General features: G+C 35.5%; 3 protein-coding genes across 8 annotated transcripts; 2 read left to right on the forward strand and 1 right to left on the reverse strand.

Annotated features, from left to right (window-relative positions):
• Window positions 1-10,827: 10,827 nt before the first annotated feature.
• LOC107843088 (synaptotagmin-3) lies at window positions 10,828-20,221 on the forward strand. 6 transcript variants are annotated; one of them, XM_047396056.1, is made up of 12 exons: window positions 10,828-10,849; window positions 14,588-14,689; window positions 14,787-14,837; window positions 14,970-15,093; window positions 15,195-15,313; window positions 15,553-15,654; window positions 15,785-15,859; window positions 17,075-17,151; window positions 17,765-18,014; window positions 18,809-19,177; window positions 19,523-19,651; window positions 19,756-20,221. In XM_047396056.1, exons 2-12 carry the CDS (start codon window positions 14,669-14,671, stop codon window positions 19,882-19,884), a joined length of 1,446 nt encoding a protein of 481 aa, XP_047252012.1. In that variant the 5' UTR covers window positions 10,828-10,849; window positions 14,588-14,668; the 3' UTR covers window positions 19,885-20,221. The 6 variants fall into 6 exon arrangements, with proteins under 6 accessions (XP_047252012.1, XP_016542742.1, XP_047252011.1 ...); XM_016687256.2 differs by lacking the exon at window positions 10,828-10,849 and adding an exon at window positions 10,906-11,306; XM_047396057.1 differs by lacking the exon at window positions 10,828-10,849 and adding an exon at window positions 11,149-11,306 and having other exon boundaries at window positions 15,789-15,859.
• Window positions 20,222-24,786: 4,565 nt separating this feature from the next.
• LOC107843087 (29 kDa ribonucleoprotein A, chloroplastic) lies at window positions 24,787-29,279 on the forward strand. The gene is made up of 5 exons (XM_016687255.2): window positions 24,787-25,278; window positions 27,794-27,895; window positions 28,039-28,353; window positions 28,752-28,860; window positions 29,037-29,279. The coding sequence occupies exons 1-4, from the start codon at window positions 24,889-24,891 to the stop codon at window positions 28,815-28,817; spliced, it is 873 nt and encodes a 290-aa protein (XP_016542741.1). The 5' UTR covers window positions 24,787-24,888; the 3' UTR covers window positions 28,818-28,860; window positions 29,037-29,279.
• A 33,666-nt stretch (window positions 29,280-62,945) lies between these two features.
• Window positions 62,946-67,877, reverse strand: LOC107841702 (probable LRR receptor-like serine/threonine-protein kinase At3g47570). The gene is made up of 2 exons (XM_047396059.1): window positions 64,008-67,877; window positions 62,946-63,465 (listed from the first exon to the last, which is right to left on the reverse strand). The coding sequence occupies exons 1-2, from the start codon at window positions 66,799-66,801 to the stop codon at window positions 63,125-63,127; spliced, it is 3,135 nt and encodes a 1,044-aa protein (XP_047252015.1). The 5' UTR covers window positions 66,802-67,877; the 3' UTR covers window positions 62,946-63,124.
• Window positions 67,878-72,089: the final 4,212 nt, after the last annotated feature.

Here is a 72,089-nt window from a genome sequence, read left to right on the forward strand (position 1 = left end):
TGTTGCTGTTGTTGCTAATGATGATCTTCTTGTTGCTTGTGGTGAGAATGTCATTAATCTTGTTTGCGATGAGTCTAGCTGGTTTGTAGATTCTGGTGCTACTTCTTATGTTACACCAAAGAAGGAATTATTTTCTTCTTATATTCCAGGTAATTTTGGAATGTTGAAAATGGGCATTAATGATGAAGTTAAAGTACTTGGCATTGACATTGTTTGTTTGGAAAGTAACAATGGTTCCAAACTAGTTCTCAATAATGTCAAGCATGCTCCAGATGTTCGATTAAATTTGATTTCTGCAGGGAACCTTGATGATGAGGGTTATGTTAACACCCTTGGTGCTGGCCAGTGGAAGCTTACTAGAGGTTCGATGATTGTGGCTCGAGGTGACAAGTTGTCTAACTTGTACGTATTTCAGGGTTCTACTTCTAGAGGTTTGATAAACTTGGTGGAGAATGATACTTCATTGAAGTTGTGGCATAGAAGGCTGAGTCATATGAGTGAGAAGGGCATTGATAGTTTGGCTAATAAAAAATTACTTTCTGGAGTAAAACAAGCAAAGTTGAAGAAGTGTGTTCATTGCTTAGCCGGTAAACAGAAAGGAGTTTCTTTTCAGAGTCATTCGCCTTCAAGAAAGCTCGATTTGCTGGAGTTGGTGCATTCTGATTTGTGCGGTCCTTTTAAAGTAAGGTTTCATGGTGGTGCACTTTACTTTGTGACTTTTATTGATGATCGATCTCGCAAACTCTGGGTATTTTCTTTGAAGTCCAAGGATCAAGTACTTGATGTATTCAAGAATTTTCAAGCCTTGTTGAAAGACAGACAAGGAAGAAATTAAAATGCATCCGTTCAGATAATGGTGGTAAGTATATTGGTCCTTTTGATAGATATTGCAGAGAGCAGGGTATTCGGCATCATAAAACTCCTCCAAAGACTCTTCAGTTGAATGGCTTAGCAGAGAGGATGAACAAAACACTAGTTGAGAGGGTTAGATATATGCTTTCAGATACTAAGCTGCCAGATTCCTTTTGGGTAGAAGCACTTAATACGACTCTTTATGTTATCAATTTATCTCCTAAGTTTGGTCTGGTAAGAATGTTTCTTATGATCATATTAGAGTCTTTGGGTGTAAATCTTTTGTTTATATTTCTAAGGATGAAAGGTCAAAGTTGGATGTTAAAACTAGACAGTGTGTCTTCATTGGTTATGGTCAAGATGAATTTGGCTATCGTTTCTATGATCCAGTTGAGAAAAAACTTGTTAGAAGCCGCGATGTTGTGTTTTTTGAAGACCAAATAATTGAAGATTTTGACAAAGCTGAGAAGGTTGATTCCTAGAGTAGTAAGAGCCTAGTTGATGTTGATCTAGTTCCTTTGACTACTGTTTCTGAAGAAAATTTTCATGATGATTAAAATCAAGTTGATAATGAAGATGATGATGATGTTCAGAATTACCAGCAAAAAGTTGTTGATACTCCAGTGTAAGTTGATATGGTTGATCAGCAACCAGTTGTTGATGCTCCAGAGAGTTCTCTCAGACGATCTACAAGAGAGAGAATACCTTCATCTAGTTATTCTCCCAGTGAGTATATACTCTTGACTGACGGGGGAGAACCTGAGAGTCTTGATGAGGCCATGGAAAGAGAAGAAAAAGAAAAGTGATTTGATGGTATGGAAGATGAAATTAAATCTTTGCAAGATAACCATACCTTTGATTTGGTTGAGCTGCCTAAAGACATAAAAGCTTTGAAAAATACGTGGGTTTTTCGGGTGAAGCATGAAGATGGCAATCCAATTCCACGGTACAAAGCTAGATTGATTGTAAAGGAATTTAACCAGAAAAAGGGAGTTGATTTTGATGAGATATTTTCTCCGGTTGTAAAGATGTCATCCATTCGTGTGGTTCTAGGCTTAGCTACAAGTCTAGATTTAGAGGTTGAGCAAATGGATGTTAAAACTGCTTTTCTCCATGGTGACTTAGATGAGGAAATTTATATGAAGCAACCCGAAGGTTTTGAAGTCAAGGGAAAAGAGAATTATGTTTGCAAATTGAAAAAGAGCCTGTATGGTTTGAAACAAGCTCCTAGGTAGTGGTATAGGAAGTTTATTTCTTTTATGAGTCAGCAGGGCTTCAAGAAGACTACTGCAGACCATTGTGTTTTTGTGCAAAAATTCTCTGATGGTGACTTTATTATTGTGTTGCTTTATGTTGATGACATGTTTGTTGTTGGTCATAATGCTTGCAGGATTCAAAAGTTGAAGCAAGAGTTGAGTAAGTTTTTTTCTATGAAAGACTTAGGACCAACAAAGCAGATTCTTGGCATGCAGATTATCCGTGACAGAAAGGCCAAGAAGTTGTGTTTATCACAAGAGAAATATATTCAGAAAGTACTTCGAAGGTTTAACATGGACAAGGCTAAGGTTGTCAGTACACCTTTAGCTATGCACTTCAAGTTGAGCACGAAGTAGTATCCTTCCAGTGATGATGAGAAAGAAGATGTTAAGAAAGTTCCTTATGCTTCAGCTGTTGGTAGTTTAATGTATACAATGGTTTACACAAGACTGGATATTGCTCATGCTGTTGGTGTTGTTAGTCGTTTTCTTTCTAATCCGGGAAAACATTGGAATGCTGCTAAGTGGATTATGAGATATCTTTGTGGCATTTCTAGTCTGAGTTTGTGTTTTGGTACAGGGAAGCCTAGTCTTTGTGGTTATACTGATTTAGATATGGCCGGTGATGTTGATACTCAAAAGTCTACTTCAGGATATTTGGTTACTTTTGCAGGGGGAGCTGTGTCTTGGCGATCTAGGTTGCAAAAATGTGTTGCTCTATCTACTACAAAAGCTAAGCTTATTGATGCCGTTGAAGCTTGTAAAGAATTGCTTTGGATGAAGAGATTCTTGGGGGAACTTGGTTGTGCTCAAGAGAGGTATGTACTTCATTGCGACAGTCAAAGTGTCATACATCTTGGCAAGAATTCTACATTTCATGGTCGGTCTAAACACATTGATGTGAGATACCATTGGATTCGGGATGCGTTGGATTCTAAGTTGCTTGAACTTGAGAAGAGTCATACAGATGATAATAGTTCCGACATGATGACTAAAGCTTTGCCAAGAGGAAATTTTGAAGATTGTTGCATGATTGTTGGGATGGCGGTCTCCTCCACATAGTCGGGAGGGGGAGAATTGTTGGGTCATGAGCCTTTTTCCCTTCCTATATGGATAAAATGAAGCCCAATTTGGACCAACCCACTTTTCCCCATAGGCCCATTACTATGGGGCATATATATTGATCTTTTTAGGTCTTATTCACCATCACAAAAAAAGAGTTTTCAGCAGCCAAAGAGAGAAAAATAAAGCTGATTTTCGCACCTAAATTTCAGCCATAGCTGTCAACTTTAAATTGTGATTCCCGCTTCATTTCTTGTCCAATTGAGCTGATTTTTGGACTGCTTGTTTCTCTCATCTCAATCTTTGATTAGGAACTGACGGAGCTTGATTTGGTGGCCTGTAGCTCCTGTTCTTCATTCCCGAACACTAGCTGCATTTTTGGAGCTTTCACTCCCTTATTTCTTTAGTGTTTGGTGTTGTGGTTTATGTATTGTTTCTTGTTGTTTGGCACTTGTTTTGTGGTCATTTTGGAAGACAATATTGTAACTCTTTGGTGATTATAGTGGAGGTTTTGGTCCCGTGGCTTTTTACTCTTCACACTGAAGGGTTTTCCACGTAAATCTTGTGTCTTGTGTGATTGCCTTTATTCTTATCTTGTTTCATTTGGTTGATTTGTTTGCTTTATGTTACACTATTTTGCTTGGATTTATTTGTCTCCTCTTGGTTCAAGTTGAAAGGGAGAGTTTAGTCCTGAGTATTTTCCGCTGCTACCCTGTCGGGCTCTTTGATTGTGTGTCCGCCTTTCCTAACAAGTACTCCTCTATTCTTAATCAGAGGTTTCGGTTTGAGTCTTGGGTATGGAGTCATTTTCGGTAGGAAGTATTTTACCCCAATGAGACTTCCTGAAGCGAATTCGGATCACTCGAACTCTAATATAGGTATCGGGAGGAGTGCTTTACCCCTCATAGTGAGACTTTTTGGCATGACTTCAAATTAGTTGGACTTTAATCGTCATACAGTTACAACAACATAATATCCAGTGTAGTCCACAATGTAGTTTGGGGAGGATAGAGCGTAAGTAAACCTAATTGACGGTTTTAAATGCTCACATATTATGTTAAGCAAAAATTTTCTAATTTTATTCGGGATAAAATGTGGAATAACATTATGTGTATTAATTTATGCGGGTATTTAACTATTTATAAATAAAATATGACCATTTGAAAATAAATAATGCTCTCAATCCTTGCATAATTAACTAATATAATGTGGATGAAAGGATCCTTTAGAATTAGTTTAGTTAATATCTTTAGAGTTCCTTATCATACTTTAGCACAAAGTCTCCAATGTATATATATATATATATAAAAAGCAAAAATAGAAAAGTGTGCACTAAGTCAAAACTCCAAATCTATATCGGTATATCTGGTATTTATTCTGAGATTCAACTCATCACGATTCTTTGAAAACTTCGCTTTGGAGGCAAAACGTTTTCTAGTTATCAAAGATGATTTCATTCTCAAGAACTCAACCCGACGATTTCTAATTAACGTCAGAGGTACATACTACCCCATCATAATCTTTGATGGTCCTTAATGTATTTTTCATGTATAACATTATTAAAGCTTTAAACTCTCATTTTCACAAATATTATTTGTGGATTTCATTTTCAAAAGTTAGTTTTCTTTTGATAAATTTCTTATTGTGATGACACTTAAACGTTGACTTATATAAGATATTCTTGAACAGAGTAAACTTATTTATTTTAAAAATAATTGACCCCACCAAAGCATGGAGTAGGAAGAACATTTCCAAATGCATGGGGGAAATGTTAATTGACTAAAACTAAAAGTAAATAAATATTGAAAAGAGAGGAAAAAGATTAATTAAGCAATTGGTTTTAATTTCATAAGGTTATTATTATTTTTCCTAAGTTTATCTATTAGGCACATGCTAGTATCAACACAATTGGCTTTTCATTACATCCAAACAACAATATAATATGACGTATGATAATAATTATCATTATTAGGCAACAAAATAGTATAAATTATTACTTACAAAGGACTAGTTAAGTGTACCAGCCAAATGAACAAGAATGAGTCATGTTCATTGCATCTTTTAGGGAACAAATCTTATACAAAACTCAGAAAAATCTTGTTCTATAATTTAAATGTTTCCTTGAAAATATACAAAATTAAGTAGTAAAGTGTTGATAATCAAATGTTGTGGTTGTATGGTAAGTAATCGTTCATCCTTAATTAGAGGTTTTGAAATAAGAATTTGAAATGGGGTCGGTCATCTTTAATGTAGCTAGGAAGCATTTACCTGCTAAATTATGATTTTTCAACATAAATTCAAATTAATCGAGCACAAAATGCAGGATATGGCGGGCAACCAATGAAAACCAAAATGTAGTAAAATACTCTTAATCCATATCCATTTTCGGCAGTTAACTAATATCGTTAACAAGACAAGACAAGTGTTGATCACCAAAGGTTGTGATGAGATGATCGATAATATACCAATTTGTTAATAATTAGAAGTCTCCGAGTCGAGTCGAGTCGTGGCAACGGAGCCGTTTTTGAAGGGAATGCTACCTTCGAACTGAGACTACAAGTATTGATCACCAAAGATTGTGATGAGGTGATCGATAATATACCGATTTATTAATAATTAGAAGTTTCCGAGTCGAGTCTTGGCAACAAAGTCGTTTTTGAAGGGAATGCTACCTCGAACTGAGACTTTTCGACGAATCTGAATTAGTCGAGTCACAAAATGAGTATCAGTGCCAAGTGGAAAACCAAAAAATTCTAGTAAACTATTGTTGATCCATCCTTTTAGTTTTGGCTATTAGCAATGCCATTAACAAGCAGACAAGTTATCATCACGAAAGGTTATAATGAGATGGTAAGTATTTATTCATCATTAATTAGAAATCTCAAAATCGAGTCCTAAAAAAACTTTCCGACACTAATCTACATTAGTTGGATCTCAAAATAAATATCAAATACCAAGCGAAAAAACCTAAAAATTACAAGTAAATTATTGTTAATCCATCTTTTTGGGGCAGTTAATTAACAATACAGTTAATCCATCATTTAACCAAACATGGTAGCTCCAAGAATCTAGTTATCTGTTTTTCTTTTTAAATTAAATTTACATTGATATTTTTGGGGTTTCGAGCAAATTTTCTCCAGTGAATATTCAATAGTTTTGTTTCATTTTAAGATTGGTTAATTCATTGCATCTAAACCTAAAAATATTCAATTCAAAAATATGGTCCAGTGTTTAATTAATTTATTTATTTATACCGATTATTTAGCTAATAATATTATTAATATACATGTTTTGATTTTGTAATTAATTAATGTAGAGATGTTGTGACTTAGGGGACACTCATTAGTCATTAGTCTATTTGGAATTTAAGATATACAATGGGATTTTGTTGCGATGACGTTGTAAGTATTTTTTTTTAATTAATTTTTTTCGAATTCGAGCTTTGAAAATAGTCATTTTTACTTTTTAGTAGCAACTTTTTACTTTAAAGCAAGATTTCTCGGTGTAAATTCAAATTAGTATAGTCCATTTGTTCATATGATTTCAATTATTTCAATTAAATAAGATCTTGACCAGTCATTGCTAAAATAATGAAGATTTTAACTTATGGTGATTATAATAACAATGAAATTATGTCTCAATTGCAAATAAGTTAGACTAGACTATATAAATTTTTATGGATGGATCATGTTATTTTTTTTATATATAAGCTCATCTCGTGTTAGAAAACATGTAATTAGCTACGAAATTTATCAATAATTTCTAGCTGATTCATCACTAAATAACTCTTAGCTAATTGAATTTTCCTACAATTCGTCGCTAAATGAAATTAGCATGAAATTTTTGTTGTTTAGCTACGAAATTTTGTCCGTCACTATTTTTTTTTATAGTGAACTAATATTATGCGAATACAATATAACCGATGAGTTGTATATGATCAACACAAGAAAGGAACGAAATTGCAAAAACAAAGTTAATATCTGTTTGTTGCGATTATAAGTTATTAGTGGAAAGAGAAGCCTAATACAAAAATCGCAACTTCAAATTCCAAAATTCACGACCTCAAAAATCCAAATTTCAATTACAAAATCTATGGCCACTGGATTTTCCTTAGGGAAGTGAGTTACCAGAGAACTCCAAACATATTTACAATAACAACATACTCGATATATTTTCATAAGTAGGGTTTGGGAAGGATGGTTGACACCGACCTTACCAGATACCTCTATCTTGTGTAGTAGAGAAATTGCCTCCGATAGACCTTCGACTCAAGATAAATCATTTTCCCCCAAAAAATAGAGAAATGCATAGTAAAAGTTATTCTAATAAAAAAATTTAAATTGCATTTTAATCTAAAACTTACATTTCAATACAATCTTTTATCAATTGTATCTCATCTCTAGTACTTCTAAATTGGGCTTTCATAGTACGTTTTTAAGGTGGAAGATGAAGTGGGCCGATGGTTGGGGTAGATGGTGAGAAAGCCCAATAGAAAAATAAGCAACGATGAGCCCAATTATGACAACTTAGCCCAAAACTGTGCTTCGTTGATAAGTCCATTAACTTATGCCCAAGAGTGAACAATCTTATATACATTCATAGTTTTTTTCAGGGTAAATAAAATCACATTAACATGTTTCACATACGAAAAAAATAATATAATCGCTACCCGACAGTATGGAGAGCTGACCACACCGAGGCATAGAAAAGACGGGGACGAGCGGAATCAATGTGTTTTGATTTCTGGCCTTGCACGGCCATCCAATGGACTATGGACTAAACAATCACAACTTGTAAAGGACTACACTCAACGCACCCTTCCCCTCTACACAAGCACACACAAAGTACATTTCGCATCTATGGGTCGCTGTAACTATCTAAGAAGACACTCGAAACTGAAAGGATAAACAAACCCACCCGAGAGACTGCCGAGCTACAACTCCTACGATACAGAGCAAGATTCTCTAAAAAGCCAATGTCGTCGATGGATCAGAGGGCCCACACACACGCAACCATTGCCACCAATAAACTAGTGGAATCTCAAAAAAAAATAAAAAATTGCTTCTTAATATGTGTCTAATATTATCGAAGTCTATTAGAACGTCTAAAAGTAAACTAAGAAAGTGTTGATTATAAAAATATAATAAAACGAAAAGGACGCTGTTTTACTATTAGCCTAGTTATTTGACCATTTCCTAATTCAATTTCAAATTGCAGGATTAGTAACAACAACAAAATTGAAAATTAGACTAAAACCAAATATTTCATCTTTTTTTTTTTTTTTTGGGTGTCCATTGTTTTTCTTGATTCATTTAACCTGATAAAAAAAGGAAAACGTGTTGTGTTTTAAGACATGCCATTTTTTCTAAAAGAGAAAAGGACATTCTAATTATAATTACGAATTTAATAGTCAATAATATGAAGCTTATGAAATGTTTCAAGAAGATGAATTTAATGTCTTATTCTTCAATTTTATAATTTAAGTTTTTTTTGTTATTCTCGTATTATATATTATTGTTGATATTTCTATTGTCATAATTATTGTCATCATAGTTTGCTTTACTATGAAATATGTTTTACTCGAGCCGAGGGTTTATCAAAAACAACTACCTACTTTCACAAGGCAGAAGGAAGATCTTAACTTACGATGTTTTAAATTTCTCATAAAATCTTCGAAGCTTTCCTAAGTCCTAACCACTGCAATTTTTTATCGTTGTTTTTATTTTAATCTTCTTCATCTGAAAATAGATTAAATTTACTTCACCTATAAGGATCTTTAACAATTTTCTTTTATTTATCAAAGCTCGTCCTAATTTTTATTGAGATTATTGTCTAAGCTTTGTTCTAACGTTTGTACAATAGAGTTTTTCATTTATTGACTATTGCATACATACCACTCTTCATATAACATATTTGTTTGACATAATGAATATGTTGTTATTGCTGTTATTATCATCTAGTATATACATTTGTGAGAATATTGTAAGTCGATATATATAAAATTGACTCGAATACTATTATTTTAAATTAATATATTAAAAAGACACATATGAAATTCACAATAAATTTTAATATTTTCAAGAAAACTTTATGTCAAAATATTGAACCTAATATTGCTAAGATAGGCCAACCACTTAGGCTTTTACAAGAGTACCAACTCCCATGATGCATAGGAATATCCCATAGGAAACTTAGTCAACTCAACTACCTTCCTAATTCTATTTTATCATCCATTCAACTAAACTATGGTCTTTATTTTTATTTTTTTTTGAAAGATTTAATTAATTTAAATTTATGTCGAAAAGTTTCAATTTAGAAATATAATACTCTCTACTAAAGTTGATAATATTTCAAGACTTAAATCTAAAAGCTTTTATTAAAAATATAGATATATTTATTATTACACCGTTATTATTAACTGAGCAAAGAAATAAACCTTAAATCTCAATAATAATTGATAATATTAATTAATTCAGCCGACCAAAAAGATTAATGGGGTGGAGAACATAAGAATCGATTATAAAAAAATTATGCTTTTTTGAAATATAGATGGAACATTAATTTCCTACCAATACAAGATTATTTATGGTGGAGTGATTAATATAAGTAATTTTATATTTTAGTCCGAAGCTTCGATTTCTAAATATACAAATAAAGTTATCTTTCATAAGAATATTTTATTTTTAAAAATAATTTTTCTTGATACAAAATTAAATTAGTCAGGTCCTAATAAAAGTATTAGCGATAGAGTACATAGTAGCAGAACCATTCTCGTTCAAAGTGTGTTAATTGACACACGTTCCTTAAAAAAATTATATTGTGCAAATACATAAAATACATTTTATTCATTTATATTATATATTAAGTTTTCTTGATTTTCTTTGTCCATTCATTTTTTTATTTTTTTATTATTCTTCTTAACGAAAATTCTAACTTTCCACTACCACTATCAGGGGTTGGGGAGGGTAAGATACACATAACCTTATTTTTATTTTTATGGAGCTAAAAAGACTTTTTTTTTAATTGACTCTCAATAATTTTTATTTTTAATTTAAATTTGAAATTAATAATGTAAACGAGCTCACATGAACTAAAAAAAAAAATTGTCCCTAAATTACATTCCTTCACTCTCATATTAATTACTACCCACTTTTCATTTTATATGTTTCTCAAGACATCATAAGAAAGATAGTTTCACTAATTCACTCCCTAAGAAACTTTACAAATTTGTTTACACATTTAAAAAAGTAATTAACTTTAAGAATAGAATAAAAAAATATAACTTTTGTTAGGAAAAGTAATTAACTTTAAGAATAGAATAAAAAAATATAACTTTTGTTAGTTTCCCTCCTGTATTCAATATCATATTAAAACCCCAACTAATCCGAATTATACATTAGGATCCATTCTTGTTTGGGCGACATTCCAAATAAAATTTAATCTCTAGTTAAAGGTGGAACAACCCAATAACTGTACCGTAATATCTAATGAGAAAAATAATTTAAGTTTTTCTCTCTTGATTTTATATATTAATAAGTAATTTGGAATAAATAATATGAGACGGAGGAAGTAATAGAAAGACAACTACCTTTCAAATGCTGTTAAGTGTCTGGACCCAATCTAAAAGGATTCAATTTTTTGTGGTGTTTCTCCTGTGCAACAAAGAAACTTAATCACAAGTAATATTCAATAAAAGCCACGTCTTTGAATTTTATTGCATAACTATTTATACGTACTAATGTTGATAATTTTCTTAGCCTATGTGTTCAACAAATCCACTCTTTCAAAAATCTCTCAACATCAATAACTAAGAAGTGCCAGCTTTACCTAAAAAAAAATCCCTTTCTTTTTCACATTATAATTCTATTTTCTTTATAAATATTAATTATTTTCTTGGGTAGCATAATGTATGATAATAATATTGAGGAAATCAAGAAAATGGAATTGGGTTTGAATGATTATTTTATTTTCTTGATATAAAAATGGCAAATGGGGTTCTTTGAATTTTGTGTATATTTCAAGAAAATGGTGTTTCTTGGAAGTTTATTAGGAATTCTTGGTTTTGGAGTTGGAATATCTATTGGTGTGATTGTGGGGTATTTCTTGTTCATTTACTATGAGCCTAGAGATGTTAAGGTAAACTGCTGCTGTTTTCTATTGGAAAGATTGATTGTTTTTTTTGTACTGTTTTGGTTTGATCATTATAGGACAGTAACCATTTGATGAATAGTATAAGCTAGAATGACTTTGTTTTAGCATTTTTTTGGTTATGGTTATGTCTTGTTGCAACTGTTTACTTTTCTGTATTTTTAGCATGGCTTCTTCGCTACTGTATTTCATTTCAATACTTGATGTTGTTGATATGTTTTACTTGAGCTGAGATTCTGTCGAAAACAACCTCTCTACCTTCACAAGTTTGGGTGTTAGCGGTAAGGCTCCGTACGCACCACTTGTGAGATTACATTGTGTATGTAGTTGTTGTATTTTGCTTCTGTTTCATTGCTACGGTTACTCTTCTCCGTTATTTTTAGCATGGCTTCTTCGCTACTGTATTTCATTTCAATACTTGACGTTAATATATTTACTTGAGCCGAGGTTCTGTCGAAAACAATCTCTCTACCTTCACAAGTTTGGCTGTTAGCGGTAAGGCTCCATATGCACCACTTGTGGGATTACATTGTGCATGTTGTTGCTGTATTTTGGTTCTGTTTTGTTGCTACTGTTCTCTTCTCCGTTATTTTTTATCATGACTTCTTCGCTACTGTATTTCCTTTAAATACTTGATGCTGATATGCTTTAGTTGAGCTAAGAGTCTATTGGAAATAGACTGTCTACCTTCACAAGTTTGGGGGGGGGGGGGTAAGTTTGCATATGCGCTACCCTCCCCAGACCTCACTTATGAGATTATACCGTGTATCTTCTTGTTGTTGTTGTTATTGTTATTGTTGTATATTGGTTCTGTTTTATTGCTATTGTTCTCTTCTCCTTCGTTTTTAGCATGACTTCTTCACTATTGTATTTTATTTCCATAATTGATGTTGATCTGCTTTACTTTTCTAGTTTTTATTCTTGATATAAAAAAATGGGGCTCGTTGAATTTTGTGAACGATTCAAGAAAATGGGGTTTCTTGGAAGTTCATTAGGAATTCTTGGTTTTGGAGTTGGAATTTCTATAGGTTTGAATTTTGGTTATTTCTTGTTCATATACTATGAGCCTAGAGATCTTAAGGTAAACGTCACTGTTTATAATGTTTATATTTCTTTACATTACAATGGAAAGATTGAGTTTTTGTTTTTTCACTTTGATCATCATACAGTAACATTTGATGAAAATTTGGCTGAAATGACTTTGTTTGTATTTTTTTTTATTCTGTTTTGTTGCTAGTGTTTTCTTGCTCTTTATTTTAGCATGGCTTCTTCGCTAGCGTATGTCGTTTTAATACTTGATGTTGATATGCTTTACTTGAGGTGAGGGTCTATCGGAAATAGCCTCTCTACCTTCACAAGTTAGGGGTAAGGCTCGTTTCCACCATCCTGCCTAGACACCACATATGAGATTACACTACGTATGTTGTTGTATGTTGGTTCTGTTTTGTTGCTACTGTTCTCTTCTCCATTATTTTTGTCATGGTTTCTCCGCTACTGTATTTCCTTTCAATACTTGATTTTGATATGCTTTACTTGAGTCGAGAGTCTATCGAAAACTGACTCTCGAGCAAATAAAGAAAATGGATTTGGGTTTGAATGTGTCATGTTTCTTGATATAATAAAATATGGGTTTTGTTGAATTTTTTTGAATGATTCAAGAAAATGGGGTTTCCTGGAAGTGTAATAGGAATTCTCGGTTTCTGAGTTGGAGTTTCTATTGGTATGATTGTGGGTTATTTCTTGGTTATATACTATGAGTCTAGAGATGTTAAGGTAAATGCCACTGTTTTCATTGTTTGTATTCCTTTACATTCCTATGGAACGATTAATGTTTTGTCTGATCATCATAAAACTGTAAGCATTTGATGAAATTTCAGCTGGAAAGACTTTGTTTATAATTTTTTTGGTTCTTATATTGGTTCTGCTTTGTTGCTACTGTATTTTCTTTCGATACTTGATGTTGATATGCTTTACTTGAGCCGAGAGTCTATCGGAAATAGTCTCTCTACCTTCACAAGTTAGGGGGTAAGTCTCCACTTATGAGATAATATTGTGTATGCTGTATATTGGTTCTGTTTTTGTTGCTGCTGGTCTCTTCTCTTTCATTTTTAGCGTGGCTTATTCACTACTGTATTTCCTCTCAAGACTTGAAATTGATATGCTTTACATGAGCCGAGAGTTTTTCTGAAATGGTCTCTTTAGTTACCTTCACAAGGTAGGGATAAGGCTGCATAAGCACCACCCTCACCAGACCCCATCTGTGAGATTACTACACGGGTTATGTTGTTGTGTATTGGTTCTGCTGTGTTGCTACTGTTCTCTCCTCGGTCATTTTAAGCATGGCTTCTTCACTACTGTATCTGTATATGATGTTGTTTACGTAGCTGAGAGTTTATTGGAAACAAACTCTCTACCTTCACAAGTTAGGGGTAAGGCTGCGTATGCACCACTTTCCCTGGAACCCAGTTATGAGATTACACTGCTTATGTTGATATTGTTGTTGTATATTGGTTCTGTTCGTTTTGCATACGTTGTTGTCTTGAATGGTGTTTCAGTAGAGATTATTTAGGTAAAATCAGCTGCTTTCAGTGTTTGTATTTCATATTCCAATGGAAAGATTTAGTTTTTTATTTACTGTTTTGGTTTGATCATAATAGGACAGTAACCATTTGATGAAATTTCAGCTGGAATGACTTTGTTTATAATTTTTTTGGTTCTTATATTTGTTCGGTTTTGTTTGGTTCTTATATTTGTTCGGTTTTGTTGCTACTGATCTCTTCTCCATCATTTTTTACATGGCTTCTTCACTACTGTATTTCCTTTCAATACTTGATGTTGATGTTCTTTACTTGAGTCGAGAGTCTATTGGAAACAACCTCTCTACCTTCACAAGTTAGGGGTAAGGCTCCGTATGCACCACCCTTCCTAGACTCACTTATGAGATTTCACTGCCTATGTTGTTGTTGTTGTGGTAGATTTGTTCTGTCTTTTGGCATATGTTGTTGTGTTCAATGGTGTTTCAGTAGAGATTGTTAGCTTGTTTAAGTTATCTTAGATGGGCGTTTGATAGAGCGATGCTGAAATGGCTTATTTTGCTATTGTTGGTGCAAAATCATTGGCAAATTCAGGGTCTGAAGTTGGTGGATTCAGAATGAGTGTGACATTATATGTTCGTCTTTTAGTTTTTTCTTCATATGCATATTAAGGTTTAACAGATGGAAACCAACTTACTTGAAAATGAACTGAACATCTCGATTGCAAATCTGCAGGATTATCCAGAAAATACACCATTTGATGAGATTGAGCCAAACACGTTAATTGATCTTCTACCTGAACTCCCATTATGGGTTATGAATCCAGACTACGAGCGGGTAAACACTTGCCTTCTTTTGAATTTAAATTCTTTCATCCTAATCTCCCAAGTCAAAATCTTATCTAGGTAATGATGTTATTCATATTGTTACATAGGTTGACTGGTTCAATGAGTTTATAGCCAATATGTGGCCTTTTCTTGACAAGGTAATTCCGAATTCTTCACTTGGTATTTCCGACATATCATCTTTGGAATCTTGTTCTTGTTTGTGCCATGGAAATGGTCTGAAGTATATCAGCATGCCTAAATAGTGTAGCCTGATTTTATTTCCTCTACAGGCAATTTGTGGAATTATTAAAAGCACATGCGAACCTATTTTTGCAGAGTATATTGGAAAATATCAGATAAAATCTATCCTGTTTGAGCAACTTACACTCGGAACAATTCCTCCTAGATTGCATGGTGAGCACCAATTTCATCTAGTACATGAAATGTTGTGACAAGCCGCCATCTATAAAATTTGAAGTTGCACGTGTTTCGTTTGATCTAGATCAATTTGGCAGGTATTAAAGTATATGATTCCAATGAAAAGGAGCTAGTATTTGAGTTTGCGATCAGATGGGCTGCAAATCCAAATATAGTTGTGGCATTGAAGTTATTATCTCTACAAATCTCAGTACAGGTATGACTAGTTTCCCGTCTGATCTTCGTATGGAGGATAGATTGAGATGATCTTTAAATCAAGTGTTATGCGATTTGGCTATATATGTTGTATAAAGATCGTAACAAATTTTTGTTTTTAGTGTATCTTAAAGATTAATTAATCTGCTTCAATATGACGTGTTTTCTAGAACAACAAAATAAACACAGAATGAATTCTTACTGAGAATTTTTACCAAGCTTAGCTATATTTGTCTTCAGTTGGTAGATTTCCAAGTGGCGGCTACCGCAAGGGCAACACTGAAACCTTTTGTTCCAACCTTCCCATGCTTTTCAAGCATAATAGTATCATTGACGAAGAAGGTATGTAAGCTTGCAAAATATCTGTGACTTCCAAAGATTTGATTGTGCTGATGAGTTGAAAATTGCAATGAATAATATGGTAGTTGCCTCTTCGTAACACTCTAACTAAAAATATCAATCATCTATGTAGCCAGAGGTAGACTTTGGGCTAAAATTAATTGGAGGAGATTTAATGGCGATCCCTGGTTTACACCATTTTGTTCAGGTACACTTCTTCTTTTACCTAGTGTCTTAACTCGTAACTACTGTTGTCAAAGGCATGCTTAAGCCCTGAAGAGAGACTCAAAACGTGTTGAGCGCTTCGCCTCGCTTAATGTGCACTTCAGTGTCATCATCAAGGTTCTAAGGCATACTTTTCGTTGCCAATGAGCCTCTTCTGAATAAGCCCCAACGGAGCTTAGAGCTCTTTTCCGCTTTTTTGCTTTTGATAACACCGTGTCTTAATTACTAAGCTCCATAGGCGAAGCTTGCATTGGATTCAAGTAAAAAGTTCCTTCACTTGTTCTTTTTTGCTGGCAAAGGGGCTAGTATCAAGTTTAATCATTTCTGAGAACTTCCACCAATTTGATCTGCGATTCCAAGGATAGAATCACAAGATCATTTCTTTGACCCTTCATCATTAGTATGTTATCAGAAGGAATTTACAGAATAAATCTTTCAACCTGGCACTGACACAAAAGCGATCTACAATTTGAGTTAATTATGTTATTCCGACAGCCTAAATGAATGCAATTCCTAAGAAATTTAACTAAGCTCTAAGACGTTTGTTTACTAAAGAGATGTAAAATTCACTTTGTTCAATAATAATATAGGAATACTTAATACCGGACATCATAGAAATGGCTTGGGTGCTTTGAAACAGCAACAACATCTACATACCCAGTGTAGTCCCACAAAGTGAGGTTTGGGGAGGGTAGAATGTACGCAGATCTTACCCCTACCTCAGTGGTAGAAAGGATGATTCCGATAAACACTCGACTCAATGAAAAACAGTCCAAAGTAGTCCAGAAAAAGGGCTTGGGTGTTTTCCTGGCTGCATATTAATAGTTGTAGAAAATGTACCTTGAAATCTTATGCATTGGTTTGGATATAACTGAAACAGTAGATAAAGTTACTGAATTAGGAAAGCTTATAAAAAGGAGTAATGTAACAAGATTTATCTGCTGAAGACATACGCTCTTGAATGAGTCTGCTCTACCTATTGTCCTTTGTAAACATTTAAATATCTTATGATACCATTGTATCTAAGTTTGGCCATTGTTGTTTACCTACGCTCGGAAGTACGTAGATCTGAATAAAGTTTGTAGCAATACCTTGCATTCTATGTTTTCTAGATTCAAACTGACTGTATTACAGACTAGGAGTCTTTTATACATTACCCTTCTCAGCTAATTTTAATTGATAATTTGTTCCGTGGCAGGAAACCATAAGCAAGCAAGTCGCCAGGCTTTACCTCTGGCCACAAACACTTGAGATACCAATTCTTGACAGTTCAATGTAAGTTGTTAACAAACAATAATTTACTTGATCGACAATGGACTTATTCCTGGCAGCCATTTTCACTTTTGGTGTCGTGATACTTGTGTGTTGTTATAGTTTCGGCAAATTTAAGGAATGTAGCCTAGTGTACTTTGGTTTTCTTAGAGCCAAATTTCATATTTTCTCTGCCTATTTTAAAGTTCTAGGCTACCTCTATGAACTCACCCTATTGAGCTTTAGGCTTTTCTCGTAGTCCTCATCGAATCATTAGCACCATTCTTGACACATTCTTTAGGCTTTTGAACCTACTATCTGGGCTCCACTTCACATCCACTTTTCAACTCGTTGAACCTACTCTTTGTTCCGGTCCACTCTTCCACTCGTCGAGTCAGCTGTAGGCTTCTCTCTTAGTGCTCATCGAGTCATTAGCACCATTCTTCACACTCTTTTTAGGCTTTTGAACGTACTTTCTGGGCTCCACTTCACATCCACTTTTCAACTTGTTGAACCTACTCTTTGTTCCGGTCCACTCTTCCACACGTCGAGCCACATACATTATATGCCTTAAGGTATTGGGTTGGATGCTCAAATACTTTCATATTTGCTAACTAATGCTTTGTAATTTTAATAGAGGAGCTGTGAAGAAGCCTGTTGGAATACTACACGTGAAGGTTCTGAGAGCTCAGAAACTTTTGAACATGGACTTTTTGAGTAAATCAGATCCTTATGTTAAACTCAGCTTAGGTGGGGACAGGCTTCCAGCAAAGAAGACTACTGTAAAGATGAACACTCTAAATCCTGTGTGGGATGAGGATTTCAAATTGACCGTAAAGGATCCAGAGGCCCAAGTTCTGCAGCTGCATCTGTATGACTGGGAAAAGGTCAGAATCTTGATTTGATATATCATAGCACTCCAAAGCCATATGTACATATTCTTCTTTGTTGCTTTTTGATGGCTGCAATTCTGGTTCTGATTTGCTACTACCTGTTGTTTCTTGTGCTTCGTTTAATCACGTAATTCTGCTCTGCACGATCTGCTATGCTCTCTCCATTATTTGCTATGCCTTATTGGCTTATTCTATCTCGGTATTGTCTCTCGATCTGTAGTGTTATGTTTTGCTTGAGCCGAGAGTCTTTCTGAAACAGCCTCTCTATCTCCGCAAGGTAGGGGTAAGGTATGTGTACTCTCTACCCTCTCCGGACCCCACTTGTGGGAACACGTTGGGTATGTTGTTGTTGTACACCAGCCATCTCAAATTTCAAAGACCCTCTTTTACTTCCTCGGAGTTGAAGAGTAAAATGGTTGAATATTAACTTGGTGGAGAAGCATTAAGATTTTGAAAACTAGAGAAGTTGGTTAAAAAGCTGTAATATCAGCAAAGGGTTAATGTTTATTGCCAACTCGGTGTTCAAAGTTACCCGGTTAGCACAAGTGCATTTGAAAAAGATATTGCAACAGTCTCCATGAAAACATGAATCACTCGAAACACTGTAACCTGTTGATTTCGATTATTTTTAATCGAGAATAACAACTAATGTATCCATCTATCGAAAACAGCCTCTCTATCTTGTAGGTGTAAGGTCTGTGTACACAATACCTCCTTACACCCCCACTTGTGGGATTACACTGGGTATGTTTTTGTTGTAATATCCTGATTTTCACTTTGTTTCACAGATTGGGGCACATGACAAGTTGGGAATGCAAGTCGTGCCACTGAAATTGCTCACTCCATATGAGAAAAAAGAACTAACTCTTGATTTGCTCAACAGCACAAACCCGAATGACCCTCAGAACAAGAAGCCGCGAGGCCAAATTATGTTGGAAGTGTCCTTCATCCCTTTCCAAGAAGATAGTTTAAACTTTAATGGACCTTTTAGTTTTCACGAAAGAAAGGAGAGCGTTTCTAGCCTTTCAGATGACGTTTCCTTGCGTGGAGCCGGTTTGCTTTTGGTTAACGTTATTGCTGCTGAAGATGTAGAAGGGAAGCACCATACCAATCCTTATGCAGTGGTAGTCGTTAGAGGAGAAAAAAGGAAAACTAAGGTGATTCTTACACTCTCATATATCGTTAACCATAGAGACGGATTCATAATTTAAACTTGATAGCTCAACCTTTAAGATTCAAAATTAATATATTTATGCGTGTGTTTTTGTCCGTGTCAAAAATATTAGATTCAGTTGAATTCATGCTCCGTTCGCCTCTGGTTAACCATCTTATTGCTTCTGTCTAAGTTTCGCGGACTCTTCACTTTCAATGCCGCACCCGTGACAGAGTCTCCCAAAATGCACTAGTTTTGACGAATCCAACACGCACTCATTGACATTTTTGAAGAGTCCGAGCAACATAGGCTTCTGTTGCCGTAACCTTTGTTTACCGACTACTTGTAGGCAAGGAACAAAACATGGAATCCAAAATGGGAAGAAGAATTCCAGTTTATGTTGGAAGAAGCTCCATTGAAGGACCTAATACATATTGAAGTCAAGAGCAAGAAGAGAAGATTTGGTTTTCGGTCCAAGGTAAACAAACCATCGTCAACAAATCTCCTCGACTCCCATTTCTGCAACTGTCGAAAACAAAAAACTGATATTCGTTGCATTCTAACATCCTTTTTCATCTGCAGGAGTTGCTTGGCTATGTCGATATCCAACTGAAGGATGTGATATACAATGGACGTATCAACGAGAAGTACCATCTCATCAATTCTAAAGATGGGATTTTACATGTCGATATAGGATGGAAGGTGATATAACATAACCACCACAGCCTCCTCCTTATTCTGAACTATCCATTTGGATATTATCACATCGAGCGTAAATGAAGAAGCGACCAGCGAGGATTCATATAGTCGACTCCAGCTTGTTTGAGCCTGAGGTGTAGTTATTGTTGATCATATCTTTTTTTTTTGGATGGGATACTTAGGCTTATACTTCAAATTCATAGCACAATGCCCATATTTTGTTCAAAAGCCATGAAAAGAAATGTATACAAACATTACTAGTACCTTTTGTCTTCTCTTATTAGGTATACTTGTTTGTGTATGTCATATCAATTCAATAATGAATAAACTATATCTCAAATTTTACTTAGTTGCGGTTGATTATATGAATCCTCTTGTATCAATATGGTATATTTCGATTTATTTATTTTCGATACTTAGCACATATTTGACCAAGTTTCTACTCCATTCGTTCATCTTTATTCGTTCATATTACTAAAAGTAGATGTTCAGGAATACTTGTTTAGTTTGAAAAATCAATGGATAATTTATTATTTGTGTTCATTTTACCCTTGCTATTAAATACTATTCATTATCTAATGCATTACTCAAAACATTAAAAGGGTAATGTAATAAAATTACCTATTGTTTATTGCTTCTTAACGTGTGTGTCAAGTCAAAAGTGGACGTTAAAAGTGAACAAGTAAAGATGGACGGAGGGAGTATAAACTACTTATTTTGGAAAGCATTTATGTTAAAATAGCTTTTCTAATTAGAATTTTTAGGAGGAAGTAGTTTGTATCTGACCAATTCTAGAAAAGTGATTTTTTTTAGTATTTGATAAACAAATTGTCTTAGGCCAGTTTTTCCTACAATTGCTTGTGAGTTGTGAATATCAAGCTAAAAAATAGTAATTAAGGTTTTACAATTAATGTTTATTTAAATAGAACAATAATTTTAAGTTATCTTTTTATGAAAGACTTCAACTAAGTTTTTGTTTTTATTTAGTTGAATAAAATTTAACACAAAATAAAAATATGTATTAAGGAAAAGAGTGTTGTGTTTATAGTTTGATAGATTGTGGATTAAATTAATGAGAGACAGTATGATAAATATCAATTTTTTGTAAGAAATTTTAGTTTTGAAACCCTTTTCCTAATAGTAGAAAAATTGCATTTGCTATTGTTTGAAAGTATTTTTCGTTTTGGTCGAACACTTCAAATCTAAAAGAATAGTCATTATTATGAAATTTCAAATTTAACAGGCGAAACTCAAAGAGTAAAAAAAAAACACTTAATTATTTGTGAATTTTACCTTAATAATGACCAAAGTCTTAATCCCAATAAGTTGAATATTGTCTATATATGGATTCTCTACTTCCTTTGTATTTGTATTCTTAACTAAATCCATATTGATTCAATTGTGTCACTATCTCTGTGCAAATTCCAACTAGAGTTTAAACTTGTGGACAATTTGAATTATGAGAATTTGTATGAAAGTTGTGTGTGTCTATGTGGAGTGGCACCAACCATAGGTACTTTATTTGAATCAAGAAAAGATATATGTGGTCCAAAATAGTGTAATTTGGCTTCTTCAAGGCCAATTGGTATATCAGATGAGACAGTTTGCAACTGTGCCCTTGCAAGTGGCAACTTGCCATTGCTCTCTCTCTCTCTCTTTTTTTTTCTGTTTTTCGTATGGTATTCGGTATCCTCATTGGAATCTGACTAATCTGGATTCGGGCTGGGTAGGGCCCCCATTCGAGGGTAGCACTCCGTACTAATTTTTTTTTATATTCAGGGCTCGAATCCGAGACCCTTGATTAATAAAGGAACAACCCAGCCACTGTGCCTTTCCTATCTCTTTCATTATTGTGAAACAATTGCATAATCTACAACTGGTTACTGTTTTATTCTATTAAGTTGGTACTAGGAAAAAAGGAAAAGAAAAATCTATAACCTACAAGATTAATCACTTTGGGTAATTAATTAACATTTAATAGTCACCAACATGGATTGTGACGTGATCGAGATTCCTTCACCCTTAATCGGAGGTCACGGGTTTGAGTCCCTGATATGAAAAAATTGTTTGGATGAATAATTGATTGTAAGATAATTGAGACGCGCTTATCTTGTGTGAAAATACTAGAGTTTTCTAGGCAAAGAAGTGTGCAACAACCCTACAAAGCAAGTGATGTGTATAACATGCTATGCAAGTAGAAATTTTATGGGGCAGCCTATTTTGTTACCGTCATTTAACTATTACTTGCTTTTTAAATTTTTCTTCCATATATAACCACTCGGACATGTGATGTCTGAAGTTAGACTTGATAAAACCAAACTTCAAATAAAATGTTGTATCACTAAAGTACATGTATTTCAACCTGAAGAACAAGCAAAAAAGGTGAGACTTTAATAATTTCTTCGGAAATTTCAACCATATATGACTATACGTTCAGTTATTTTTTACCGACTTCAACCATTTTTTTTTAACTTCATTCACATATATGTATGAACATCATATAATTGAAGTCAGGCGAAATTAATTGACTTTCAATTACATATGATTAAAGTTCGAGCTAAAAAAATGCTAAAGTCAAATAAAAATGGCTAAACTTCAGCAACATACAATTGAAGTTTAAGCAAAAATGGCTAAACTTCAACAATATATGGGTGAACTTCAACCATGTATGTGGACTATATATCTGAAGCAAAACACATGCATATATATATATATTTTTATGGCCAAAGTTATCGACAGACAGTTTGCGAAAATTCACTTAGACCCCTCAACTAAGGCCTGTTCCTATCATACCCTAAACCCCCCGAATTTTGTTTCAATTGAGCATTTTTTTCCCTATCAGCAAAAAGCTCAAAGTGTGTGTTGCACACACGCGATGATGTGGCAAAATGAGCTAATTGGAAGCTGACACGTGGCATTGTGGGTCCAATAATTATTAAAATTAATTATAATTTCTTTTAAAAAAGTATATAAAAATGGCATTGAGGAAATTATTAAAAAATAATTCTAAAATTATTTAAAAAATAAAAATAAAAAACAGATTATTTTAAAAAAATTATAAAAATTTTTTAAAAATGAAATAAATTATTAAAAAGTTATTTTTTTAAAATAATTAATTATTAAAAAAAATTATAAATTTTTTTAAAAAATAAAAATAAAAAATGGCATTGAGGATATAAATTATAAAAAGTAATTATAAAACTATTTAAAAAATAAAAATAAAAAACTGGTTATTTAAAAAAAATATAATTTATTTTTAAAAATGAAATAAATTATTAAAAAATTATTTAAAAAATAAAAAATTAGTTATTAAAAAAAATTATAAAACTTTTTAAAATGAAAATAAAAAATGGCATTGAGGATCCAAATTATGAAAAAATAATTATAAAAAACTAATTATTAAAAGGAAATTATAAAATTTTTTAAAAGATGAAAATAAAAAACAGATTTTTTTTTAAATTCAGTTTTATTAAAAAAAAAAATTGGGGCCCTCTAATGCTTTTTGGGGCCTTTAGTGTTTTAAAAAAAAAAAATTGTTATTAAAATTTTTTGGAGCCCTCAATGCCACTTGACATCTTTTTATTCGTAAATTAGTAAAAAAAAATGTTCCTCACGCGCCTCCCACGATGGCACTGCACGCGCAGTGCCACATAGGTAAAAAATGCCCAATTGGGATAAAATTTGGGGGGCTAGGGGTCTGATAGAAACAAGCCTTAGTTTAGGGGTCTAAGTGAATTTTTGCAATAAGTTTGAGTGTTTATCGATGCCTTTGACCTATTTTTTTTTTTTTAAAATGAACACAATTTATCCACTTATAGGCCACCGGGGGACTGTCCGAGAAGTTTCGCCCAAAATTTTACTCGTAGCCTGAACTCACCACCCGAACCGTGGGTTAATACCTATCGAAAGTTACAAAAATTTCATAATTTTACTGCCATTTTTATCGGATCTCGTATTTTGAATATGTCATTACACCATGTATATATATTCGCTTTGCTATGACCTTTTCTTTCCATCCCACTCCCAAGAGGATCTATAGTATTGACACTTGTCCTCTAGTGTGACTTAGATCCTCAACCTGCGGATTGATAATGGAAATGCTCTTGAGCAAGCTACAATTGCCCATGCCTTAGTATGGTCTCAACTATCATTAAAAAAAAAAAAAAAAAAACAAGAAAGAAATAACCTAAACATACACCTTAACTTATCATATTTACACAAATCTCCGCCTTTATAAAATAATTACAAAAATTTCAATCAATTATGTATCTTCATTGGATGTATCAGGAGCTAATTATACATCTAGACAAACTCAAAATCATAAAAAATATATCGAAAGTTAATTATGTATCTTTACAAAGGAAAAAAATATATCTTCGTTGGATGTATTATATATCTTGACAGACCTAAATTGAGAAAAAATATATCGGGAACTAATTATGTATCTTTACAAAAGAAAAATGTATCTTTATTGGATATATTGGACCCTCCTTATGTATCTCAAAAGACCCAAATTAAATTTTTTAGTAATTATGTAAAATATTAAAATTTGTATAAATAACATAATACCAACCTTTTTGGAAGTAATTACACCCTCTCCCACTTTTTTAATTACTTTACTCTCTCCCCTATTAATATACACATAGCCGACATATACATGACATTCTGTATATACGTTGGTATTTTTGTAATATATTTAGAGAGTTGAGATTTTTTATAATATTGAAAATATAAATTGTGTATTTGTATAATTTTTAGTTAAAATTTTCTATAATTAATCTCCAAACTGTCAAGATTTATATTTTATATTTTTTTTAAAAATAAGGCCTCAACCAAACATGGCCCATGGGCCTTATCTTCCCAAAACCCAACCCCAAAAATATCCATTGTATTAATAGACCCAAAATATCTCCAACCCAATAAATATCCACAATTTCACAATCCATTATATATCTCCCCATATCTACACTACACCTATCTCTTCACAAGAAAAATCTTATCTTCAAGAATTCTCCAATGGCTTCTTCATCTTCTTCCCTTCACTTCCTTTCACTTACACCACAAACACTCCCTAAACCCACTTCACAAACATCCTCTATATCCTTCTTTTCACTTCCACCTTCTTCATTAAACCTTTCTTTATCATCATCATCTTCCTCTTCATCAAGAAACTTTGAATCTTGTTTGTCTTCGCGGTTTGTTAGGAGAGTTACTCTATCTGATTTTGATCAGATTGAGGAAGTTGAAGGGGGTTTGAGTAGTGATGATGGTGGAGAATTAGAAGTAGAAGAAGAAAGGGATGTTAGTCCTGACTTGAAAATCTTTGTTGGGAATTTGCCATTTAGTGTTGATAGTGCTGCACTTGCTGAGCTTTTTGAACAAGCTGGTGAGGTTGAGATGGTTGAGGTAATATAGTAGTAAAAGATTTTTGTCTTTTCTTTGTGGGGTTTACTTTTACTCTCTTCATTTCAATTTGTTTGTTTTATTTTTGACTTGGTGCGGAGTTCAAGAAAATAATTAATCAATTTTGAATTTTGTGATTGTTGGAGAGTGTTTAAGCCTTGAAAACCGGCTTTGTCCGAAATGCAAGGTAAGGCGCCCTTGTAGTGGGGCTCTTTCCCGTACCCGTGTATAGCGGGAGCTTTAGTGTACCGGCTGCCCTTTTTAGAGTAAGGTTAGACTACACAATGGTTAGGGAATGGGTGAGTGGTCTGTTTGTATGTACATGGGCAATTCTCGCTTTTTGAGCTAGCTTTTTTGGTTGAGTTACGTACCAGTGACGTATTTATGGTGGTCTTAAACTAAAGATAGGTAAAATGTACCAAAATATCGTTTGATTTTAGGGTTGAGGTAATTACCCAATTTTGTGGGATTATATTGGTGTATATTGTTGTTGTTGTTGTAATCTGATGGTTGAGGTAATTAAAGATTAAATCTTTCTTTTTGTGGGTTTTACTACTCCTTTTTCAATTTGTTTGTGTGATTTTGACGTGCACGGAATTTAAGAAGTGAAGAACACTTTTGAATATGGTAGTCGTAAGCTAAGTAGAGGTAGAATGTACCAAAATACCGTTTAATATTATGGTCGAGGTAATTAAAGATATTATGTTTTTGGGGATTTACTCAATTTGTTTTCTGTTTTTGACTTGAAACATAGTTTAATAAAGTAAATAAGACCTTTGAATCTTGTTGTCTTAAACTAAAGATTGCTAGAATGTACCAAAATGTCGTTTAATCTTGTGGTGTTAACTATGCCGTGTGGAAATTTAGAATTAAAGAGTTGCAGAAGAGTAAAGATGCGTTCTTTTTTGAGCGTGTTGTAGATGTTGAGATAGTTGAGGCAATAAAAGATTTAATCTTTTTGTGGGTTTAGTTGTTTAGGTAATTTGAGGTATTGTTTGGCTATCTTTAAGTAAGTACCTTCGTAAATTTTGAATCTTTTAAGGTCTGTGCAAACCTAAAAGTAGTAAAATTGAAGTGCTCGTTATGCATTTGCACGCTTGTAATTTTGTGACATTGCAACAACATGCCTAGTGTAATCCCACAAGTGGGGTCTGGGGAGAGTGGTTTGTACCCCCTACCTTGTGGAGGTAAAATATTTAATCCTTTTCATGGGTTTATTTGTTTATATAGTTTGAGGGCTTGTTTGGTTATATTTAATGAACTATGTGAGTTTTGAATCTTTAAGGTCTGGGCAAAGCTAAAAGTAGTGAAATTAAAGTGGCTATCTCTACAACAACAACATACCCGGTGTATTCCCACCTAGTGGGGTCTGGGGAGGGTAGAGTGCACGCAGACCATACCACTACCTCAGGAGAAGTAGAGAGGCTATTTCCGATAGACTCTCGGCTTAGAACCAATAACAGTATAGCAACAAAACATAAATGCATATAAACTTGTACAGACAAAATAAACTACCGCTAGCACAAGATACTACTAAAACTATATATTCGAAACCATAGACAACACACAACCCACGAACAAGAAACTTCAGCGACCGACGCCCTCTCACCCCTAACCCTCTACCCTAATCTGCATCCTCCACACCTTCCTATCAAAGGTCATGTTTTGCGTAAGCTGTAACTGCTCCATATTATGCCTAATCACCTCCCTTCAATATTTCTTCGGCCTCCCTCTACCCTGCCCAAAATCATCCAGAGTCAGTGTCTCATACCTCCGCACTGGAGCATTAGAACCCTTCCTCATCACGTGTTATTAGAGCTATGTTGTAAGTGGGCTTCTTTGTTAGATGATATGAAGTTTTATTTGGCTATGTTTAAGTAACTACCCTTGTGAAGGTTGAATCTTGAGGTCTATGTAAACCTAAAACTAGTAAATTTGAAGTGGTTATTTGTGAAAGTTTAGTCTCTTAGATAAGATGTTGATGCAATTCAACGCAGCAGAGTACATGAGAGCTATGCTGCTCGGACTCTTCGAAAATGTCAGCTGGTGCATATCGGATTCTCCAAAAGTAGTTATATTTGGCATCAAAAGTGAAGAATCTGCGCAACTTAGCATGAGAGGACATGTTGCCTATCTAAGAGTAATAAGTTAAGTGTCTTCTCTTAACAACTTAAACATTAAAATGAGGCCGTTTTCACTATTCAACAAGTTTCTTACTGCGTAATTTTGTTTATGCCTTAAGGTGTTAAAGAAGGAAATCGTTTTGGCCTCTTGATGTTTGGATGTCCAGTTAGAGTGTTAATGAGTTGATGGTAGGCTAATGGACTTATTATATTGAAATTCTGCTTGGCAGTGTTTGAAACTTTGAATAACTAACCACGTTGAGCCTTTAAGGTTTGTTCTTGATAATCTTATTGTATGACTAGGCCATTGTTTTCAATCTTGATCGGGAGAGTGAGGATGCAAACAGTTGGATGAGTGGTTTAAATGGACTTACTGGAGCTGCTAACTTTTGCAGGTTATCTATGACAAGCTTTCAGGAAGAAGCAGAGGTTTTGGCTTTGTGACAATGTCCTCAAAAGAGGCAGTCGAAGCTGCCTGTCAACAATTTAATGGCTATGTAAAGTCTTTTTCTTTGTCGTCTTTCTTGGTTATTTTTCTCTAATGTGCATGTCTAAATATTCCCAGAAGTTTTGAATTCTCGTGGCCTTGGATATCTTAATTTGTTTCGACACTGAGCAAATGTTTTGATTCTTTTGGTAGGAAATTGACGGGAGGCCATTGAGGGTGAACTCTGGGCCACCACCACCCAAAAGGGAGAATTCTTTCAGGGACAATTCTTCTTTCCGTGGAGGCAGGGGTGGGGGAAGCATGGACAGCGGCAATAGAGTCTATGTAGGAAACCTAGCATGGGGTGTTGACCAACTAGCACTTGAGACCTTGTTCAGTGAGCAAGGAAAAGTCGTGGAGGCCAAAGTAGTCTATGATAGAGATAGCGGTAGATCAAGGGGCTTTGGATTTGTGACATACAGTTCTGCCGAGGAGGTCAACAATGCAATTGAAAGCTTGGACGGTGTTGTAAGTTTTTCTTACTTGGCTAAATTATGTATGTTACTTTATGTTCTGTATGCTCACGTGTCTTTACACGTTGATCACATTTTCCATTCAGGCTGATTTTGTATACCGAGTTAACTTTCACATGTATTTTTGTATATCGTAAAAAATTTTTAAAGCATGGATGGTGTCTGTCATTCTGCTTAAACTCTATTAGGTGTCTGTCATTACTCTTTGTCTTCATTTAGTAGATATGTGATATACCATCAAACTGAGATCATTCATGAATCAGTTTCACATTCTTTTCTGTAAACTTCTATTTGATTTTCTTTCAGTAAAATGAGCTTTGAGTCGTACTGTATTACTACCTCCCTATCTATCGTGGTTTTGATTGCTTTTTCCATTTTAATTTTGTGGTGTAGGACCTAGAAGGCAGGACCATCCGTGTAAGCCCTGCTGAAGCTCGCCCACCAAGACGTCAATTCTGAAGATTGGAACCAAATATCTTTTTGACCGAGAAAAGGCTTTGAGGTAAACAACTTGTGCTCTCACCTTTCACTGTGTTGTTTCTGAGAATTCACATCTTGAAATGCATCAATATCTATGTTCAGTTGTTATGTTATTAGCAAAGCCAAGTGAATCTAAGTTTCAAAAGTCGAACCAATATATATGTTTCTGGTTATAATAGCGTATAATTTACATGACAGGGTCCAGGAGACGGCAATAGTTACAGAAATGAATTGAGTTAGTTGCTCTGCAACATTTATCCTAAACTTGCGCGGACAAATTACTCTCTGTTTCTGGACTAACGCGAGATGTCAAGTAAATTAGTTTTCGTAATGTATGTTCTGAAACTGCCTCAAGGAAAAGAAATTCTGATCTTGTAATATGATTCTATCCATCACTTGTTGACAGACAAGACAATGAAAAAGTTTGATACACTTCAAAAATGCATCTTACCACGAAGCATTCAATTAGTAGAAATTGTGTTTTAATCGTTTCTATGCCTCTACAACTGTCTTCTCTTACACTGTTGCTCTGGCTTTCCAAAAATGCTACAACGCCCATGTCGGATCCTTCAAAATGCACTACTTTTGGAGTATTGGACACGCGGCCGGTGACATTTTTGAAGAGTTTGAGCAACATTATAAGTTACTGTGTTTTTACTATCCATTCTTGCAACTCCCATAAGTGCTTAAATTGACAGAAGTGTAATCTTTAGTGGTAACCGATGGAGTAGTCGAAGTGTGTACAAGTTGGCTCGTGTTCGTAGTGATTAACAATCAAATTGATTTGTACTAACTAATAGTTGTTGATTCTGTATTGAAATTCCAATGAAGCAACTTTCTGAGCAAATGCAAATTAAACATGCCAATAGAAGATAATAAAGTCTTGGAAAACAACATAACAAGTTATCTACAAAAGCACAAAAGAAGACGCAAATTAAACTAACCCCCATACCCACCCAGTGCATCGGTCAGTTTGGTTTTACATATTATCAGTTCGGTTTTAAATATGCTAAATCAATAAGATATTTTTTATCGATTTATCGGTTTTTAGTCTTTAGCGGTTCGATTTTCGATTTAACCAATAAGAAAATGCTCATAAAATAGAAATAGTAAATAGTAGTAATTAATATGAAAAAAATTGAATTTTAGTCGCAAACAAAAATCCTACATAATGTGTTTTTATTTACAATAATCTTTATGTTTGAACTAAATGTTGTTAAGAGAAATTAAGAGTTTGTATAATTGAAATAATAGGTTTGTTAATATATATATATTTTCTTATTGGGCCACCGGTTTACCCAATAAGAAAAAATCGAACCAATAACCCAATAATTTTTTTTTTATAAAATCATTAAAAAATCGTTAACCCAATAACAATAAACCAATAATATTTTTATCGATTCGATTTTTGTACATTCCTACCCACACAGATTCTTTTTTACATTCAACATATGGCTCGGGCAAAGCTGCAAACGTTGAATCAATTGACGTTTGAGCTTTTGCATCTTGAGATAAGTTACCAGATACATTAGCACTACAAAGAATGGTGTTGCTATAGGATATGTTGATCTTGAGACCATTGTAATATAAATCATAATTACTATTAGGGTTTTGAATTGAGAAAGTAAGGTTCCAATCGTTAGGGTTGTGTAAAATCAAAGAATGAACATAACGAGTTAATACAGAAAACGAAGAGTGTGACATAGACTCAATTTGGAAGTTGGGATCATGAAGCACCACAGTAGTGTGACGCAGGCTGGGGATGGGGATAGGATGTTTTTGAAGGTGTCTCCCATGAAGGGAGTAATGTAGTTTGGTAAGAAAGGAAAATTTAGTCCCCGGTGTATTGGTCCATACTTGGTTTGGAGAAGGGTTGGTAATGTTGCGTATGAGTTATCGTTATCATCTAGTTTGAGCTTAATTCATTCGATTTTCCATGTCTCTGTGTTGAGAAAGTGCGTAGATGATTCTTTATAGGTTGTTCCTTTGGAAGGATTGAATATTTCAGATTCCTTATCTTTTGAGGTAGTCCCGGTTGAAATCTTTGATCGACAAGTTCGTCGGTTGTGGATAAAGAATGTGGCTTTGGTAAAGGTTCTTTGGAGGGACAACAAGGTTGAAGAAGCTACTTGAGAAGCGGAAGATGACATGATGTCCAAGTATCCGCATTTGTTTCCCGTTCCGAAAATTCGTGCTTGAGGTATGTGTTGTTCTTAATATCTTTGTTTTATGTCTTTGTTTTCTAGCATTGATTAAAGGGAAGTTTGATGGGAATTATTGTGCTAAATGGTGCTTGTGCTTGCCTTTACGCGTCATTCGGGGACGAATTGAAACACCTTGGGTTTTGACCCTTAGAAAATTCCTTGAGTTTGAGCTTCTGGACATCATACGACTTGAGGGTACTTGTCGTATGATGTGTGATACAAGAATGCACAAGGGAAACACGAAACAAACACCAAATCAGTCCACAAGTTTGAAGAGCCGAGGACTCCTTTGGTGACCACTCTCGGATTCACTACAACAACAATAAAAACACAATAACAATAAGATATTGAAGGTGTAAATACACTAAAACAGCAACAATATGACGAGATGGACAACAATAACAAGATAGGAACAACACACGATTTTACTAACAAGAGATAGAAACGGTTACAAGAACACAAACTACTACAAGATTACAATAAAAGTAAAAGGATAGTTAGATAGACTTAATGAAGGTAGAATCTTAAGAACCCAAGAGCATATTCCACTCTTGGATCCTTAACACTACACACAACGTTCACCTATCTCTCACGAAGACACAAGGTTGGAATCCACCTCCCAAGCATCACGTTTCCAAGCCATGAGATCAACAAGAGTGATTCCACACTCTCTATGCCTAATTTCGATTTTGGTGCCTCAAGGAGAGAGGACTTGCGTTTCTTTGTGTTTCAAGACTTACAACATCATGAATAATCTAAGTCTAAAAGCCCTACAATGTTCTATTTATACTAGGTTACAAATAAAATACAAAATATCCAAAATGCCCCTTTAAGAGCTAGGCTCCCTTCAAGTGTATTTAGGGGCTGCCTTCTTGTGTTCCAAGGCTCATCTTTACACTCCAAGTATGATATTAGGGTCGGTTTGGTGTGTTTTAAGTCCTTCACTCGCACACTCCAAGCCCCGGGTTCATTACATTCTCACATGCGTCCATCTTCGTGGTCGTACTTGTATCATCATTCCCTCCTTAAAAAGGATTCGACCTCGAATCCATACCTTGCAAAATCAAAGAGAGACAAACAATCACACTTCCTCATGGAATGAGGGTTAAGATTAGCAAAAATAAACAATAATGGTATGCACTCAAAACAGCCCACCCCCCAAAAAAAAGAAACCGAGGACCCTTTGAGTTCAAGTCTCGGCCAACAACAAGTCTCTACATGCCAAGGTGGTTCATATTTGAAATATAACCAATAGTCCTTAGTGTTAAACATTATGAAGCCATCTACAAATTCACCAAGGACTTGGCTATGATAAGCACCCAAAAGAAACGCACCTAAGCCGAGAGTAAATCTTCCCCACCCTTAGATGACACCGGGATCAAATGGGAAGAGTGGCCATAGACATGGTTCTAAAAAACATACCCATTTCCTGTAGTCTTTACCACAACCACACGACCTACTCTCTACATTGGCATACATATCATCACAAGTAAAGAGAGAGTAGAGAAAAGTGGCATTCAATTCTAGTTCTACTATGGTGTCCTCGGAAAAGCCACACAAAGTAGAAGAAAAAGGAGTTTCCAAGACCACACATTCCTTACCCTTAAGAGTACTCTCATCTTCTAAGAAGAGATTTCCATCTTTAGGAGGAATGTTGTCGCACCACAGTGGGTTAGCATATAGGCTATAGTTTCCAAGGCAAGCTATACCATCATTTTCACCACTAGGTCTATTAGGAGTGTTTAAACTATCTTTAAACAAGACATTGTACCTAAAGAGTGAATGATCTAACCCGCAGACTGATTTGGAACTTTCACTCTCTAAGGAATCATTATCAAGTTTCAAAGATATATCAAGCACACGATTAACCCTATGAGCCAAGCAAACATTAGAATCTTTACAACAATATAGGCTCATGGGTTCACTCCTTTTTTCTTGACCAATATTTTCAAATTCTTCACTCACTTGAGAATCATTAATCACATCACACATATTCTCAAGTTGTGGGCAAGTTTTACACACAAGTTGGTCAACACAAATCTCACTCGACGACGTACTTTCATTAAACTCAATAGCTTCAACACTAGGTGGACACAAATCGATCTTACTAGAAGAGTCGATTCGGTCATCTATAGGATCAACTAATGTATCCACTTGCATAACATGTACATCATCCACAAGTGGTAAGGAATCAATATACTCATATGTAGGTAAGATACTACTCACACTCAACGGCTTATTAGTCACACGTTCATCATCCACATATACCAAAGTGTAAGAGATAACTATTTTACCTTGATGTCCATGAGTACGTTTATCTTTACCTTGGTGTGAAAGTCTTTCACAAGTTTGGGCAGTAATTTCCTTTGGGAAGCTCTCACTTCAAGGTGTTTGGACCTTAGGTTTTGGATTTGTTAGGATAAGTGTGGATACCAATTGACGTAGCCTTTCAACGTGCCATTTTATGTCCTCAATATTATCGGTGATGCGGTCAAATGTGGCATCAAGATTGGTGGCAGCCATGGTACCTAAGAAAAGACAACAACGAGCAATAAAACAAACAAACTTGTTAGCTCAAAAATGCCTCACCACACTCTCAGTCTCAATTTTTACCTCACACTTGGTTTCACAAGTGTTGAAAGCCGGCTTGTACTTCATGAGTGATTGAGGGAGGAGCCCACCTTGGTCTGGAATAGATTTTCGTTTGATTTGACTCAAATAAAATTTACTTACGGAATTGAACCAACAAGATACAACAAATTCACAAAAGAGAAAAAGCACAAAAGAAACGTAGACACGAACAACAGTTTCAAGAACTAAGTGACAAGCTAGTAGAAGTTTACTAGCTTGTTAATTAGTACTAGGATCAATTAGATGAAACTAAGAGACAACGAAATGAAACTAAGAAATCTAGAATTTTGAGCTTGAAAATATTGTGTGAACAGAAACAGTGATGATGTGGCGGCCACGTATTGATTCGGTTTTATCAAGTGGTTATTCTCAAATGTTCAAGTCTTGGTCAAAAATTAATTTGGATTGGTGGAATTTGTTTTAGGAGGAAAAATAAATCTTGGAGCCTTTTTCAATTTTCAAGACTTGACTTTTTCTTGTACTTCTCCTTAAAACATGGGTCCTTAAATCATGAAAAAGTAGTTGATAAGTGATATAAAGTCTTTTGGTGGTTAGGGGTCTTTCAAGACTAACAAGTACATACACCTTTTCCCTTCACCTTTTAGAATCTATCACTCACTTTATGTTCTAAAAATATATGAAGGAAGGTGAAGAACTTCAAGAACAACAACAACCACACCAAGAACAATAACAACAATCTTCAAGAACAACAACAATTCCTACTCCAATCCACAACAACAAACGGCCAAGTCTCTTTAGTGTTGTGTCTTCGATTTTAACAAGACATGAAGGTTGTGAAGAACTTCTAGAACACAACAACATTCACCAAGAACTACAACAACAACACTCTTTTCAACAACAACAACCACACACATGGCCAAGTCAAGTTTTTCAACAATAATGTCTACCACACGGTCTTACTTGTTCACGACAACAACAACAAAGCTCAAACTTAGATATGGACTCAAGTATTAGTGAAGAACAAAGCTAACACTATAAACACTCAATACAAACAAAAATCTCGGCCAAGACACAACAAGAATGCAATTCTCGGCCAAAAACACAACACGGGCAGATTGCACCTTTTTCGGAATTTCCAGTTTTTCAATAATTTTTTTAATTTTATTTTTCAACTAAGAAGCCCAAGATTGATCTTGTGGGAACAAGATCAAGCCATGATCTGATACCAAATTATACAAAAATGCACAAGGGAAACACAAAACAAACACCAAATCAGTCCATAAGTTTGAAGAATCGAGGACCCCTTTGGTGACCACTCTCGGATTCACTACAACAATAAAAACACAATAACAACAAGATATTGAAGGTGTAAATACACTAAAACAGCAACAATATGACGAGATGGACAACAATAACAAGATAGGAACAACACACGATTTTACTAACAAGAGATAGAAACGGTTACAAGAACACAAACTACTACAAGATTACAATAAAAGTAAAGAGATAGTTAGATAGACTTAATGAAGGTAGAATCTTAAGAACCCAAGAGCATATTCCACTCTTGGACCCTTAACACTACACACAATGTTCACCTATCTCTTACGAAGACACAAGGTCGGAATCCACCTCCCAAGCATCACGTTTTCAAGCCATGAGATCAACAAGAGTGATTCCGCACTCTCTATGCCTAATTTTGGTTTTGGTGCCTCAAGGAGAGAGGACTTGTGTTTCTTTGCGTTTCAAGACTTACAACATCATGAATAATCTAAGTCTAAAAGCCCTACAATGTTCTATTTATACTAGGTTACAAATAAAATAAAAAATATCCAAAATGCCTTTTTAAGAGCTAGGCTCCCTTCAAGTGTATTTAGGGGCTGCCTTCTTGTGTTCCAAGGCTCCTCTTTATACTCCAAGTGTGAGATTAGGGTCGGTTTGGTGTGTTTTAATTCCTCCACTTGCACACTCCATGCCTCGGGTTCATTACATTCTCACATGTGTCCATCTTCGTGGTCGTACTTGTATCAATGTGGGTACGGTTTAGGGTTCTCAACTCGTATGATTATCAATGTGGTTTGGTTGTTTACTATCTAAGGTATGATAAGGCATCATACTAGTTGTATATTAGGGTACGAGAAGTATAGTGCCAAACTGTATGATGTCCTATCTTTAGCTTAGATGATTCTTCCTAGGGTACGATTTAAGGGGACCAATCATATGTTATGGATACGAGTTGGCCCTTGTGGTTGTATGTTGGACAGTGTTGAAGTCCAAGTTGCTGCCAAGGGTACGAGTGGTGGGTACCACTCGTATATTGTGGGTGCGGTTTGGGTGGTGTGATTGTACCCTCCTGCGCTCAATTTTCAGCTTATAAGTTAAGGACACTTTAGACATTTTCCACCCCAAACCCTTAAGACCCCACACCTTAAAATACATATTTAGCCTCTCATAACACACTTTGAAAGATCAACATAGAACACGCGAAAAGCTACAGTAATAGCAAGCGCAATAGTTAATACAAGTGATAGGATCTGTAACGTCAGATCGTACTTTGAATTTTTGGTGGAATCAGTAACTATTGCACCCTTTGCATCAACAGTAGTATTTTTCAAGGAATTTGATTTCTCATCCATTTGATTCACAAAAAAAAATCTTGAAAAATAGCTAGAAAAGAATTTATTGAAATAGTTGGTGTATTAAGAAATGAGCAAACTTGCTAATGCAGAATGTATTGTTTTAGCTTATTGTGTGAGTGTTATATATAGAGTAGAAAAAAAAAGTCATTATTATTTCTTATGGGAAAGGGATTAGTGAAACTTGTTGTCCGTAATATTAATGGATTAATTTGATTTAAGGCATAAAGTGTTTACTTTAAGAAAAAGAAACGTTTTTCCTAATTTTATTCTACTTGGTCTTAATATTTTTGGAAACCTTTTCCAAAACCCAAATATTATTTGGCTTTTTTAATTTTCTTTCCTTTCCAACATTTTTTGTTTATTATAGTTACTTCTGTTTTAATTTACTTGATCTTTGTTGACTTGATATATACACTCCCTAAAAATATTTTAATTAGGAGTGTTTTGAAACTCTAAATTTAGCTACTATTAATAAAATTTTCTTAATTTCATAAATTGAACAGTAAGTATAAATAACTATTTTTAGTATATGCGTCATTTCATAATTAGCAAGATTGTTCCTTGGTCCATAGCATGGACGGAATTTCGAGGGTAGCAAAAATTATACTGCATATATAAGGGATTTTTATTTTTTTATTTTTTATATAGATTTTAAATCTTATGAGCATAAAATTAAAGGTTGGTTTAGAGATTGAGAGGGTTCAAAATTTACTTTGATATTTCAAGTTTAAATCTCAAGCATCATATACATTTTTATTTTTCGAATGCTTAAGTAAGATTCTGAATCTGCCATTAATATATTGGACTCAACACTTATTCCGGAATGATTTATAGAGTTGTAAATCATAAGAGTGATGGCAAGCAGGGCATGAAAATAATTAAGTCCAATATGACTTGAGCACATTTTAACATCTTTTCATATCTGTTGATTGAGAAATTTTACTTTGTGTATCAAATAATTGACACTAGTTGTGTGATGCATCTTTTTGTCTCACAAAAAAAAGTGTATCCAACATTATAACTTTGATCCACGTTCTTGTGACTTGTAAGACATAAAGTAACTCATAGAATTAATGCCAGTTGTGTGAGACATGCAATAAACATTTGGGGACATGACAAAAATGGTCAGTCGGCCAAACAAATTTCATCAAAAGTAACCTAAGAATTGTAATTCCACTAATTAGCTATTTCGGCTCCTTTTTAATATACCAATTCATTGTTTTCTTTTTTTCTTTTTTTTTTTCCTTTGTTGGCTGCTCTTCTCACTCTCTCTTGCTATTCTTTTTTAAATTTTAAAAAGTTATTTTTTTTATTTTAACAATTAAATATAATTTTATGGAATTTTTTCTCCCAATAATTTATAGTTAGAACAGAAAAAAAATCAATACATTATATTTTTTCTTCCTATTATTTATACTTTTAATATAATAGAATTGTTAAAGATATATATTTATATATAATAATGATATAGATTATATATATATATACATACATATTCTATATAATAATTATAGAATATTTATACACATTCTATACAATTTTTAACTACAATTATTATTTAGATACATATTTTATACGACTCTATATAGTTTCTGCATGCATTCTAAAAATGTATCAATCCAGTATAAGAGAGTATCAATTGAGTATATGGACACTGCAAGTATATCAATGTAGTATAAAAGTGTATTAATGTGGTATAAAAGAATATCAATTGGCGATAAGGACTGCATGTGCTTGCATAGAATTTCCTTTCTCTTTTTTAAAAAGTGCATCAATATAGTATAAAAGTTATCAATTTCATATAAAAGTGTATCAAATGAGTATAGAGACTGCATGTGCCCAATTGGACCAAATGGCTAAAAAAGGGATTACTTTAGCCGACTGGCTACAACATATCCACCTTTTTAATTATGAGCCATTTTTTTTTAAAATGGTCATCCCATGTCCTTTTTCCTAAAAATTTTCTAATTAATAATGAGTTCAACCTTTTATCCGTCTCAAATAGATACCCCAAATAAGCAAAGAAGTTCTTGTGTTTAAACTCTAAAAAACAGGCAAGTGAAACTTAGAGTACATTAATTTTTTAAGAGAGCTTTAACAAGAAAATTTGACTAGTAATATGTAATTTTATTTTTTTATTTTTTGGGTTAAACTACTACATGGTAGTGTCCATTCTATTTCAGCAAAAAATTACAGGGAGGGGGGCTTAGCCTAACCTCAAGAAATACAATACTTGACTGGTTAACCAATCCAGTCAAAACGCAAGAGAGTAGGACTAAATACAGGGAGCCTACTCCAACAAACCAAAGCCTATCTAACTAACAAAAAAAATTAGATTTTTCATATCTAATTCTAAGATTAGGGAGTTGTTGTTTGTCCAAGTGATAGTGACCCCTCGTTTCCTTGGGTATGCCATGGACCGAGTCAAAATGAAGCCCAACATCCTTGCTCGAGGCAATCTTAGCCATGCTATCCGCCACATGATTTGCTTCCCTGAAGCAATGATTAATTGTTGTATTCATTTGTTGGTGGTGACTTTGCTTTGCAACATTCTCGTGATAATCTCCGAGTCCAGTTCCAAATCTAGTTCTAATAGACCCAAACTTAGACAAAGATCAACACCATAGCTAGTTGCCAATATCTCAGCTATGTTGTTGCTATTACAAACAACCGAAACCGCAAAAGCCATTAGCAAGTCGCCATCTTCGTTTCTGATTATTCCACTAATACCTGCTTTCTCAGAATCATGAAGATAGCTCATATCGGTGTTAAGTTTCACTCTACCTGTCAATGGCTGAAATGAATAGGTACAGCAAATTGTAACAACACTTGTATTAATAAGCCTCAACTCAACTTAAAACAGTAGTTCTTCTGTATAAGTTTCTAAAATCAGAAATTACAAGGAAATTTGCAGCTAAAAATTAACTAATGATAGAAGAAGAAGAAGGAGGTGAGGAAATTAGAGGAAATAGAGAGAGAGAGTCTGTTCATAACAATCAAATTGCCTGCTGTGCACTGCTCCACTCTTGATGCTTTATGCTTCTTGTTTGCCAATTTTACCCTTCACGTGAACTTGCCTCTTTCCAAACGTAATCTCCAAGTCGTTTAGGAGGAATCAACTTTCTAAAAGTCCTACGTGGCAGTCCCATGTGCCCATCCCGCATGGCATCCCATTCAGACATATTCTCATTTACAACATTACTCCCTTCCTATAAAGCAACCTTGTCCTCAAGGTTGGAGTCAGTTGGATTCTCTGTAGTCGGAACATTCAGATACAAAGGAGTCACCTGCTAGTCCGGAGTGCCAACACAATGTTTCAACATAGAACTATGGAAAACATAGTGGATTTTTGCAGATTTTAGAAGTTTCATCCGATAAGCAACAGAGCCAATGCATTTTAACACCTGATAGGGCCCAAAATAACGCCTCCCAATTTTTATGATCTCGCTGCAAGCGTAGAGTATTCTATCTGAAAGGTTTGAGTTTGACATATGCCCAATCACCTACTTCAAGGACGGTATTAGTCCAAGACTTATCAGCCTACAACTTTATGCGGTTCAGAGCCTTCAATTAGTTGTTCTTGAGGACTTGCAAGACTTTATCTCGCTGCAGCAAGTAGGACTCAACCAGTTTACTTGCAGTACTCCCCAAAATGTATCGAGCAATAATAGGTGGTTTACGACCATAGAGAGCTTGAAAAGGGGTCATGCTAGCTGAGGTTTGAAATGAAGTATTGTACCAAAATTCTGCCCATAGCAGCATAGCAACCCATTGAGAGGGTACCTCAGCAATAGCAACGCAAATATTGTTCCACGCACTTGTTAAGAGCCCCAGACTACCCATCTATTTGAGGATGATATGCGGTACTCATGGCGAAAGTGGATCCCTGTAAGCGGTTAATCTCTTGCCAAAAAGAGTGTAAGAATCGCAGATTACGATCAGTCACAATAGAACGAGGAGGGCCATGGAGCCTGATAATACCTACAACAAAGGCCTCGGCCACTGTATGAGTCGATAAAATTAATGGCAAGGGAATAAAATGGTTGTACTTAGTGAGGAGGTCTACTACTGTTATGATTGTGGTCTTTCCCTTTGAGCTCGGAAGACAAGTAATGAAGTCCATAGCAATATCCTCAAATACTTGATCCGGAATCGGGAACGGCTGTAATAGCCCAGCAGGATGCAAGTGAGACTCCTTCATCTTCTAGCAAATTTGACACGCAGCCACAAAAGTTTGTACGTCCTTGTGCATCTACTTCCAGAAAAAATTGGATGCCAAATGATAGAATGTGCATACAACCCCGTCATGTCCTCTTGTAGACTAGCATGGAACTTAAAGAGTAACTTCTGGCACAACGGAGAGTCCTTGGGAATCACTATCCTACCTTTATAAAATAATAACCTTTCCTTGAACTGATAGTCCTCAAATTTTTTATCCCTGTGATGTAAAGCCTACCGTATTGCTACTAACTCGTGGCTACTTCTTCAAATCAGCCTCTATATCAAAAGAGTTGACTGAAATAGTCATGAGAACAGCTTCTGGAGTCCGAGACAAAGCATCTGCTTAGTGAGCCATTTCTACTGCTCAGGGGTCTGTATAGTTTGGGTAGTTAAGTTACGCAATGATTGTTGATCAGTAAGGATTGTGAACTGCTCCCCAATAAGTATTGTCACCACTTGCTCACAGCCTGAGTAATGAGAAACATCTCCCAGTGGTATGTTGAAGCTTGTTGCATTCTAGAGCTTAACTTTTGGCTAAAGTAAGTAATAGGGTGGCCTTGCTACGATAGAATAGCCCCAATACCTCGCCCAGATGCATCGGTTTCCACCCGAAACTCCAGCTTAAAATTTGGCAAGGCCAAAATAGAGGTGGAGCCTAATCGATCTTTTAAGGTTTCAAAGGAATTCTGCTCAACTTCCATCCATTTAAAGGAATCCTTGCGTAACAAGTCAGTTAAGGGACCTGCTATAGCTGCATAGTGGTGAATAAACGTACGATAATATCCGGCTAGCCCCAAAGAACTATGAACTTCTTTCACCGATCGTGTTGTCTATCATTGCCCAATGGTATTGATCTTGTCTGGATCCACTCCAAGGCTTTTAGCGTAGATGATGTGGACAAGGTAATCAATAGAAGATTTTCCAAATAAGTACTTCGAGCGTGTAACGCCCCAATTTTATGAACCATAACGCTACACGGTGCTCATGACCCCGAAGGACCACAAGCTAACCCATGACTGATATCTGTACCTGTAACTGCATAATATATATATAAAATGCGGAAACAAGAACAAAGAGGGCGTAAGGTTCAATCTTAAATAATAAAATATCTAAAATAAGGTGGTATCACAGTACCAAAACAAAACTGAAAATACTAAAGTCTAAATTTGAAAACCCTATAATCGTCTGAAAACCTCTAAATTGTCTGAATAAGGAGTTGAAGGAACACGTCTCCAACTAACTCCCTAAATTGAAAATAAACTGAAATAATGGAATAATAAATGTAACGATCATGTCCTCGAAATGTCCTCGAAAGATGAGGACTCACTGCTTACTGAACTGCTACTGCTGATCTAGAATCTGTACATCAGAACCTATGGTGTAACATAAAAAGAAAGCACCATAGCGCAAATGCGTCAGTACAACTAAAGTACTGAGTATACGTGGGGGTAGGCTAAATGCATGGTGTTTATATGCATGAACATGCTGACTAATATGAACGTGAGACTACATACATACATATATATGTAACTGCTACTGAACTCGTGGAGATACTGACTACTTGAGTTTGAACTCTGAAAACATGAGTTCTTGATACTGAGATACTGAATGATTGATAACATGGATGACTGTATCTAACAGTAATAATTCTGGGGAAAACTATCTGAGTTCTAAACTGTATCTGAACATCTAAGTCTGAGATCAGTCCTAGCTAACAAGTGATCTTTGAAACTGATAATGAGAATACTCGACTGAATCTGAGATTAAGATCAAGCCTGTCTGTCGGGTGACCTCTAGATCTAATAATAAGCATCTGAATATGGGACCAAGACTATCGGATGGGATGGTCCAGGAATCAATGGAACTATCTGAGTTCCTTACTGAGATCGATGACTGTATCTGACAGTCTTAATTCCTGATTTCTACTCTGAAGACTAATACTGAAATTGTAACTGTAACTGTGAATGTGAGAGGTAGTAACCTAACCGAATTGCCTCGATACTGTACTGGTGGGATTCAATCTTTTCCCTTATTGGAAGGGTGTTAATACCGTGCCACGGGTAGAGACCTCTACTATGATCAAGCCTCTCTGACGGGTGACCTTGAATAGGAAATCAAGTTTAAGGCAATATAATAAAGTATAGAGTTAATCTGACGGGTGACTCTCGTCCTGCGCTGGCTACGCCATTCTGGAGTAAAGGGATTGTTGCTAACGGCTCTGCTTTTATAACGGAAAAAATCGCCATCCTTGCACTCGCTCGGTGCTAGTCCTTACTCCCAACTGAAAGACTCTAAAAAGATTAACTGCACTGAACTGACTAACTGAACAGAACTGATTAACTGAGCTGATAATATTTTCTTAGCTGAACTAAGCTGAATTCACTGAGTTTCGTTGATTGACAAAGCTACTTGAGATCTGAGGTCTGACTGAGAGTACTGAAACTACTAGGACTAGTGAACTATTGAGATTTCTAAGTTTTTCTAAGTCACGTAACTAACTGAAATCTATGGAGCATAGTTTGACTGAGGATGTCTTGAAACATGACACTAGCTCTAAGCACACAACTATAATTTTCGGGTACAAGTACCCCTAGGACTCGATGGAAGGAAGCTGACACACATGACTGACTTGATCTTAAGAGTAGAGTCCACAATTAACAATGTCATAAGTAAGGATTTCATAATAAGAATGATTCTCAACCAACTATCACATGATCGAGAATGCACACAACATGTATATACTTGCATGGCTTTAATAACATGGTCATTCCATATCACAATAATATCATGAGCATCTCATACAACATCTTCAATTCAAGACAATAGCATGGGGATCACGTTGAACATAAACTTAGAACATGGAATAGTCATTTAGGACTTATTATGTCATAAAAGCATGATTTCTATTCCCTTAGGTATTTTCACAAACACCTTACATGCACATCTTAGGCATAGGTAGATTCATCAAGATTACAAATATTCAACCACCAATTTCACATATTTATACATTAAATACCACCATATCCTCACACAAAACATACAAAGATCCCATCTTAGGCATCATCAAACTCCAACTACATGAACATCAACCATCAACAACATAAACATCATAATACATAATTTAGAAGATGGTTTTTAAGCTTCATGGATGAAAGGAGTCCATGAATCAACTCATGCATACCTTAGAAGGAAGATTCTTGATGATTGATGGAGGAATTTCCTTGAAATTGGATCTTCAAGCTTAATTATGCAACCCTAGTTATTTTTCTCTTTTAGTGCTCTTGGATGATGAACTTAAGATGTTAGTAGGGTTGTAATGTAATTAGGAGATATATATTTCGTAGGGTTAAGTTTAAGGACGTGTAAGGAGTGTTAAAAGACTTTATTATCCTCAAAATAACTCAAAATAGAGTGTTTAAGTCACTTGAAACCATAAGATATGAGCCAGATATGATATCGCCTAAATTTACATAGGCGCCGCATATGATATCGCCTATATCTACATAGGCACCACATATGCTATTGCCTATATTTACATAGGCGCTGCATATGCTTTCCAGTGGCTATGTGCGATTGGTTAGGCGACGCACTCTACATCGCAAAGCCATAACTCCTAGCTCGGGTGTCGGATTTTGATGAAGTTGGCATCGTTGGAAAGCTAATTCGATTCTCTATAATTTGGTGGGTAGAAATATGTAGAAATACCATATTAACATCAAGTTATACTCGTTCAAATATGACCCTTACAAAATCGAACACTAAAAGTTGATGGATTTCAAAAACTCTCAGCTTGTATTACCTTAAGTGACTCATATTAACATGCTTAAAGAATCATAAGCTATCTTATCGCTAGGATACTCATTGTAAGTTATGTACTCAAGTATGAATCACAGGATAGGAGATTTCATATGTAGGAAAAATGGTTCGTCTTCTAGCTTAGAAACATGCGGGGTATTTCAATATCTCCCCCTTGGGAACATTCGTCCTCGAATGGAAATTAACTGAGGTGGGAGAGATGATAAGATAAAGTACGTACAAGACATACACTACTGAAACATGGGTTCATGACTGACATGACTGAAAGCTGAGCACAACATACTGAACATGCATATTTGATGCATGGGAGGCTGATTCATGAATATAAGACTGAGGATTTTAATAAAGTGAGTTTTCTCAAAATGAGAATACATATCTGATGCACAACTGAAATGTTGAATCCATGCATATCTGATGCATGATTACATGACTGAAATGATATGTAAATGTATGAGTGAAGATACTGATAAATAGTACTTTCTCTACTGAATATATGACTGAGCTGACTCTTGAAAGCTTGACTGATTATGCCATGGCACTTGATAACTAATAACGGGAACATGAAAGCATCCAGAAAAGGTGGGGTATCTCCCCCTTAGGACATTATGTCCCTCTAGGAATGTTTACCTTGCTGAGATACTGGGGTGATGCACAGGGCATCTACGAACTAGATTATAACTAAACATTGGAGAGCTGAGACTAATGCATGATACATGGACTGAACTAGACCTGCTAATATTACTGACTAACTCATGTGGAAACATAAGATCAAATGAGCGCAAGATATCTAATAATGCATACAATGATCATAAAAAACTTGTAATGTACCCGAATCTAGGTTGGGCAAACTTTTTGGATCATGGTGAGTTTGGAGTGAATAGAGTCGATTCTGATGCTAACCACTATTGGTGCTGGGATTTGCGGCCTGCTCACGTGAATCTCTACCTTTTTGAGATAACACTTTACACCTGTATTTTGTGGCCTGGCTTACCGCACCCAAAACATACCTGACTATTAGCTCTGCATGCACCTAGATGATTCTTGCCACACTCTCTACAAAGTGGATAAGTATGCTTACTTCTAACACTACTCTAGGCTTTGGATCCTGGCGCCCCACCATGTTTAACATCTCCAAAGTTAGGTGTGGGCACACTAGCTGAAGATGGAACAAGGGTTGAATTTTTTTAACTATGGTGAGAACGATTACCACCCTGTGACCCAGCCAGAGAAAAGCTGTAACTACCTATTCTGAATCTCTTATTAGATCTCTCCCTCTTCTTAGAATTATCTGCCTCTATCTGCTGAGCATGCATCATTAACCTATGTAAGTCCATGTCCCTATTGAACATAGCTGTTCTACACTCTTTCAATACTAACCCGAACACACCAATCATAAACTTACTCATACTCGCTCTGGGGTTAGCTATCAAGTCAGGAACATACTTAGCTAACTGGTTGAACTTAAGACAATACTCCTTCACTCTCATGTAGCCTTGTCTCAGGTTTATAAACTCTTTTACCTGAGCTTCTCTCATCTCTAATGGGAAAAACTTATCTAAGAAGGCATCCTGAAATATCTGCCAAGTCATAGGAGTTGCATCTTTCCCTCTACTCTTCTTCCACAACACTACCCAATCATGAGCAATATCTTTCAGCCTATAGGATGCTAATTCCACATTCTTCTCCCCTGACACATGCATGATTTGGGTGATCTTCTTTACCTCTTCTAGATACAGTTGTGGGTCCTCACCTGTTACTGACCCAAAGAATTTTGGAGGGTTTATTCTCATAAAATTTCTGATTCTGGCTATAGCTGAATCCCCATCTTGATAGGGTGGGGCTGCAGTCTATCGGTTACCCTGAACACTAGTGGTCACAGCCTGGGCTAGCGCCTGAAAAGTTGCCCGAAATCCTACATGTGACACATTCTCATTCAAAAAATCTGCAGGCTGCGGGGCTGACTGATTCCCTGTTCTCTTCTTAGGAGACATGTTCTGCTAACAGAAGAGGAACAAGGATTAAACTGAGAGTTCAACTTGAGATTTTGCTCACTGGCACGATATGAGTACTGAAAGAAGGGAAACTATTCCTAAAACATCTTATAACCTCCTGTACATAAATGTGGCGCGCAACACACCCATGTATAAGATGCTACTAAATACGACTTTCAGACTTCCTAGGACTCTATTGAACCTTAGGCTCTGATACCAAGTTTGTAACGCCCCAATTTTCTGAACCGGAATGCTACACGGTGCTCATGACCCCGAAGGACCACAGGCTAACCCATGACTGATATCTGTACCTGTAACTGCATAATATACATATAAAATACAGAAACATAAACAAAAAAGGCGTAAGGTTCAATATTGAATAATAAAATATATGAAATAAGGTGGTATCACAGTACCAAAACAAAACTAAAAATACTAAAGTCTAAATCTGAAAACTCTATAATCGTCTGAAAGCCTCTAAATTGTCTGAATAAAGAGTTGAAGGAACATGTCTCCAACTAACTCCCTAAATTAAAAATAAACTGAAATACTGGAATAATAAATGTAACGATCATGTCCTCGAAAGATGAGGACTCAATGCTTACTGAACTGCTACTGCTGATCTAGAATTTGCACATCAGAACCTATGGTGTAAAATAAAAAGAAAGCACCATAGCGCAAATGCGTCAGTACAACTAAAGTACTGAGTATACGTGAGGATAGGCTAAATGCATGGGGTTTATATGCATGAACATGCTGACTACTATGAACGTGAGAATACATACATACATACATATATATGTAACTGCTACTGAACTCATGGAGATACTGACTACTTGAGTTTGAACTCTGACAACATGAGTTTCGTGATACTGAGATACTGAATGACTGATAACATGGATGACTGTATCTAACAGTCCTAATTCTGGGGAAAACTATTTGAGTTCCAAACTGTATCTGAACATCTAAGTCTGAGATCAGTCCTAGCTAATAAGTGATCTCTGAAACTGATAATGAGAATACTCGACTGAATTTGAGATTGAGATCAAGCCTGTCTGCCGGGTGACCTCTAGATCTAATAATAAGCATTTGAATATGGGACCAAGCCTATCTGACAGGATGGTCCAGGAATCAATGGAACTATCTGAGTTCCTTACTGAGATCAATGACTGTATCTGACAGTCCTGATTCTTAATTTCTACTCTGAAGACTGATACTGAAATTGTAACTGTAACTGTGACTGTGAGAGGTAGTAAACTAACCGACATGCTCTGATACTGTATTGGTGGGGTCCAATCTTTTCCCTGATTGAAAGGGTGTCAATACCGTGCCACGGGTAGAGACCTCTGCTATGGTCATGCCTCTCTGACGGGTGACCCTGAATAGGAAATCAAGCCTAAGGCAATATAATAGTCAAGTATAGCCTTAATTTGATGGGTGACTCCTTTCCTGCACTGGCTACACAGTTCTGGAGTACAGGGATTGCTGCTAACGGCTCTGCCTTTATAACAGGAAAAAACGCCATCCCTGCACTCGCTCGGTGCTAGTCCCTACTCTCAACTGAAAGACTCTAAAAAGATTAACTGTGCTGAACTGACTAACTGAACTGAACTGATTTAAAAACTTATTAACTGAGCTGATAATATTTTCTTAGCTGAACTAAGCTGAATTCACTGAGTTCTATTGACTGACGAAAATGCTACTTGAGATCTGAGGTCTGACTGAGAGTACTGAAACTACTGGGAATACTGAACTACTGAGATTTCTGAGTTTTTCTAAGTCACGTGACTAACTAAAATCTATGGATCATAGCTTGACTGAGGATGTCTTGAAACATAACACTAGCTCTAGGCACACAACTATAGTTTTCGGGTACAAGTACCCCCAGGACTTGATGGAAGGAAATTGACACACATGACTGACTTGATCATTAGAGTAGAGTCCACAATTCACAATATCATAAGTAAGGATTTCATAATAAGAATGATTCTTAACAAACTATCACATGATCGGGAATGCACACAACATGTATATACTTGCATGGCTTTAATAACATGGTCATTCCATATCACAACAATATCATGAGCATCTCATACAACGTCTTCAATTCAAGACAATAGCATGGGGATCACGTTGAACATAAACTTAGAACATGAAATAGTCATTTAGGACTTATTATGTCATTAAAGCATGATTTCTATTCCCTTAGGTATTTTCACAAACACCTTACATGCACATCTTAGGCATAGGTAGATTCATCAAGATTACAAGTATTCAACCACCAATTTCACATATTTATACATTAAATACCACCATATCCTTACACAAAACATACAAAGATCCTATCTTAGGCATCATCAAACTCCAACCACATGAACATCAACCACCACCAACATAAACATCATAATACATAATTTAGAAGATGGTTTTTGAGCTTCATGGATGAAAGGAGTCCATGAATCAACTCACGCATACCTTAGAAGGAAGATTCTTGATGATTGATGGAGGAATTTCCTTGAAATTGGATCTTCAAGCTTAATTATGCAATCCTAGTTGTTTTTCTCCTTTAGTGCTCTTGGACGATGAACTTAATTTGTTAGTAGGGTTGTAATATAATTAGGAGCTATATATTTCGTAGGGTTAAGTTTAGGGACGTGTAAGGAGTGTTAAAAGACTTAATTACCCTCAAAATAACTCAAAACGGAGTGTTTAAGTCACTTGAAACCATAAGATATGCGCCGCATATGATATCGCCTAAATTTACATAGGCGCCACATATGATATCTCCTAATCTACATAGGCGCCGCATATTCTATCGCCTATATTTACATAGGCGCCGCATATGCTATCGCATATGCTTTCCAGTGGCCATGTCTGATTGGTTAGACAACGCACTCTACTTCGCAAAGCCATAACTCCTAGCTCGGGTGTCGGATTTTGATGAAATTGGTATCGTTGAAAAGCTAATTCGATTCTCTATAATTTGGTGGGTAGAAATATGCAGAAATACCACATTAACATTGAGTTATACTCATTCAAATATGACCCTTACAAAATCAAACACTAAAACTTGATAGATTCAAAAACTCTTAGTTTGTATTACCTTAAGTGACTCATATGAACATGTTTAACGCATCATAAGCTATCTTATCGCTAGGATACTCATTGTAAGTCATGTACTCAAGTATGAATCACAGGATAGGAGATTTCATATGTAGGAAAAATGGTTCGTCTCCTAGCTTAGAAACATGCGGGGTATTACAAAGCGTTTGTCCACTAGCTGATGTTGTCACAACAACTGCAATACCACTATCAAATGCTCTAAATGCTCACTCCAAGATACACTATAGACCAAGATGTCATCAAAGAAAGCCAGAACAAAGCAACACATATGTGGATGAAAAATTCCAGTCTTAGTAGCCTAAAATATTGAAGGGACGTTTGTCAATCCGAAAGGCATTACCAAAAATTCATAATGACCATCATGAGTACGGAAGGCTGTCTTAGCCACATCCTCTTTCTTGACCTTGATTTGATGATAACCTGACAACAAGTTTAATTTCCAAAAGACTTGAGCACCATGAATTCGTCAAACAACTCATCAATGGTTGGAATTGGAAAGAGATCACTGACTGTAATGGCATTGAGTGCTCGATAATCAACATAAAAGTGCCATGTGCCATCTTTCTTATGCACTAATAGCATCGATGATAAAAATGGACTATGCTGGGCTGTATCACTCCCTTCTCATGAATTTCTGCCACCATCTTCTCCAGGACCTATTTCTGAAAGTACAGGTACCTATATGGTTTAACAATCATTGGCTGCACCCCTGGAATAAGGTGTATTGAATGATATTGAACACGAGAAGGTGGCAATCCTGTAGGTTTCTGAAACACATCATCATATGACTCCAAAATACCCCTCATATCAGAGATTATTTCACCTGCACAATTTTCTTCAAGAGCAACCATTGACAATAAAAAAAAAGAAACAATAGCTTTAGTTGATGTCATACGCCTTAAGCTATGTAACTAGATCTGACAAGCATCTATGGTTGAATCCCTCTTCCATAACTACTTAGACCCCTATAAATTAAATTCAAATTCTCTTGTTTCATAATCAGTCACAACACGCCCCAATGTGGCCAAACATGCCACTCCAAGGACTACATCAGCGCCTTGTAAAGGTAAGACATAAAGATCCTCGACTAGAGTACACCCTTGAATTAGTAAGCGAACTTGCTTCACCATACCTTGGCACGATAGCCTTTGTCCATTTCCTACCATGACTGCAAAATAAGGAATGAGCTATACTTGGAGCTGAAGATGTTTCGCTGCACGTAGTTTCACAAAGTTATGAGTACTCTCTCCATTTACCAATACTTGGACAGGTGACCCATTTACTTGACCAGTGAATCGTAATGTGGAAGGGAAAATTTTCCCAGTTAAAGCATGATAAGAAATAGATGATTGCTCCTGTAATACTAAAGATTGTGATTCCTCGGCTACAAAATTATCAGCAACAAAAGGCTCCGGCAAGTTAGGACCCAAATCTGATCCATCAGTAAGTAAAAGGAGCTGTGGGGATTTGTTACATTTGTGTCCCGCCGAGTACTTCTCCTCACAAAAATAACATAGCTTGTGCTCACGGTGACTTTGGAGCTCTGCATGAGTGAGTCGTTTGAGAGGAGTACAACTTGAGAAAGATGGGTTTTGATATAGGGGTGTAACATTTGGGGTAGGCAAGAGGGGGGGGGGTTGTTCTGGGAAAAGCTGGCCTAACGGGTCCTTTCTCAGCTTGGATCCGTCGCTCGTGTATATAGGCTAAGTTAAGTGTCTTCTCATAACTCTTGGGATTATGGACCAAAACATAGTTCTTAATATCTTCACGAAGCCCAGAAATAAAGAGATGTACCATACGTTCATCATCCATGTCGTTGGTCTCGTTTGAAATGGCCTCAAATCTGGCCTGATAATCCGCGACACTGGTCGTCCACCAGAACTTCGCTAAGCATCCTTCAGCCTCTAACCCCTTTTTATGGAAACGGATCTGCACCTTCAACGCAAAGTGCTCCCAATCCACCAGTTTTTTATTCTGGAAAATCCACCTATACCACTCTAATGCATCTCTATCCAAATAAAAAGAAGCAAGTGACAAATATTGGACTTCTGCAATCCTATAAAAATCAAAATATCTCTCTGCTTGGAAGATCCAAGCCTCTGAATTTTCTCCACAGAATCAACCAAATTCCACTGAAGCTGGTTTGTGACGGAAGTGAGGAGCTACTGGAAAACGGTCATCATGTGCATCCCTCTCTGGGCGTTGGGTTTTGCTTCCCACCACTTCTATTAACAAAGAACGCATATCTGCGAGAATTGAGTCCTTCATACCCTGAACTGATTCTTCAACAAGTGATTTAAGTTTTTGGTTATCTATGGAAGAGCTTTGGATGAAAGCACCAATGAAACGAATAGGTACAACAAATAGTAACAACACTTGTATTAATAAGCCCCAACTCAACTTATAGCAGCAGCTTTTCTGTTTAAGTCTCTAAAATAAAAAATACAAGGAAATTTGCAGCTAAAAATTAATTAATGATAGAAGAAGAAGAAGAAAGTGAGGAAATTCGAGGAAATAGAGAGAAGATACTTTATGCTTCTTGTTTGTCAATTTTACCCTTCTTCACGTGAACTTGTCCCTTTCCAAACGTAATCTCCAAGTTGTTTAGGAGGAATCGACTTTCTATAAGTCCTACGTGGCAGTCCCATGTGCCCATCCCGCGTGGCATCCCATTTAGACATATTCTCATTTACAACATTGGCTTCTTCCTGCAAACAATCTTCCAATCGGGAATGAGTCTAAGCTTTCTTATTAAGTCACAAACACTATGCAGCGGCATGTTAAGATTGAACTTAGGAAAGATCCTGTTTAAAGCAATCATGATAGTTCTTTGGATCTGGTAAATCATCCTAGATGGGCAAATGTGTTTTTGTTCAATATCCATACTTGTATGCACTGAATGCTTTCCATATTTCCCAGATGATAACTATTGGGGTGATGTTGAGCATCTGTCTATGAACTCTGTTTCTAGAGTTTGTGTTCCACCAAGCTTGAGCAACATATCTGATGCTACGTGGATTAAAGTCCACTTCCATAGTGCTGGAGAAATGCATCCACACTTTTTTTTAGCAGCTTCTCCTTCCAAAAACACATGTGACATGGTCTCGTATTGAGAGTTAGTGCAACATTTACATTTATCAGTTAAATCAGTGAAGGTTTTAACAATAGGCAACTTACTAAGTAACAACCTCCAAACAATAAAGGAAGTTTTAAAAGGGGGACAGGAAGAAGTGGTAAGTTAAGTATCTCAATTTGGTAGTTTGCATGGCTATTTGTAATTTTAATATTCAATTTGGTAAAATACATCGTTGTAATATTCTGAAGTTCTATACATGTCAATTTGGACATATAATTTAGTGTGTTTTCATTATCCTAGTGCTTTTGTATGGTTCAAACAGTATCTTATGCAATGTAATGTATGCAACTAGCTAGATCCGCTCAAATAAACTAATCGTTGCAGAACTCGTTGAAGCGCTTTAATTAATAAAGTCAATCTTAATAATAACGAATAAAATAGTTGAAGTGCATAACAATTGGTTCTAATAAAAGATTCAAGTGCCTACAAATTTATTCGAATATATGATCCTTATAAATAAAAATCGTTCTTAATGATTCACACTCCTCAGCAATTGATTTATATAATAGTAGGCTAGTAATAGTTGATTTTGTATTGATTTCATGAGCAAATTAATGCAAATAATAGTTAGAACATAACGAAGTATTAGAAAGTACAGAACATTCAACATGGATACAATACTTACTATTAGACTAGCAAAAACAGAAAATAGATGAAATATACAAAATAAACTTTGATCCCCCAATGGGTTGGAAGCCCTCCATTAATAATTCTCCAAATGTTCAACATGTTGAATCTTGAGAGATAACGCCACAAGCTTTTGAATCAACCGCTAATACTCCAGTCTGAATGTCTTCTAAGAACTCAACTCGTAAACCTTCACAAGATACGTGAAGTTCTTGACAACTTGTGCGAGAAGGCGATTTACGATCACTAACTTGAATTTTTCCACTTAGGTTAACAGAAAATCTTGTGGTCTGACCAGAAGCAAAGTCATCAGCAATAGATGTACCAATCCAGTATGCATATGGCTCAGGCAGAGCTGCAAACGTCGAATCAATTGAGGTTTGAGCTTTTGTATGTTGATAAAATTTACCAGATACATTAGCACTCCAGAGAATGGTGTTGCTATAGGATATGTTGACTTTGAGATCATTGTAATAGAAATCATAATCACTATTAGGGTTTTGGACTGAGAAAGTTAGGTTCCAATTGTTAGGGTTGTGCAAAATCAAGGGATGAACATAGCGAGTTAATACAGAAAACGAAGAGTGTGACACAGACTCAATTTGGAATTTGGGATTATGAAGCACCATAGTAGTATCCTCACGATGATGAACATAGAACACGCGAAAAGTTAGAGTAACCCCGAGCGCTATAGCTAATGCAAGTAACAAAATCTGTAATGCCATCTCGCACTTAGACTTTTTCGTGGAATCAATAGATGTTGCACCCTTTGTAATCGATTTGTCCACTTGATTTTCCCACAGAGTGGAATCAATAGTGGTAGTTTTCAACATACTTGATTTCTTCTCCATTTGATTCACAAAAGAAATCTTGACAAAAAGTTATAGGAGAATTTTAATGAAGTAGAAGGTGTATTTAGTAATCAGTAAACTTGTTAATGCAGAAGATATAGTTTTAGCTTAATGTGTGAGTGTTATATATAGAATTGAAAAAAAAAAATCATTATTCTTATGGGAAAAGGATTAGGGGAAATTTTTATCGGTAATATAATAAGTTTAGGATAAAAGAACTTTGAAATTTATGTGTTGGATTTATTTGATTTTAATGCATAAAGTGTTTTCTTTACGAAAAAGAAACGTTTTTCCTAAATGTATTCTACTTGGATTTAATATTTTGGGAAACTTTTTCTAAAACCCAAATCATTTTTTGTCCTTTTTTTCTTTTCTCTACTTTTTTTTACTTTCCAAAGAAAAACACATTCTAACCTTCAATTTATCCCACTTCATCTAGGAAATATGTACTACTACTAATTAGGACGTTTGTTGAACTGTAGTTCGTGAAAATTAATTACAAAAAGGACAAAGAATTAATATCGCAACTAGTAGAAAGGTTAATATGTTTAACGAAATATTATGAAGATCAAAATTAGAATTTGCTAACATTTAAGGGACTAAAAACACAAATTGGCCAGGTAATTTTCATAGTACTATTTTCTTTAAAGGAACTCTCCAAAAATTAGTAACATATTTTTGTCAACCTAAATTCATGTATACTACGAGCTTTGCAGCAGCTGAAGACGCGACGACCAGTCACAAGGAGCGGGGAAGACAGGTGGAGAGTTAATTCCGGTGGAAATTGTGGTGGCGGAGGAGGAACTGGCGGTGGTTTGGGTGGTGGAATTAACGTTTGGTATAGGTACAAACTAATGAAGGTTTTGAAGATCATCACTTGAGAATGATTCCTCCACAAAATTTGACAGTCATTCTAGCTCAGCTACTTGATCATACTGTTAAAAACAAAAAAGAAAATCCTCAGTTAATTCCATTGATTTTTCATAATTTCAACTAAAAATCAAACTTTATGAATTTTTGGACTCCATATTCAACACTATTGTAAAACGATGCATGAACTTTTTTTTTTTTTTGCGTTTAACACGTGATTAATTTCTTAATTTAGAGCTTGACTGATTCAGAATCGCGTGAGAAAGTCATGTAAAATGCTGTCCAATCTCTAACAATTTTATGTTGGGTTCAAAGTATATGAAAAGTGTGAATGAAAAATGGAGGAAACCAAGTGGAAGGAAAAATAGAGAAGAAAAACACTAAAATGGAAAGTATACTCTAAAATGAAAAATATACTATTTTTCTCACATTGGTGGGAGAATGTGACTTTCAAGTGTTTATATTAAGAAACATTTATTCCACTTGGTAAGTGAGGCAAGAAACAAGAGATGCCTTGCGCCGTCGTTGTCTTCGCTTGGCTTCGGATCGATGAGATCTATTTTTTTGGACAAAATTTATTTGACAGAAATTTAATTCGAAGAGAAAATATAAATGCGGTAAATTTTCTGTGTTTTGATCCTCTAGTTATATGCATGCATGCAGTGTTTCGAACTGATGATCCAAAAGGATGCACTGTTTCGAACTGATGCTTCAGAAGGATGCACTGTTTCAAATTGATGCTTCGGAAGGATGCAATCCTTCAACGAAATGACACACTGATTCATGTAATGGTCTGCCTGTTTTAAGTGAACCATTGCCACTTTTCAGAAGAGGCATATGAAAGCTATATAAACATGCTTTCATCCACAGGTTTATACACGAATTTTCTAAAATACAAACTCTCTTCTTGTCTTCAAAAACATTCTGTGTGATCAATCAAACTGTTGAGTGAGTTCGTTGAATTCAACAATTTGAGGTACGCTATTGTTCGGATTGAAGGTTATTTTATCCTGAGAGGAGGATTCCATAATCTTGGGTACAGTAAGGGAAATTATTCCTTAAGGACACTCCGTGAAGTCGGGGGAACTTGGCCTTACAAATTCTATTTCATCTATTTTCTGAAAATAAACACACTTCTTAGATAGATTATTCATAATCTAGTGTTGAAGGTATTAGGTGACTTCAAAAGTGTTCTTGTCTTAGACTTGAACTATAGTCGAAGTTTGTGTTGTATGTATACAGATTCTTGTACCCGTACACCATAAAAAAAATAACAATCTTAAGGAATAATCTGCAAAATCTGTATTGCTTGTTTTTGGAGATTAAAGCTTTAAGCTTTCTACTCCGTTTGAACTTAACTAGTGATTCAAAGACATAAAATTTTCATCACAAGTTAAAGATCACTCGGTTGACGATTGGAAGTCATAAAAACTTCATTGTTAACTAGAAACAAGAAGAAGAGTTTAAAGTTGCTTAACTTTATAAGTAGTACTCTGAAAATACTAAATTTTATTGTCTTGTGGTGACAGAAAAAATGACTAACAAAAGTTAAATGCAAGATGCGGTTACGACTGTGGGGGCAACTAGTATTGCCTCAACAAGTCGAGCAAATGCTCCACAACCAATGGCACTTGCGGAGAAGCACGAAAAATTTATGGGCATTGACTTTAAGCGATGGCAGCAAAAGATGTTCTTCTACCTCACAATACTATGTCTTCAAAGGTTCACTAGTGAGGATGCTCCTGAGGTGCCCTAGGGAACCTCAGACAAAGAGTGTTTCATAATTGTAGAGGCTTGGAAACACTCGGACTTTCTTTGTAGGAATTATATATTGAGTGGTCTCTAAGACGACCTCTTCAATGTTAACAGTGGAACTAAGACATCGAAGGAATCGTGGGGGGCACTAGAACGAAAATATAAGACAGAGGATGCGGGAATTAAGAAATTCTTTGTTGCAAGGTTCCTGGACTTTAAAATGATAGATAACAAATTGGTTGTCTCTCAAGTGCAGGAATTGAAAGTAATCATCCACGATCTCCTAGCGGAAGTATATCTTTAAAAAATACCTTAGTTGAATAAATTGAAAATGTTCTTAGTACTCAAATAAACTGTTGTGTAGGTTTGATTGAAAATGATGCATTTCAAGTAGCATCGATCATTGAAAAGCTACCACCTATGTGGAAAGACTTCAAAAACTACTTGAAGCACAAACACAAGGAGATAACTGTCGAAGATCTTATTGTCCAACTGTGTATTGAAGAGGATAATAAGGCTGCCAAGAGAAGGCCAAAAGGGAATTCTACAATTAATGGAGCACATATTGTAGAAGATGACCAAAACAATTCTAAAAAAAGGAAGAAAGTTGAACAAGGAAGCAATCAACCCAAAAAGAAATTCAAGGAAAAGTGCTTCAACTGTGGCAAGATTGTCCATAAGTCCACGGATTGCCGTTCCCTTAAGAAAGGTAAGAAAAAGGACCAAGTAAATATGATTGAGTTCAACAAAGAATGTGATGATCTGTGTGCTATGTTTTCAGAATGCAACTTGGTGGAGAATCCTCGAGAGTGGTGGATGGATTCTGGTGCCACCCGCCATGTTTGTACCAACAAAGAGTTGTTTTCGTCATTCACTCCAGCTCAAGTAGAAGAAATGATCTACATGGCTAACTCCGCTACGGCCAAGGTAGAAGGAACAGGAAAAGTGGGCTTGGAAATGACTTCAGAAAAGGTCTTGACACTTAACAATGTCTTGTACGTTCCGAAATTATGTAGGAACTTGATTTCTATTTCACTTCTAGACAAGAACGGATTCAAATGTGTAACCGTTTTTGGAAAAATTGTAATTAGCAAAAGAGAAGTGTATGTAGGAAAAGGCTATCTCACCGAGGGCCTTTATAAGATGAATGTAATGAATGTTGAAACCAATAAAAGTTCAAATTCTTCTTACTTGCTTGAGTCTTATAATTTGTGGCATGAACGTTTAGGCTATGTTAATTACAAAACATTACGAAAACTGATTAACTTAGAGGTTTTGCCAAACTTTGAGTGCAATAAATCAAAGTGTCAAACGTTTGTGGAATCAAAGTATGCAAAGCATCCTTATAAGTTCGTTGAAAGGAATTCCAATCCCTTAGACTTAATACACACTGACATATGTGATATGAAGTCAACACCATCACGTGGTGAAAAAAAGTATTTCATAACTTTTATTGACGATTGCACTAGATATTGTTATGTCTACTTGCTAAATAGTAAGGATGAAGCAATAGATGCGTTTAGGTAATACAAAACTAAAGTAGAAAATCAGTTAGAGAAAAAGATAAAAATGATAAGAAGTGATAGGAACGGAGAATATGAATCTCCCTTCGCCAAAATATGTGTAGAAAATGAAATCGTCCATCAAACTACAGCCTCGTATTCACCTTAATCTAATGGAATTGCGGAAAGAAAAAATTAAACTTTGAAGGAAATTATGAATATCTTACTGATAAGTTTTGATTTACCGCAAAACTTGTGGAGAGAGGCTATCCTTACAGCCAATCGTATACTCAATCGAGTTCCCCATAGTAAGACATAATCAATTCCTTATGAAAAATGGAAAGGAAGGAAACCCAACTTGAAATAGTCGATTGAAGTTGATCCAAGTTTTGACGCTCACTAAAACTTGAACGATAGAAAAGCTTTCAACTTGTCCTTGAGTTAAGGGAACTTTATGATATTGACTCATGCCCAACTAGATTCACACACTACATAGATGATTAACACACTATATTTTCATTGGAGTTATGACTTTTGGAATATCTACGCGTAGGAAAGACGATTTACGTTCTAGCCCAAATTTGCGGGTCGTTACAATAAATGTGCTTACATTAAAGACACTCCAAATCACCAAGTCATTTGGATGATATGTTGATCATCAGTAGTGACATTTCTGACATAAATGCAATGAAACAAATGCTTGAGAGTAAGTTTGACATGAAAGACCTTGGAATTGCGGATGTGATCTTAGGAATAAGAATACATAGAACTCCATAAGGTTTGGCATTGTCACAGTCTCATCATATCAAAAAGGTACTTGACAAATTCAAGTATATGGAATTTGGTATTACCAAGACTCCGTTGGATGTGAGCTTTGTACTTCGAAAGAATGAAGGTAAAAGTGACTCACAATTGGAGTACGCAAGAGTATTGGGATGTTTAATGTATATAATGAACTGTACACGACTAGACATAGCATGCACTATTATTAAGTTGAGTCGATACACGAGTAATTCCAACAAAACTTATTGGATGGCAATGCAAAAAGTTTTAGCGTATCTTAAATACACTCAAGACTATGCTTTGCATTATAATAAATACCTCGTGGTACTTGAAGGATATAGTGATGCAAATTGGATCACCAGATCGAATGAAGTAAAATCCATAAGTGGATATGTATTTACTATCGGTGGAGGAGTGGTTTCTTAGAAATCATCCAAACAGACATGTATTGCTTGCTCTATAATGGAATCTGAATTTATCGCATTGCATAAAGCTGGTGAAAAAGAAGAATGGCTCAGGAATTTCTTGGAAGATATTCCTTATTGTCTCAAACCAGTGACACCAGTATGTATACACTGTGATTGCCAAGCAGCAATAGGTAGGACATGGAGCATGATGTACAACGGTAAATATCGTCACATACGACGAAGGTATAATGCCGTTAGAGAACTTCTCTCTAGTGGAATTATCACTATTGACTACATAAAGTAAAAGAATAATGTGTCGGATCCACTTACAAAAGGCCTATCTAGAGAAGGAGTGGAAAGGACATCCAAGGGAATGGGTTTAAGGCCTAGAACAAGTTAACATGGCGGTAACTCTACCTAGAAGACTGGAGATCCCAAGAGCTAGGTTCAAAGAGATCGAACAAATTTGTGTCTGACAGGTTCAACATTGTCAATTACCCAACCCATTCTCATGATGTAGACAATGTTTTGTAAACAAAGATAAGACTTAAGGTGAAAAGTCTTTTAATGATTATCTAAATTTGGCAGATTTGACCAAATAGTTTACTTTACAGGATTGAATGTTTAGAAATCATCTATGTGAGGGCGAAGTGGAAGCCGCTTCAAGGAGAATGTTAGTAAAGGCCTATTCTCTAAGCTCTCATGAAACCGAAACGTGTTCATGGCTGAAAAGAACAAAATTATGAGAACCATAAAAAGTGAAAGGCTGGTTGTATGACATGTATTGTCTAGGTATACATTAAAGTTCGTCAGTTCAAAGATATCAAATCTACCGATTGACTGAGTACATTCGATACATGTTTACTACAGAAAGTTCAAAAGGAAATCTACTTATCCAGATGCAATTAGTCCTTGCTGTATCGTTCTTCAAAAGATATCCATTCCTCATTCATGTGGGGGATTGTTGGGTTCAAAGTGTATATGTGAATAAAAAATGGAGAGAAAATAGTGGAGAGAAAGAGAGACACCAAATTAGAAAGTGTACTCTAAAATGGAGAAGTTCACTAATTCTCCCACATTGGTGGGAGAAGGGAACTTTGGAGTGTTTTTAATAAGAAACACTAACTCTACATGGATAGTGAGGCAAGAACAAGGTGGTGCCTTACGCCGTTGTCGTCGCTCGCTCGGCTCGGCTTCGACTTCGAATTTGGATCAATCGATGAAATCTATCTTTTTAGACAAATTTTATTTGAAACTTATGTTATTTATTCAAGTGCGGGCGCAATTGTGATGCCATGCAAACGCATACACAATGTATCACGAAGGGATGTGGCCCTTTGAGGGAAAAGGCACACTATTTTGCATTGTAGGATGACCTGCGGGCGCAGACACATCACAGGTACTCAACTTGTGGTGCAGATATAGCGCAGAAGCTACTGGAATTTGGAAAATGTCACCTGCGGCCATAGATCAGGTGCAGGTCCAGCACAGACTGGGCGCAGGGACGTGACTGCTACTGAATAGGTGCCTTTCTACTGAACCAATGCATCCTTTTTTAAAGGACACATTTAAGGCTATAAATACTTGATATATTCCTCAGGTATAGATATAATTTTGACAGCAAAAACACTCTTCTTCTATACAAAAACTCTGTGTGATCATTAAGATGTTGAGTGAGTTCGACGAATCCAACAATATGAGGTATCGCTATTATTTGGATTGAAGGCCATTTTATCCTGGGAGGAAGATTTCATAACCTCGGGTACAATTAGGGAAATTATTCCTTAAGGACACTCCGTGAAGTCGGGGGACTTGGCTTTAAAAATTCTGTTTCATCTCATTTCTGAATTATAACATACTTCTTGGATAGATTATTCATAATCTTGTGTTGAAGGTGTTAAGGAACTTCATAAGTGTTCTTGTCTTAGAATTGAATTTGTATTGAAGTTATTGTTGTATATATAAAAATTTTTGTACCCGAAAACGTACAAAATAACAGAAACATGCTACCCTTTAATAGGCGTAATTTAGGATTTAGATAGAGTAGCTTTCAATCTAGGGTTTAGGGTAGAGTAGCCTCTAAAAACCCTAGCATGATTGGGCTCATCTTGTAGAGTTCAACAAATTTTTGATGTCTGGAATCTCATATTTACTTATTTTCTTGCCTAATTTGCATTGCTTATCTGTTGCATAATTTGTCTTACCGATCAAAGCTGGATTAGGATAGGTTCTAGTGAAATTTTCTTGAAGAGATTTCGGTGATATGAGAATGATTATTATTGGGGACAAGTCAAGAGCTCGTCGGTCCCCATGAACAAGGCAAGGACTAGTGTCCGATGACATGGATAAAAGGATAAAAAAGACAGATACACCAGATATAATCATACAAATAGTTTAAATGCAATAGAGGAATATTAGCTGATACCACTAATGGTTTTTCCATGTGGTCAGTAATCATTGGTCGAGGTACTTTAGAGTTTGAGTGGAGTCTCCCAATTGGCTAATGCCTCATTTTGTATCCTATAAATAAACTATTTCTGTTACTTACAGACTTCTGATTCCGAGGAATACAACATCAATATATTTATATTCTTGTGCTCTAATTTTTCTTTAAGTTTTTGCCTTTATTTATTTATTGAATCATCCTCGAATAGAAAGCCAAAATTCTCATACAATATATTATCAAGTTCTTATGCTTCATATGACTTTTATTTATTTTATTATCTTTAGCTCGTCTTTTATTAATCGGTTTCATAATATTTAACTGCGAATAATCAAATCTAACAAGTTAAACTAAGAAGCATGTCATTGAACTCATACAAATTCAGTTAAACGATATTTCTAACAAACAAGCACGATTCCCTAATTGTGGTGCGCAATGCGCTTTGGGGGATTTTTTGACATTTATTCTTGTGACTTTAAAAAGTACTTAGGTCTCTTTTGCTGATTTTCTGCGCCCCTAACAGTAACTGAGCAATTCTGAAGACAATATAAATTATGCTTTACAAATTATGTAATCTTGAAAAATTGACAGGTTATCTGCGATAGTATGAAAAAGTAACCTGATAAATAAAAAATTCTTATGTTATAATATATTCACTCACATCATCATCCTTTACAGGAAAAGATTCGTTTTTGGGTGGACAAGTTATGCGGTTACCTTACTTTGAACGCCATTTAGATTTATGAGAAGGTGTAAACCTTTTTAATTTAGTGATGTTGGGTTAATTGTTTGGCGTTAAGACCAATTCTTGTAAAAATACCTTTTATGGCGTAGAAATTTCAACCAAATAGCTAGAGATCTCCATTCATTTTGTTTAGCAACGTGAGGAAATAAAATTACTCAAGGTAACGTACAATAGATTTTGAAATCATTCGGTCAGAATTTGATTCTTTCAGAAAGAATTTATAAATTTCACATGTGGTCAATGGTAGATACTTCCAAAGGTCACACATATCATATTTTCTTCTGATATTTATTAAAATAGATAGTGGTAAATATAGAGACAAGAAAAATAAAAATTAGAACATAATGAAGTAGCCTAATTAACGTTGAAGATTTTGTAGCTTGAGTTTCGCCAAGAGAGAGGCAGTGGCGAATGTAGAGTATAGTATTCACTAATTTTTGCATAAATCTTATACTTCTATCAAGCAATTCATACAATATACTATATAAATTTATAACAGTGAAATCAACTATAATTATTGCATATTAATATAATTGAGATCACTAAAGCAACATATAAATTTTAAATCTTAAATGCGCTTGTGATTAGAGATCATCTCTAATGAACTTCAGCTCCTTAAGGACATGTGCAATGTCCATGCGTGCTTCTGCCGACTCCATAGAGCAAGCAATCCCGATTCTAAACACTGAACACAGGCACTTCTCCGTCCTTATAACATTTTTATTTTCAAGGCAACGGTCAACTAGTGTAGGATCACAAACATTCAATACTTGTTCAGGTATGTCCATCTTCACAAAATCATGAAGGTTTAGGCCATCCTTGAATATTTCATCTGTGGGGCTCTTTCCTGTAAATGTTTCCAACACTAGAATTCCATAACTGTACATGTCACCATAGGTTGACAACTTACTCCCTGCCGCATATTCTGCATGGTACGTATATATTAATTAATTTTTATTAAAAAAAAAAAAAAGGAAAATCTTGGTATATAAGATCCGCAAACTTATCTGAAAAATGAATTTAATAAGTTATATATATCATCAATGTAATATAACATGTTACTCACCATTTATTCTAGGTTATTTAATCAATGTTATTTCGTATTTTCCTTCCGGTGTCTCTTAGTTTGAATAAACATCGAGTTTAAAAAACAAGGACAATTTTCCAATATTGTGAATTTTAAACTTAAAGAAAACTCTTTATAATGTGTTGAAATATTCTTAATCTGCATCTCGTGCTTAAAGAGTTAGTAAATATAAAAAGTGATCATTCTTTTTAAATAGAGATTAAAAAGAAAAGTACAAATTAAGTTGAACTAAAAATATTGAATAAAATTACCTATGATTAAGTGATCTGATAGTATAAATATTGAGTATATCGTGAACTGTTAAAAGTCAATCTCATAAAAAAAAAAAAATAAGCATTAAAAAGTGCAGAAGGCTTTGGGCAGCCAGAGGGAATACTTACCCGGCGGTATATATCCTAGCGTCCCTTTTACTGTGCTAGAGCTGCTCTGTACATGTGTGGCGGCATCAGCTTGCGTAAATCTTGCCAATCCAAAGTCACCTAAATGAGCAACAAATTCTTCATTCAAAAGCACGTTACTCGGTTTGAGATCGCAATGTATTAATGGCATTCCAGATTGATTGTGTAGATAATCCAATGCACTGGCCACATCTATCACAATAGCCAGCCTTTGTTTAATGTTTAAATTACTTCTTGGCTGCTTATGATTCTCCTCATCCGTAGTACTATTCTTCCAACAACTTTGGTGCAACCAATTGTGCAGATTACCATTGATCATGAGCTCATAAATTATGGCCTTAAAATCATGACCTTGGTGATCAATACTTGAACAACAAGTTAAAAGCTTCACCAAGTTTCGATGTCTGATATGCCTCAGTGCTTCACACTCAGCAACAAAGGACTTGCTAGCTCCTTTCATTTGAAGTTTCAGTACCTTTACAGCAATCTGCTTAATTCCATCAACTGATTCATCTAAAATGCCTTTGTATACAGAGCTAAAGTTCCCCCAACCAATCAAATTCTCCAGAGAGAAGCCATTCGTTGCTTTCTGAAGGCCTTGGTAAGTCACTCTGGGGATTACTGCATCCACAACCGTCGAACCCTGATTATCAGCAACCCTCTGCTTTCTTTTTATATTATACCGCCAAAGAAGGATTGCCACTGCTGTGATGCCCACGATGCCTCCAACAACTAATGCTATGATCAAAATCATCATTCGAGATGATTTTCCAGAACTTGGATCCTTTTTTGGGCATTTTGGTAGCTTGAACTCTGGAATGCCTCCGCAAAGCTTATTATTCCCAGTAACTGAGAATCTACTTTTGTTTCTGAAAACTCCATCTGATGGTAACTCGCCCTCCAAATCATTGTAGGACAAATTCAAGTACTTCAAGGATCTGAGACTAGCAAAAAAGTCAGGTATCTTACTCACAAATTTGTTGTGTGAGAGATCAATGAATTCAAGACTTGTCAAAGAACTTAAGGATGGAGGGATAGCTCCTTGGAGATAATTATTATCGACATAGAGCTCTGTTAAGCTTGTCAATATTTTGAAGCTGCTTGGTATTTCACCAGATAAGTTGTTGTTGGAGAGGCGCAAATAGACCAAGTTTTTCAAGCGAATAGTGCTGTTTACAGACGCCGCCAGTGAACCCGTGATGTGGTTTCTTGATAAGTCTAGGTGTAGAAGTGCCTCTGGGAGCTGCAAAATCTCTTTTGGTATTTCGCCGCTAAGATGATTCCTGCTGAGATTCAGGAGGGACAGAAACTTGATCTTTCCGAGACTGGATGGTATAGAACCATGCAAATTATTTGCCCCAAGGCTGAGTTTAGACAGCATTGTCAAATTCCCAATGCAAGATGGGATCTTCCCTGACAATTGGTTGTCACTGAGGTGCAACTCATTTAGCAGCTCCAATTCTCCAATAGAATCAGGAATTTCCCCGGTGAGATGATTTTGCTGCAAAGAGAGTTCCAGCAAGCTGTGAAGTTGCGATATCTCTACTGGAATGATTCCATGGATAAGATTTCTTGACATGGTTAAGTACAAAAGGCTGGACATATTGCCAAAGTATCGCGGAATAACTCCTCCAAATTGATTGTCATCGATCTGGAGAATTTGCAGGGCGGAACAATTTTGCAAGAAAGACATGAAAAGCAAGCCATCTAGCTTGCCTTTTCCAAGACGATTTTCACTAAGTCCTAGCCAATACAAATTTTTGGAGCTTCCAAAGCTAGGGACCTCTCCACTGAAATTGTTGGTGTCAACAGCAAAAAGTTTAAGATTTGTCAGGTTTGATACTGATGCAGGAAGCAGTCCAGTTAGTTGATTTGCCCCCAGATTAAAAACCTCTAGTTTTGGAAGTGTGAAGCCCATGCTTGATGGAATGGGTCCCTCGAGTTGATTAAGTGATAACTCAAGATTGCGCAATGATGACAAATTGAAAACTAATGCAGGGATGGCTCCAGAGAGATTATTTTTGGCAAGTTCAAGAATCTGTAAATTTCCTAGATTTCCAAGAAAATCTGGCATGGTTCCATGGAAATTATTTGCTAGTAGGCTGATCACTCGAATCGAAGAAAAGTTGCCAAAACAAGATGGGATCTCTCCGGACAAATTGTTGAAGAAAACGTGCATCTCCTCAAGCTTATTCAACGATGCAAACTCCACAGGAATGTTGCCCTTTAGTTTATTCCTACCCAAATGAAGCATGATCAATTTTGAGCAACGTGAAATGTTCCTCGGTATTTCACCAGAAAATGAGTTATTTCTGAGAACTAATGTTTGCAATCTTGATAGTTTGCCAATCTCTTGGGGGATTTGTCCGGTAAAACTGTTGTTGTCAAGCCTGAGTTGGCGCAGAAAACTTAGATTCCCTACTGCTGGGGACAATGTACCCACCAATCTGCTAGACCGTAGGTCCATCGTGATGACACGCTGGTCATGTCTGCGACCACAAGTTATTCCAATCCAATTGCAGAAATGGGTAGATTCGTTCCATGAAGATGTAATGCTTAGTGGGTCGGAGATAATTCCTTTCTTGAAGGAAAGCAATGCTAATTGATCCGTAGTATTTCCAAAAATTTTTGAAGATGAAATTAGGTGAGCATAATGAAAGAGTATGGAGGAGGAGAGGAGGATATAGGAGCAAACCAAGTGAAAAATGGCAGTGTCCATTATTCTTAAAGAAAATGTGATTTTTGGACTTAAAAGTAAAAGTGATTTTTGGTTCATGTAAAGATGTGTTTCGTTACGTACTAACAGTAGTTGATTTTACCTTCAATTTATAGCGAATGATCGAGTTCTAAGTTAGTACAGCATATTGTTCTTTCAGTCTTTTGTATAACTGTATTAATGTGTATCCATTTTTTTCCTGATATTGAATACATAGCATTAAGTAGTCAACTACTCGACGAATAACAAAAAGTACAAATTGTGGGGCTAACCTTGTCCAAAAATACTGTAATTAACATAATGGGACATCGTCGGATTAAATCCAGATGAGCTTTTCAAAAGGTTTCAAACCATTAAAAGTATCTCTACAACTGACTTGTAACTCCTTGTTTTTTTAGTTATCAATGTGGGACTTCATGAATCCATCCAACGAAGTTCCACATGCCCATTACTTCATGAATTTATCAAGAGATTAACTGTGTGCGACACCCACATCAACCAAGTATTTACGATCACAATAGGCCACTGATTTTTGTTATATGTGTCTCCAAAATTACGATAAGGATAGTAATCAGTCATCATAGACAGGCAAAGGCACTAATTGGGACCTCGCACCATTATTTCGCCCTCTCCATACTCGTCTTGTTGAATTATTGGTTCTGCTATCAATAATTGGGCTCATGAGCTTATATGGAGATTGACCATATGTCACCCACATCATTCGAGTTTTTATTCTTTTTTTGTGTGTATGTATGTGTCTCCAAGCCACAGGTGAAGTTCGTAAATCATTCAGTAAACAGATAAAAAGAGTATGTTCTCATGTCACTATATTCTGCTAATTACATATTTGTGTCGTCAAATTAGACTAAATAACCCAAAAGATATTACTTTATGATTAGGACTCGTACACATATAACCCAAAAGATACTACTTTATGATTAGGACTTGTACACATATTATAGCTAATTGCAAAAGCTTCGCCTCTAGACAGATGCATGTGGAATCAATAACTGATTTTTAGTATGTAGTCATTTCAGAATTTTTCTCAAAAAAAATGATATTTTCTATTTTTAGTGATAATGTAATTTAAAATTGCTCATTTTATTCCTAATGAGATGATTTACGGCCACAAAAGTTTTCATGGCTTATTTTAGACTAGACGTTTTAAAAGTCTTTTATTTTATTTAAACTCTATGCTCAGTCAATCACATTCATGTAAATTGGGATGAAAAAAGTATGGGGATCTGATTTGAACCCGTCAATTCCACCGAGACGAATTTATAAGAACCTTATAACACACTAGGAGAAAGTGATAGCTGAGACAAGAATAAGTCTTCGTCAACGTAACTCTAAAATTCCTAGTAATTCATGTATTCTGCACCGTTATGACCTGTAGTTTTCTGTTGTTCTTTTCTATATATATGAAGTCTTCGTCAACATAAGTTTCTAGTAATTTTTTAATTTTCTGCATTACCCTTTATGATACGTCAGCATCAGTAGTGTTTGTTGGATTTGTGGTCACAAGACAGTCGTGCCTATTTAGTTGGAGAATTTTATTTGGTATCGAAGAAACTAAAATATTTTTAGTATGTCGAAACTGTTTTACCATCAAAACATAAAATTCTGAATAATTTTTCTGGATTTATTAGTTGGACATAAACTAAGGGACAATCATATAAAGCGTAAAATAAAGTATAAAGATAGTGTTTTCATGAACGTTTTTAGATAAATAAGCTTCGGTTGGTGAAACAAGTCTTATTATTAAATCCATGAGATCAAGGTGAGAGCTCAATCTAACACGAAATTACTGAAAGCCATAACTGGGAGTGAAAGAGGGAAAACAGATAGAATGTGTGTTTTGAAATTGCAAAAAAGAGAACTCACACTCTTCCTTTCGTTGATGAGTATATACATATATATATATATATACAACACTCTTCCTTTCGTTGATGAGTATATACATATATATATATATATATATACATATATATATATAATCCTAATGCTAAGGTGATCCAGCTTGGCATCACCTGAAAAATATCTAGAAACAATCGTAATTACCTAATTGTCATTAACAGTCGATTAATGACTAACAAAAAGTTAAAACTAACTAATGATGCTAATAGATTAGTTAAATATGATACAATATAATTACAGTTACAATTTAATGAAAGGTAAGTGGTAACTTAACTGCACTAGGTTGCTCCTCACTTGGGACTTGTTCCCAGACAGACATAAATAGCAGGAACCAGGAGAAATTTAATAATAAAGTGCAAGGGAACAGTAAATAGTAGACACAATAATTTTATGTGAAAATTCCTTGCTCAAGGAAGAAAAATCACGACCTATTTTTAGGATTTCTAAGCTCCACTATATCTAAGCAAAGTTGAATACTAAAACTCACCCCGAAACGTCACACGGTGCTTAAGGCTGCGAGTAGCCCTAAGCTAACCCTTTGAGCCTTCTACTATCTATACTACTTACGAAGGATATTAAATCAAGCATGATACTACAATATATATCAAATTAGAGCTGAATTAGCTAGAAAACATAGTTCGAGTATCAAATACAGAAAAGTCCAAATACAACTAATAATTTTGTCTGACAAAGCCTCTATTACTCAACAGTTAGAGATCTATTGGGACAGATCCCCAACTAACTCATACTCAAATGAAAGGAAATAAAACAAGAGTTGATAATACAGAATGACTGAAACATAGGTCCTCGAACCATGAGGACTCACCACAGCAGGAATGTAGGCAAAGATGCTCAGGTTCACTGACGCTGCTGGGACTGGGCACCTGAACCTACATTATGAGGAAATGTAGCACACAGACAAGTATGTGATCAGTACTATGAGTATGTACTGAATATACGGGGGTGTATGTATTTAAATAAACGATATCGTAAATCTTTATAGAAAACATGCATGCTGTTGTAAATGACTCACATAGCTTGATTAAAACTCTCATAAATCATGAATAGGAGACATGTAATATAAATCACGTGAGTTATCATACTTTTTGTCTAAATTTATATTCTTTATTCTCAACTGATAAATCTAGGTAGAATAATAAAACAACAACTTTCAAGACTTACACCTTAATCTTTTGAAAATAAGGAATTTCTTTGGAACTTAGGGACCTTAAGACTTTATAACTTTAGGATTGGGAACTTGGAAATGTCAAAACAAAACTTTCAACATATATACTTTTGACTTAGTTAGAGTAGGGGAATGCTTTGAGAGTTTCTTCTAACCGATATAAACCATGTGAGTCACATGGAGTCTAACGTTTTATCCTCCTAAGGAAGAAACCTCACGTTGGAGAGAGACTTCATACTCTTGCCAAGGAGTATAACCTCAACCTAGTGATTACTATCTCGGCCTCAGACCCATAAATCTCAATCCTATGGTGGCACGTAGTTCTGGGGTATGAGACCTCGGAATCATACCCAACTCGGTGATAACTCAAGGGTCTATAATGCAGACCAAGACATATTTCTCTTAGTTTAAATCATACGAAATTTGTGGATTCCTATTTTAACTCCATATCAAAACATCAATCTTAACTCAAATCTTGGTAAGTAATCCGCTAGAGGAAAGCTTAAAATCATGACATCATAAAAATCCAAACTCATTCTTGATATGACTATAATAGTTCAAAACTTTCAAGAATATATTTTCAAAATTTCAATACTAAATCTTTGGATTCAAAATTCAATACTTGACTCGTGTCAATTCAAAATAATAATTCATGCTCAATATCATTCTTGAAATTATTCAACAATATTAATTCGTAAAGAAAGGGTACAACTTACGACATAAACTCTCAATTCAAAACATAATAGGTAGAAATATCAAGACACAACTTGAATAACTCATAAACTCATAATCCTCAAACAAGATAATTTGGAAATAACTCCATCTGTAAATCATAAAATCTTAAATAAAATCAACTTTTGGACACAAGAACGGAAGGATTTTTCTTGTTCAAACCCCACATACCTCAAATTTATGAATTTGGATGAACTCTTGATTCCGGAACTCTATTCTGAAATTATTAGGTGCTTCTTAAAGATCTCGATCTGAGGATTCCGATTCTTGAATCACTTTTGAAATTTAACGAGTGAATTTTGATAGACCTTGATTTTTGGTTGGAAGGCAGTGTGTTGGGTTCTGGAGAAAACTGATGAGTGTTTCAATATTTGGCAATTAGAACCCAAATCTTGTGTTAAAGAATGGAATAAGACTGAAATTATTGGACCACAGGGATACTAGGGCGGCGCCTTGCTTAGGCCCTGGGAGAACCTAGGGCGGCGCCTCCCTTAGAGTGGGGTAGAGAGCAGGGCGGCGACCCGCTATCATGGAGGCTCACTGGTTCGAAATCCAAACACGCCCTAAACGAGGTCCAAAAATTCCAAAACTCACCCGAGATGTTCTATTGACTTGCCCCATCACAACGCAACTTGAAAATAAAAAAATGGATATCGAGAGGGTCATGAAATAATTCCTCAAAGTTGAAGGCTCAAAAATAAACTAAGTGTTGGAACACTTAGCAAAAATTCTAAGTGTAAGGCTTCTTTTAATTCATTTCGAAAGACTTAACGATGAGGGAACTTCACGGGGTCTTACAATATCTCCCCCTTGGGAACATTCGTTTTCGAATGTCTCTCGATAGGCTAAGAACATAGAGAAAACTGAGGATACACGGCTGAAATAACTTGCTAAACTGACTCTACTTCACTCTCAACTTTGAGTACTTCAAAGAATACATGAACTCATGATAAGAATAGCTATACACTGAACCATGAATAAGAAAGGGCTGAATTAAGGGAGAATAGAACCTTCGGCTTGCCCTGAAGTGGTGGAGAAAAGGTGCAGGTACTTGGATCGTATGTCAGCTTTTGCTTCCTAAGTAGCGCCCTCAATTGACTGATTTCGCCATAAAACCTTAACCAAGGGAACTTCTTTGTTCCTTAGTCTATGGATCTGGTGGTCTAGAATCTCAACTGGAACCTCATCATATGAAAGACTTTCCTGGACATCTAGGCTCTCCGAAGGATCTACAACAACAGAATCACCAATACACTTCCTAAGCATAGATACGTGGAATACCGGATGAAAAACTTACAATTCTTGTAGACACATAATTTTATCCCTCTCCGAAAGTATTCTTACTATTTTACCCTCATCTTAGTGTGTGCCCTCACCCGTGTGATTATATCCCACAAAAATATAAAAATAACAACCCTATCCTAACCAACTTTACACCTCATCCTAATAACCTACCCCACCCCATACCCCTATTCACCTACCCACATGACCCCCCTCCTCCTTACCTTTCTTG

Source organism: Capsicum annuum, chromosome 9 (genome assembly GCF_002878395.1).
Source record: "Capsicum annuum cultivar UCD-10X-F1 chromosome 9, UCD10Xv1.1, whole genome shotgun sequence".
Lineage (NCBI taxonomy): Eukaryota > Viridiplantae > Streptophyta > Magnoliopsida > Solanales > Solanaceae > Capsicum > Capsicum annuum.

Coding starts and splice junctions, on each gene's coding strand:
- LOC107841702 (XM_047396059.1), bottom strand. CDS start 66,801: ATGAACCAAAAATCACTTTTACTTTTAAGTCCAAAAATCACATTTTCT. Junction 63,466..64,007: donor GCTAGGATATATACCGCCGG/GTAAGTATTCCC, acceptor CGTACCATGCAG/AATATGCGGCAGGGAGTAAG.
- LOC107843087 (XM_016687255.2), top strand. CDS start 24,889: ATGGCTTCTTCATCTTCTTCCCTTCACTTCCTTTCACTTACACCACAA. Junction 27,896..28,038: donor GTCAACAATTTAATGGCTAT/GTAAAGTCTTTT, acceptor TTCTTTTGGTAG/GAAATTGACGGGAGGCCATT. Junction 28,354..28,751: donor TTGAAAGCTTGGACGGTGTT/GTAAGTTTTTCT, acceptor TTTGTGGTGTAG/GACCTAGAAGGCAGGACCAT.
- LOC107843088 (XM_016687256.2), top strand. CDS start 11,160: ATGGGGTTCTTTGAATTTTGTGTATATTTCAAGAAAATGGTGTTTCTT. Junction 15,094..15,194: donor AATTCCTCCTAGATTGCATG/GTGAGCACCAAT, acceptor TCAATTTGGCAG/GTATTAAAGTATATGATTCC. Junction 15,314..15,552: donor CTCTACAAATCTCAGTACAG/GTATGACTAGTT, acceptor ATTTGTCTTCAG/TTGGTAGATTTCCAAGTGGC.